Raw genomic sequence first — 72089 nt, 5'->3', positions numbered from 1 at the left:
TTTTGTAATACGAGCTAGCAAGCATAAATTGTGAGTAATGTTTCTGTTGACTAAATGAAATTAATCCAAGTATGTAACCTAACAGTTCCTATTATTTCTACTTTAATCCTGGCAGGGTCAAAGCATATACTTTTGTTCGGTAATGGGGAGGGGGGGGGCTGTTTGTGAATGAAATTAGTTGACTTGCCTGGCTGTTTACTGTTGTACTTCTGGCTTTGCAACATTAATGTGTATTTTGGTAAAGTCAACTGTCACACAAGCCTGGGTCACTGTCTGTCAGAACCACTGGCACATTAGTCATTGGAGTGACCTTGAATTGTGAATAATAAATTAATATAGTACAGTGGGATTTCCAAATCTCCTTACTTTTCACTTAACATTGTACAAAATGCAGATTACGTACAGTACGATGTATGGTGACCACATCATGTGTACTCATGATAATTTCGTGAAGTCAAGACCAACTAATTTTTTACTGTTTAGAGATGCTTAATTTTTGTGCTGTAATAGCATAACCTCTAAACATCTCTTTAGCTCTGAAATGTAATTTAATCTAGAATTTGGTAGAATATTCAGCATGTACAATAATGATTGAGCAGTTATTTTATGTAAAATGGTAAGCATGATCAGTGCTGTTCCCACTGTAGCATAGTTCCACCCCATGACGTTAGCCCCACCCCATTCAGGTGTCTCATGCAGCCCCCCTTTGATTTAAAGTCACCAAATGCCTCTGCCCCTATGCAACATTTTACTCATGTATTTGAACTCTAATGCAAACCTTACCCCTGCTATTAACTCCAACCCTACACTTTACATTACATTACTAAAAAAATGTTCCCTAATAACCCTGTGTTTCTTATGCTTAGATATAGTTGAAACACCTGATGTTCATAAGGGTCATTTGCATATATCCCATGTGCCTCTGACACAAGAGGTATGAGAGGTCGCTCAGTGGAAGTTTTAGCCTGGCTGGAGTTTTCACTTAGTTTTTACTGATTGGTATTTCTGTATAACCTTCTCACTCTGTTTTAGTTTGTTAACTGAGATATTTTGCAGTCACTCTAATGATAATGGACATCAGCTGTGTGTAACAGCCCTGTGCTTCTTAAGCTTACTCAAACACTCTGCTTGTGCTGTGCTGATGAGGAGATAAGGCTGAAATATGCATATTCACAGCTAGTGGTGTTTGGCTTTTATGCCCTGAAATTGTCCATTGAAACGACTTAAAAATAAAAGTCATGGCATTCAAAATAGCCATATAACTGAAACATCTGATGTTCATAAGGGTCATTTGTATATATCCCATGTGCCTCTGACACAAGAGGTTTGAGAAGTCACTCAGTGGAAGCTCTAGCCTGGCTGGAATTTTCATTTAGTTTTTACTAACTGTAACACTACACAAAACATAAAGGCACAAAAGGTATTTGGGATGTCATGATTTTTTTATATCCACACACATTTCTACCAAACGAGTGTTCTACATTTTGAATTAACATGCACACACAAATACAAACACACACACAGATACACCAACTTCATCTTATCTTGAAAGCAACAAGTAAAATATACATGACTATATTAGCATATCCTGACAGCAACGAATGTGGAATGTCAAAACACAGAACATAAGTGACAAAATGCATGGTAAACTGGCAGGAAAAATTCATGACACTAAAAATAAGACATATATTAACATTCTCTGCTATTATACAAAAACGGTACTTGCGTATTATCGCAACCAGATTTTCGCGGATGCGAAATTCGGAAAACTCAAGTGAAACGAGGGCATGAAACAGTATAACATGTTCTTCAAAGTCCTTATTACTGATGAGAAAGTTTGGATTACCTTCAGGACAAACAATTTATAAAATCCTCTGCCTGATTTGTGTGCACTACAGACACGCACTTGAAATGTCATGGCTGCTATCATACTGAGAAATGGAATGTCTAAGTACAGATTGCTCCAGGTTGTAAAAAGGGGTGTAAGAGCCACTGTTAAAATCTGTCCCTATATTATGTGGCTAAAATTTCACAAACCTGATTTATTAATAGCAAAATGCAGAGCTCAAGGGATGAAAGATGTTACAATGACTTTCTGTTGTTTCCTGGAGTTAGTATTTACCGGCCTTTTTTTTTGCTGTTACTTACTGACAGCAGTAGTCATCAATGTGTCAGAACAGTTACTTTTTGTGAAGTCTGCCATACCTTGTGGTCTGCGTTTATTTAGTAATAAATCACATTTGTTAAATGTAACTGGCACAATATAATAGGGGCACTTTGTTAAACTTGCTGTTACACCTGTTTTACAGTCCTGCAGAATTCAGCGTGTACTATGCCAGCCCTGACAATTAAAGCATGCATCTGTACTTCACACAAATCAGGAAGAGGATTTATAAACTTTCTGCTCTTCCTGAAGGTAACCCACACTTTTTCGTGAGCAGTAAGGACTTTCAATAACACTTTACAGTGTTGCATGGCTTCGTTTCAGTTGAAGTATGCTATTTTCGCAACCGCAAAAATCTGGTTGTGATAATACGCAAATACCACAAAAACAAATCAACAGCATAAACAAATTTATATTATTTGCAAGTGTACAGGATCCCCTCCCCCCAGTTTGTATATGCCAACTACACAGCTGCATAAAAACAAAGCAGAGAGGAATTTAACAGAAAGAAGGAGTCATTACGGTCTAATGTATGGTGGTCGTGATTGTCCAGCAGCAGTTAGCGTTGTTGCCTCACAGCAAGAGGTTCTCCAGTTCGATTCTCAGCTGGAGTGCCTTCTGCCCAGAGTCTGCATGCCCTCCATAGAGTCATGTGGGTTTCCTCTGGATTCTCTGGTTTCCTCTCATATTACAAAGACATGCAGTAGGTGGATTGGATACTCTAAATTGCCCTTAGGTGAGAGTGTGTTACAAAAGTGAGTGTATAAATGAACTACCGAGGCAGGGCTAGCCAACCAGTGGTGTAAAATCTTGGCTTGAAATGATTGTCACTGCTGAAGTGACACCCCCAACCCCATGTGCAAAATAGGAAAAGGGGTATATGATGGATGGAATGAAAGAATCATTACTTTCCTTCATTGAGAGGCCACACTACACTGGCAGTGATTTAATCTGTAAAATGTTTACTAGTGTTCTGCAAATAGTCACTTCCTGAAGTACAAAGAAGATATTCAGGAAATGTAATGTCAGCCAACTATAAATAAACACACCAGCCAAAAGTTCTCTTTACAAAAATAAAACAGTTACAGAAACAGCAGCAAACACCTCACCATGCATGTACTCTTGCAAGGCAGTGTAGACACAATTGCACTTAACAATTACACTTAACAGATTGACATTAAAATCCCTATCAACTATGTATTTGCAATCTGTACATTTAACTTTTACAGCAGCACTCTGAACACATTCATTAAATACATGTTTGATAGTATGTATCACACACATTCATATCTATCTTTATATAGCTCCAGTTCACAATACTGAATGCTTGAAATGGCCAATGCTCTTTTTTCCTTGTTTTCCTGGGTTATTATGAGACTGGTGTGTGCCTTGTTTGCATAATTGTGGTACAGCAGGGACTGAGAATTTACCCTTTTTCTGTGTGATCTCAGAGCTGGTGTATATATAGATATATATATATATAGATATATATATAGATATATATACATATATATATATAATTATTTATTTAACATTTATTTTACCAGGATAAGTCCAACTGGACATCATGTGTCCGTTTTCAGTGGAGTCCTGGAGAGAAAAGCTTCAAAGAAATAACAGTGTACATACATGCTTTAGATAACAATAAAACTTGCATACACGATAAGAGAAACAATGAAGTACAAAAAACAATTATGTAGAACAATAAGATACCCAGGAGTAGTACCATTATTTACAATATATGCAAAAAGTGCATTTCAGGTGAGAGTATAGTGTATGCATTAAAGGCTTCAATGGGTCACTTACATATGAAAAAGTGGGTCTTCATGGGGGGGGGGTCTTTGCAGTTGTAGAGAGGGTTAGTATTGAGTTGTAATTTAAGAAGGCCTTTGAAGGTGCCTGTGTGACTTTGTAGCCTGAGTTCAGGTGGGAGGGTGTTCCATGCTTTGGCAACATCATGGGAGAATAAGACCTCCCCAGAACTGTTATTGCATGAATTAACTTCAATCAGGTTTTTGATACATGAACGTAGCTCCCTTTTAGGTTTGTGAAAGTTTAGCGTGTCGGCAAGGGAAGGGCACTTCCATGGATGGAAGAGAATTTGATGGGCTATGATCAGTTGGTGGTAGCGTAGGAGGCTTGGAAATTCTAACCAGTGCAGTTTAATTAGGAATAGGCAATGGTGGGAATGTTATCTATTATTGGCATCAAACCTAGCTATTTTATTGTAGGTGGTAGAGAGTTTGTTCAGGTTGGTTTTGTTAATATTGGTGAGAACTGGACAGCCGTAAAGTAGACTTGATAAGAGATGAGTTCTGGCTATTGTTGTTCCTAGTCTCAGGGGTTCAGAATAGTTTGCAACAATATAGGCAACCTAGTTTTTTATGGACTTTAGAGACAGTTTGGGATATGTGCTTGTTGTAATTAAGTTGATGATCAATAGTGATGCCTAAGAGATTAGCCTCATTTACTGGAGTGATGAGGGTGCTATTGGTAGACATGATGGTAAAGGTGGTGTTGCAGTGTCTGGTTCGGTGGAATAGTATTAGCTGTGTTTTTTGGGGGTTTAGTATTAGTTGGTAGTTGTTTAGCCAGTTCTGTACCTCAGTGAAGGATTCTTAGGCTTTACTTTGAAGTAATTGGATGTTTGTTGCTGAGCAGATTAGGGTAGTGTCATCCCCATACTGGACAATGTTGGCTTTAGTGGTAGCTAGGTGGAGATTATTTGTAAATATGTTGAAGAGAAGGGGGCCAAGGATTGAACCTTGTGGGACACCACATGTGACAAGTAGTGGACGGGTAGGGAGTTGCCTCATTTGACAGATTGTGACCGGTTGTTTAGGTAACTGTTACACCACTGTAGAGTGGGGTCATCAAGGTTGAGTTCTGCTAGACAGTTGAGGAGTTTGTTATGGGAAACTATCAAATGCCTTGGATAGGTCTAAGAAGGTGGCAGAGACCAGCTTTCCTTGGTTCCCGTGCGAGTTTATGGTACTGGAAAAGTTAATTAGGGCAGTGTTGGTGCTATGAGAAGGTCTGAATCCATGTTGGGTTTTAGTTAGAAGGTTGCTGGTTAGCAAGTGGGTAAGAAGTTGGTGTTGGATACATTTTTCTGGAATTATTGAGATAGGTGATAGGATTGCAATGGGACGGAAGTTGGAGAGGTCAGTAGATGGACCTCTTTTGTGGAGGGGGATGGTATATGAGGTTTTCCATAATAAAGGAATAGTATGCAGGGCAATAGATCTGTTAATAAGTAGGGAGACTGGGTAGGTGATGTCCTTGGATGCAATTTGTAGATATTTAGCTGGAAGACTGTTGACAGCTAGGGTAGTAGGTTTGAGTTTAGCTAAGAGATTTTGAATGGTAGATGTTGGTACTGGGGTGTGTGTGAAGGGGGTGGAGTTAGTCTGGTAGTTTAAGGGTTGAGGTTGGGTTGTGGGTGATATTGCACTTACCAGGTTCAGTATTGAACAGGTAAAGTAGTTATTGAAACTAGAGGCTATATGTGAATCAATACCTTTGATATCTGGGGGGGTGGTGTGGTGACTTTTCCAGGCTGGAGGATGTTGTTCACTGCAGCCCAGAATTTCTGTGGATTGTTATGTTTCCTTTATAGGGAAATATAGTGGTTTATCTTGTCCAACCTGACCTGTTTTTTTTTTGCTTTATTTCTGAGCTCAGCAAAGCTTTGTCTAGTTTTGCGAGTTTTGTATTTTTGCCAAGTTAACCAAGCTTTGTCTCTAGTCATGAGTAAGATCTTTGTGGCTTTGTTTAACCAGGGTTACTTCACAGTCTTATTGTTTTCAGTATGGCTATTTGGTTTAAAATCCCTAGGAATTTGGCATTAAAGTATTCTACTGCAATATCCAGGGGAAGGGTTTTTATAGGAGCCCAGTCACAGGATTTTAGGGCTTCTGAGAATTGTACTGTGGAGAAGTTTTTATGGGAACGGATTTGTAAGAGAGCGGGGGTGTTGGTAAATTTTAGTTTGGGCTGAAGGAGAAAGGTTGGGTTATGGTCACTGAGGGAATCAGGTAGTATCCCAGATAGGTGGTCAGTATTGGGCTGGTTAGTCAGGATCCAGTCTAAGGTGGATTCACGTTTGGTGGTTTTGTCAATTCTTGTGGGTGAGTGTATGAGTTGTATGAAATTATATAAGTTTATGTGGTTGGTGGCTATGGGTGAGTGTATGGTGTTACAATCTATGTTGGCATCACCTAGGAGTACAGTTTCTTGGGACAGGGAATGGGAAAGCCCAGTGGAGTATAGAGTCTAGTGTCTTAATGTTGTCTCCTGGTGGTATATAAATGCTGAGTAGGTTTAGTTGTTTGTATTGATTTAGTAGGATTTTGGTGAATAGGGTCTATATTTAAATCTGTAGTAGTTAGTTTAATATTTTTGTGTAGTAGTTTTTTAGAGATAAAAACCTGATGTATAATGTAATGTTATTTATGTTGGGGGGTATGATTTGAAGCATTACTTTTAAAAGCTGAACTGTGTATAGTTTGTTTGTTTCTGTTAATATAAACTTAGTGTGATGCATTTCTATTGTAATTAGCTTTTTTCTGGGTATGTCTGTATGCATATAGGATTGTTTTAAGCATAGTTTTGTTTTTTTGGAAATAATATGCACTATAATGTTGTTTTCAGGAAGTTCTGATATACTGTTTAGGTAACTTTTCTCCTTCCTCCTGCCATGTGTGTTCTGTGGTAGTTACCTTTGAGGGGAATGTTAACAGTTAATGTAATTCATTTATTATTTTTAGTATTTTGTGGATGGATGCTCTGAAGTTAATGCAATGTATTATTTCAGATTGTGCTAAACCATGTTAGGTAGTTTATGGTATCCACTGTGCATTGTCATTCATTTTACTGTTTTTGGTTCAGTCCTCATTTACTATTTGACCTTAAACTGTTTGTAACTCTTTTTTTTCTACCAATGTTTTTCAAGACAGTTCGTGTGCAAATGTTTTTTTCGAGCCAGTCGAGCCAGTTTTTTGCCACCAATATTTTTTTTTTTGTTTGCAGTTCAAAATGTTTTCGTTGATTTTTTTTGTGCAGCATTATGTTACTGAATTGTACTAAGCAGCAACATGTTGTCAACCAGCAGGGTACTGCAAGAGAGAATTTCTAGTGACCCACGGTGGAAATGATGATGTCGCCGCGACATGAGAACAACTGACAACATACATGCCATTCTCTTCAAGCTAAATCCACTCACTCATGACAAAGTGGGGGCAAATGCAAAAACCCCTGACAGGACCAGAACTTAGAATCATTGCAGCAGAAGCCTCTGAGGTTTCATGCTGTTAATAAGCATATTATTTCAACAGCGAGACTTTTCAGCCACTTTTCTGGTTCTGCCACAAGGATCAGAGACTTGAAAGACTTCTTTGAGTTTTGTGGCATGGATTGAGAGTCTCTGTTAAGAATGTGCCTGGTGAGAATGAATTGCCTACACTGCCCCAGTACTATAGTACATTAGAAAAATCAGCACTACTGCCATGGAAACTTATTGTGTACAGCACTTCTGCTAACAAACTGAAAAGAGACTTTATTGTTTTCTTTGAGACACAGTGAAATACCTGGAGCAGTGGTTTTTTGATATAAGCAAAGCAAACTTGTTTACACTATCTAAATTATCTTTAAATGAGCCCTTTGCTCATGGCTGAAGCTTTTCAAAGAAGGGCCTGACTGACTACACACCTATATCCAATTGCTAGGGTTTTATCTATATTTGTGTTTTTCTTTGTTTAGCATTAATTTGTACTAGGGTATGGTTGTGTGTTTTGCTTTTTTTAGCTAATTGACAGTCTTAATTTTATACTTGGCTTGTATGTGGGTATGATATTTTTAAGTAGGGTCTCGGCAGTGTTGAAATCTGGGGTTTCTTTTTTGAAGTAGCTGAACTTTTAAATTGGATTTGAAAAGAAGGGCAATGCAACCACCTTTTCTGTGAGGTCTGTCTACTCTTAATATGTTGAAACCAGGTGGAGTTATGAAGTTATCTTTAATGTGGGATTAAGCCATGTTTCTGTAATCACTATAATATTGGGGTTATATACAGAAATGGTTCCATGTAACTGTTCTATTTTATTTATGATACTGCGAATGTTTAGGATTAGTATGAGTATAACAGTGGATTTGTGTTTAAATGGGAGACTTGGGTCAGGTGTGGTATGGGTGTTGTTTGTTGGGCCAGGGTTGGGGTGAATATCACCTCCTAGTAGTAGTTCAGCTGCAATGCAGATGATGGTTTTAAGGTAGAATATAGTTAGGAAGTGGTATTTGAGGCTAAGGTGTTTTTTAGATTGTGAGGTATAATGGATAGGAGAGGTGAGTTGTAAGATTAAAGGGTAATATATAATTAGTTGTGTGTTTGCAGGTATGGAGGGATTGTTTGCGGTATGGTAGGGTGGGTGATTTGATACAGTACATGGTGTTACATGGATGGTGATAAGTGCTAATGATGGAGATAAAGTAAAGACAGATGGATAGAGAAGGCAGATATAATGGGATGATATGGTTGTGGGAGAGTGGTGTTGGTAACATGGTAACTGAGTTCTCTGTGTTAGAGGGCTGTGGATGGTTGTAGAAGGAGAGGAGTTATATGAAGTTTTGTGGTTAGAATAGAGGGTGTTTTGGGTTTGATGGAGTGAGAGTATGATTTAATTTTAATTACATGCAGTATAAACAAAATCCAAGTTGTATAATAACGTCAGGCAGAATACAATTAAAATAAATATTTCAGTGTCAAAATAGATAAGATGGTAAATGCATACAGTAGTAGGGTTTCTTATACTATTGATATTTTATTAAGATACAGTTAAATAACTAACTTATACAATATATAAAACAGACGTTGTTGCCCTTCGGTTTATTTCTTACTTGTGCGGGCACGAATCCTGTTTGTTGGTTTTGTACAGCATGTAAGAAGTGCAGCACACCTAGGGTGCACTTCCACCAGAGATTAGAGTCACTGCTGTCCACTAACTGATGGCAGCTGTGAAAAATCTATCAGACCAGCTCGCTTGGGTCACCGGAGAAAAAACAGTTTCTGGCGACAAGAGAGTCCTTATGACCAGTGCTAGAATTTAGCAAAGTCCCTTCCCACTCCGTCGTTCGTAAAACTGCTAAATCCAACAAACTAGCATTCTCTTAAAGCAAACACACTTCTCTGCTTCCTGGCCTCTTCCTGTTCCATTATGTAGATTCACACCATCCGCTGCTCTCTCTGTCTCTGTTGCTCCACAAGCGTGTGCATACGCTCTATGCAGAGGACTCTGTTTCTGAAATTATCTTCAGCAGCCACAGTATTAAAATTCCACCCCAACTTTGCCTTACTTCAACCACCCAGTACAAGAGATGCTGCTTAAGGCAAAGCACTCCCTAAGTATCTCCTCCACCACCACTTTTCCAGGAATGAAGCCTAACACACCATACAAGAGGGCCTAAAACACTTCAGGATTAACGCTGGCAACAAGTAGTCAGATCTGCCAAGTCCTCAAAGTTCACAGTCCAAGAAATAGCTGTGCAGGATATATACCTTACTAATATTGAGCCCTAGACATGGCATACTAGGCAGCCAAGTAGGTCACCGCTATATCAGCACTGACATGTAAGCTCACACACCGACCATTGCAGCTATTCAGCCCAGCAATGGAAGAAACTCCGTTGACCATTAACACATTGGTATCTCAGATTTAATTAGAACAGCAAGCCAGATGTGGTGAGTGGACCTTGATGTTGTCAGCTCCAAGACAGATAACTTTATCACTTTTATTTAGTTTTTCATTATCTTTTGGTCTCGCTCTTTGCCGTAAAAAGCGTTCTTGTTGATCACCTGTCAGTTCCTTAGATGGGTAGCGAAAAATTCTATGAACAGAATCCAATAAAGAGATTTGCATATCTCTTTGATATATATATATATATATATATATATATATATATATAGATTCCTGTCCTAGAGACTTCCCATGCTTTGGAACAAGATCCCAATCTACATTAGGCAGTGTCCTCGCTAACAGTCTTCAAAAGAAACCTTGACGAGTGGATGAGAAACAGGAAGTTTACCTTGGTGATCACTTCAGTGGCTCTGCTGGACAGAGGCACAGGGAACTAATCTAAGGGGGCAGCAAAATCCAACACATTCTGGCTAGGCTTATAAATGCCTTCGGGCAGATAGCCTTGTACCTACCTATGAAAATTTTATATATATATATATATATATATATATATATATATATATATATATATATATATATATATATATATATATAAGTAGCAGGGGTTCTGGGGGTGCAGATGGGTTTCCCACCAGCATAAAATGCCATTTTTATATTTATTGTTTTCTGATTTATTGCTTTTAGATCAATATTTTTTGTTCATCCATGTGAATGCTTGCTTTATTATTAATTATATATATATATATATATATATATATATATATATATATATATATATATATATACACACACACATTGCTAATACTGCAGTTTAGCATATGGGGTGCTGCACTGCTGATTGCGTCATTTGTCAGATGAGACATTAAGCCAAGCACACATCTGCCTTGAGTTGATGGTAACTCAAGTAGATGTAAATGACCCAATGGCATGTTTCAGAAAGAGTAGGGGTTATTTAAAACACTATTTACAATGCTACTTACAAACTTATATATTTCTAAACGTACATATTTACAGTGTATAAAGTGTGCATTTTTTCATTCCTTTCTGTTACTGTCATGCAATCATAAGTATCTTACTTTTCAATATTATGTTAATATTATGTATTCATTATTTGTATTTGACCCCTATTCCTTTTTTCACAATCACCTTCTATGTTTTCTTAAAATTAATATTTAGTCTTCATTTACCATTAAACATGATTTTGTTTATCCTGTCATTCCAAATAGGTCATACAATGTAAAATAATCTCTTATCTATTTTATTAACATATTCCTTATTTTTATGGATGTAATATCCATTTATAATTGTATCCATATTTATTTATCTCCTTTATATTTTCAAAGAACTTTCCTTCACATAATTTTTTTTTACAATTTTGCAACCCTTATACAGTGTAAGAAAACATGTTCCATAGTTTCTTCTATACCAGAACATATACAAATTCCCTTTTTAATATGGCATGTTTCTTTTTACTGATAATTTATTTATAACTAATCTGCATAAAAAAATCTTGATATTCCACTTCCTTACTACACCACTTTTTTGTACTATTATAGCTTTAACTGTCATTCACTAGCTCAGCTGAAGGATTAACATAACATTGTATCATGATATTTTTCTAGGACACTTTCCTCTCATTTTGTATTTCATTAATTTTATTTTTCAATAAGATATGTTTTCTTGGTAGATTCTCATTTCTTTATTTATATATTCCTTTCCTCTACTGATTTTTTTAACATATCCCAATAGCGCTCATATTTGTACTTTAGTAAAATCAATAATAATTTTTCAGTATCATCATTTATCCAAAGCAAAACTGCACAAATTCAAAGCAGCAGCATAAAATATGGGCCCATTAATCCTAAACCTGCATGTTACTTATCCATATATAAGACTTGTCTTAGATGGATTCAGTCTCAAACCCCATAGAAAAGAAACAATTACTTCTAGCATTTCTATTTCATAGATTATTGGCAACATATAGATACTAGCTACATATGTACTCTTTCCCAGTAGAACTGAATTAATCAAATAAACCTTTTTATTAAATAACTTGTATGTTTTCCAAAATCAACAAAGCTCCTTAATTTCATCTATTATTCTATTCCATTGTTCTTCACTTATATTTTACCCCAAAATCTTATTCCTACCACAGAGATTTCTTTAATTGAAAAATATACTCATGCTATCGTTATTATATCACACGGTCCTTTACTTTTTTCTTTTTTTTTTTTAATTATGCCTATTATGTTTAATCATCGATGTACATAACATGCAATTTCTTTCATCCAAATGTTGCTTCTTGTAATCAATATATTTCTGCATTTGCATAAATAAATGCAACTGGAATTTTTATCCCTTCATTAGCAATATGTGTAGCACCTTTCATATGCAAAATTACATCTCTAACCAATACATTCATAACTAATGCAAATAATATGCTACTCGTAGGACATCACCGACATATGCCATTCTTTATATTTATTAACCATCCATTAAAATTCTTACTTTATATTTATTATATGCAGAACATGCATTTTTAATTTTCTCACTAGTGTTATACCATTCCATAATTGTCCACAAAAGTTCATGTTGTACTGTATCAGATGCTTTATTTAAATCTCTTTTCATAATCTCAGTTTTCAACAGTTAATAATAAATCCAGACATCCTTTTCCCTTTATTATCTTCCATAATACCAAATACAACTGAAACTCAAACCAAGAAAACAAAATTAATAGTGGAAAGGTAAAACCACACAAACCTTTTATTGTTAGTGCTTTCGTACAGATAATCTCATGTACTTCTTCAGACAATATTACCCAGCTAAACATGGTTTAAAATGGGTCAGTAATTAAACCAATTAAACAAATCAATTACTCATTCACAGAATCAATCATGAATCCAACCTTATTAAAGGAATATTCCCTAATTACTAACCAGTAGTGTTGTCACCTCACAGTAAGACGCTGTCCGATTCAATTCTCAGCTAGAGCGTCTTCTCTGTGGAGACATGCGTGAATGGGCGTACCTTCGTTGAAGGTTGTGCATCAGGCCTGGCAAGCCGGTATGTAAAAATCGACTGCCAATCATTAGCAGACCAGAGTTCCGCTGTGGCGACCCCTAACGGGAAAAGCTGAAAGACGCAAACAAACAAACTAACCAATACATCAACACATAAATTAATATTAAAACACTCTATCCTATTAATTCACTACATACTATTCATAAAAAATTATTATAGCACTTTACATTAATTATTAAATTTCTACCATCAACCAAAGACAAACTTATTAAAAAGTATTATTTTTACAATACTTATATATGTATATAGAACCACCTAAACATCAATGCATACATTGTTATTTTACCTGTCCAATGCTGTCAATTTTAACAGGCACTTAACAGAGCATGCTTCATTCAGTCCAGGATAAATATGTGCATTTGTCTGCAATTGCCACATTAATTCACGTTCTTCAAGCTTAAGTTGCCAAGGACCACCTCAAGGGTTTTTACAAACACAGTCAACTATAGTAAATTGAAAACTGTGTGTTTTAAACTCCATTATGTGTCTAGCTAGGGCATTTGTACTAATGTTCCTAACAATATTATAAAGATGTTCATATATTCATTGTTTAAATGGTCACACAGTTTTACCTAAATAAAAAGTTGAGCAGTGTCTACAAGAAGCCAAATAAACTATTCCTTGGCTGTCACAAGTAAATCGACCCTTAATGGAATATTTGGTCCCTCTAATATATACAAATGTACCAGTCTGAACATACTTGCAGTAATTGCAGCGTGTGCATTTGAACATCCCCTGAGCATGTCTATACTTAGTACTAGGGGCTTCAAACAGCATTTTCAAATTTTGGCCCAGTTTAAAAGTTAACACAAATAACTCCAGCCAAGCTGAGAAAATAACTAAAAAATCCAACCAGCCTGTTCAGAGAGCAATGAAGGTAGTCCTTGAATACAAGTAGTGAAAAAATCAGCCGGACAACATCCAAAATACGAAAATAGATTTATTCCAACACGTATCACGACAGCACAAAGACAAAAGTTTAAAACAGACTAAGCGCTTTCATCTCCCTACGGAGACTTCTTCAGAGACAATTAATTTAACAAGAACTTCTCTTATATATACTTGTCCAATAGTGGGCTGACTTAAAAATTGGTTAATTAATTAGTTTAAATTAATTTAAAATGAACAACCTATTAAATGTATACACACCAATTTTACCATAGGTGAAATGTGATTCTATAAGCAAGGTGTTGCTCTTGAAAAATAATAGCAGTGCTAATATAGAGATATATAAACAAAATAATAAATAAAGATAAAAATGGACCATTTTATCTAAAAATACTTGCAGAAATGCTAATTGAATTCATAATTATTTATGTTAAAATATAAAATGTATAAAATGTGTATAATATATAAAAAATGTATATATATATATATATATATATATATATATATATATATATATATATATAATTTATATAAATAAATAAATATATATAAATATATATAAATAAATATACATAGTACTAAGTATTGTATAAAAATGTTTCAAAAAATATTATAAACAGTTTAGTGCATAAATACAAGTGGGAATGTATGTTACACACACACCCATTCCCCATCCTTCCACTTGTTATGGGATTCATTACATATATATATATATGTCCACACAAAAAATCCAAGCACGCATGCTTGCTCATACATACGCAGGTATGCGTACACATACACACACACCCACACACATGTATGCATGCATAGAGCAAGTGCACACTAAATACATACACACATGTGAATAAATGGTAATACCTGTAATACTTACACGCATGAGTGTATATATATTTTTTATATATTTTTATATATTTTTGTGTATAATTTGAATATGTTCCATAATGTATATTTATGTATATGTTTATATAATACTGGGATAACATGAGTGTTGTTTGTTTATCTCTTAGTAGCTTTTTTGGGGTCAGCAGCAAAAATTTTTAAAACCGGGGTAATAGATATGTGGTCATTAAGACCTTTTCCTCCACATGCATCCAACCGCAATTGCCACATCATTTCCTTATATTCGAGTTTTGTTTGGGAAAACTGAGAGACATCTGAGGACAAGAATATATGAACACATTAGAGATATTAATAAACGAAATGAAAACAATGCTTTGTATAGACATGTGTTGAATTGTAAAGAAGCAAACTTTAAATTTTGGGCGTTAGAAGAAGTAAAACAACCGGATAGATGAGGAGATTGGGAAACGAAACTCGAATATAAGGAAATGATGTGGCAATTGCGGTTGGACACATGCGGAGGAAAAGGTCTTAATGACCACATATCTATTACCCCGGTTTTAAAAATTTTTGCTGCTGACCCCAAAAAAGCTACTAAGAGATAAACAAACAACACTCATGTTATCCCAGTATCATATAAACATATACATAAATATACATTATGGAACATATTCAAATTATACACAAAAAATATATAAAATATATAGAATATATACACTCATGCGTGTAAGTATTACAGGTTTTACTATTTATTCACAAGTGTGCATGTACTTAGTGTGCACTTGCTCTGCATGCATACATGTGTGTGGGTATGTGTGTATGTGTACGCATACCTGCGTATGTATGAGGAAGCGTGCGTGCTCGGATTTTGTGTGTGGACATATATATATATATGTAATGAATCCCATAACAAGTGGAAGGATGGGGAATGGGTGTGTGTGTAACATACATTCCCACTTGTATTTATGCACTAAACTGTTTATAATATTTTTTGAAACATTTTTATACAATACTTAGTACTATGTATATTTATATATATTTATTTATTTATATTTATTTATTTATATATATATATATATATATATATATATATATATATATATATATATATATATATATATATACATTTTTTATATATTATACACATTTTATACATTTTATATTTTAACATAAATAATTATGAATTCAATTAGCATTTCTGCAAGTATTTTTAGATAAAATGGTCCATTTTTATCTTTATTTATTATTTTGTTTATATTTCTCTATATTAGCACTGCGATTATTTTTCAAGAGCAACACCTTGCTTATAGAATCACATTTCACCTATGGTAAAATTGGTGTGTATACATTTAATAGGTTGTTCACTTTAAACTAATTTAAACTAATTAATTAACCAATTTTTAAGCCAGCCCACTATTGGACAAGTATATATAAGAGAAGTTCTTGTTAAATTAATTGTCTCTGAAGAAGTCTCCGTAGGGAGATGAAAGCGCTTAGTCTGTTTTAAACTTTTGTCTTTGTGCTGTCGTGATACGTGTTGGAATAAATCTCTTTTCGTATTTTGGATGTTGTCCGGCTGATTTTTTCACTACTTGTATTCAAGGACTACCTTCATTGCTCTCTGAACAGGTCAGTTTAAAAGTTACCAAGGGTCTTGTGCCCACCAAATTCATAATTGTATGGTCCTCTAAAACGAGATCCCAATTATTAGCCAAGATGTTCCTAAATTCAAATGCCTTAGCTGTATACTGGGTCGAGAAGCTAGTAATATAACTATGGCCATCTTTCTGCTGTATATTTTGGTCATTTGATGATACCCCTAATGATCTAGAAATTTCACTGTCAGAAATATAACCTCTTAACAAAATAGGTTTAAAGTGCCCTACTTTCCTCTTTAAATGAACCTCTTCAATAAGGTGGTCAATAAGAGATACTGGAAAACCACGGTTGGCAAACATTGTTTTTAAATTATGACATTCCCACAAAAAGTCATCATCACAAGAGGTCATTCTAGAAGCTCTAACTAATTGACCTTTAACCACCGCTCTCTTTTGGTGGCATGGATGATTACTTTGAAAGTGTAGAAAGGAATTGCTATATGTGGGTTTCCTATAGATCTGTTTTACAAACCTATTAGACGTTACATCCTTACTAAGATTAATATCTAAAAATATAATGTTCAAATTAAATTGAAAAGTAAATTCCAAAAAATTCATAAAAGATGTCAATCTGAACTAAATGGTCTGCATCACTTGCATCCCCCTTCAGGATGAAAAACATATCATCCTGGTATCTAGTGTACCATGCAACTTTTTCTTTAAAGATGGAATTATGAAATAGAAATGTTCTCTCCCAAAAAGCCATGATGGCATTAGCAAAACTGCCACCACACGGGTAAACCCATAGCTACCCCTGATTTCTGGAGAAAATATTGTCCTTTAAACATAAAGAAATTATTGCTTAGGACAATTTCTAGTAATGCAATGATAAGATCTATTTCGTCACCTCCTACTTGTTTAAGTAGAAGGAATTCTCTCACCCACTCCGCACCGATATCTTGAGGAATGACAATGTATAGATCTTTAATATCAACAGTCAAAAAACTGTAAGATGAATCATATGCCAAATTATTCAAGTTTTCCAAGAAATGCCAAGAATCACGATAAATTTGTGATTCTGTCTGCAAAGACAACTTCAGCTTAGAATCCATCCACTTAGCACAAGCATAAGTGATGGACTTGCGTCCATCAATGATGGGCCTAAGGGGTGGATCACTTAGGTTTTTGTGCAATTTAGGTGTACCAAACATAACCGGTATTAAAGGTGCTGGCATACTTAGATACTGATAAGTAACTATGGAAATAGAGGCTTCTATGAACAAATCACTTAAATATGTTCTAATGCGTTGGTATGCTTGATTCAGTTCATTCAAAGAAACATTTTCATAGTTAACACTAACCAACATACTATGCATTCTTCTACTATATTCTGCCTCGTCCATAAAAATTATGCCCCCACCTTTATCGGGCTTCATTACTCAAACATTATGTGCTTTTACATAAGCAATGAATTCCCTTTCTGCCTTTGAAACATTACAGTTTTGACTTAGACAATTGTTATTGTTAAAAAGAGCTCTAAAATGCATTTCAGTCATGTTTTTCAAACCAGGGCTAAAGTCCCCTGTAATGGTGGATTAAATACACTAGATACTCGCTCATCTGTTGTTATGCTAGTGTTGTTAACAAACATAACATTTAAATTCATTTTGTGCACGAACACCTTTAAGTCGCAAATAGTTTTAGCTAAGTTAGGTTTAAAGTTCGGCACAAAATTAAAATCTTTTCCTAAAAATTCAACCATATATTGTGGAATACTGATTGAACTAAAATTGTAGATGTTAAAGTCACCTTGAATACTTTTATAAATAGTTAAGTGATCTGGCTGATCTCCATGTACTACCACCTTCGGCAATTGTTTCTTCTCCTCTGTTTTTTGGGGTTGCTGTTGACATATCCCGCCCTACTGGTAGTTCTGTTGCCATCTTGGGGAAAATCCTGTCCATCAGCGTTGTGAGAGTTAGATCCATTAGACTGTCAGCCATACTTGCATTGTTGGTTATTTTTGATTCTCTCAGTACGCCGAACTGGTGAATTACCCTGATTATTGACGTAACTGGTGTTAATGCTGTCATCAAAATGAGCCGATGTCTGGTTGTCAGTTTCCAAGATAACCACGGAAATGTGTAGAGCTTTATTAGAATTAGAAGGGGGCTCAGGATAAGCAATGTTCTGATCATATTCAGCCCTGTCCCTGTTTAATTTATGAGTTTTTGTATCCATAATCTTAGTCATAAGTGAATCTATGCTTGAAAAAATTCTCCTGAAATCATACTCGTATCTGTTAAACTCAGGGTCAGTCTTATTGTCATTTTCAAGCTTTTCTAATTGCGCCTTTAATTCAGTCATTCGTTTATCATAGTTAGTAATAAGAATTTCAAGAAATTCAAGACCCTGTTTGTTAAACATATCCAACAAATGTAAATGAAATTCAGAGTTTTTAATGAGACCGGAAGGGTACTTGCACTGCCTTAAACCTTTCGGAACCAGTTTATATTTGATACGTTCTTTAAAATAAAGGATTTCAATCTGCAATTTTTTATATTTAAGTAGTTTACTGTCAAATTCTTTTAAGTGAGAAACGATGTTAATCACTAAAGTTGGCTCAGCTCTGTTACTACTCGAATCACCAGATCCGAATTGAAATGGCATTTTGATAAAATCATTTAAAGAAGGCACAAGAAGCCTATTGGCAAGTGTATTACCTTCTTGGCCATTGTTAATACTGCCATTAGGACATGTTGAAATACTCAGTATTGCACTAGATGTTTCTTCCACATGCCCTGTTGAGGTGGAAGGAGAAATTCTGGCTGATGTATGGTGTAGAGCACCTGGATTGGTGTTAGACCCACTAACAGATCTGTTCACAGTTCCCTGTTTGAAAACTCTCCTCAACAGGTCATCCACCTTGTTAGATAACTGCTGAACAAGAGCTGTAAGAGCCCCAACGGCATTCTCCTCCGATAGAGGACTTCCAAGTCCACTCGCAAATCCATTTGTTTGATCTTGGGAAAATAAAAGCTGGGAGTGTGAGTTGTTGCCTTCCGCCATCAATATACTCTAAACCAAATACAACTGATCTCAAACCAAGAAAACAAAAATAATAGCGGAAAGGTAAAACCGTACAAACCATTTATTGTTAGCGCTTTCATACAGATAATCTCATGTACTTCTTCAGACAATATTACCCAGATAAACATGGTTTAAAAAGGGTCAGTAATTAACCCAATTAAACAAATTACTCATTTACAGAATCAATCATGAATCCAACCCTATTAAAGAATATTCCCCAATTACTAACCAATAAATCAACACATAAATTAATATTAAAACACTCAGTCCTATTAATTCACTCCATACTGTTCATAAAAAAATATTACAGTGCTTTACATTAATTATTAAATTTTTACCATCAACTAAAGACATACTTATTAAAAAGTATTATTTTTACAAAACGTATATATATATATATATATATATATATATATATATATATATATATATAAAACCCCCTAGACATCAATGCATACATTGTTATTTTACCTGTCCAATGCTTTCAATTTTAACAGGCATTTAATACAGCATGCTTCATTCAGTCCAGGATAAATATGTGCATTTTTCTGCAATTGCCACATTAATTCATGTTCTTCGAGCTTAAGTTGCCAAGGACCACCTCGAAGGTTCTTACAAACACAGTCAACTATAGTAAATTGAATACTGTGTGTTTTAAACTCCATTATGTGTCTAGCTAGGGCATTTGTACTAATGTTTATAACAATACTATAAAGATGTTCATGTTTAATAGGGTTGGATTCATGATTGATTCTGTGAATGAGTAATTGATTTGTTTAATTGGTTTAATTACTGACCCTTTTTAAACCATGTTTAGCTGGGTAATATTGTCTGAAGAAGTACATGAGATTATCTGTGCGAAAGTGCTAACAATAGATGTTTTTTGTGGTTTTACCTTTCTGCTATTATTTTCATCTTCCATAATACATTTTACTTTCAACACCATTCTGAATTGTTTTCATAAAAATCTTATAGTCTTCATTGTTCAATAATACAGGTCTCCAATTTTCAATATGATTTGGATCTTCCTTTCTCCGTATAAATTTATGTATAGCACTGCAAAATTTGTATACATAAAACCTCAATGTAACCACTACTTCATAACATTTAAGAAGTGTTTTTTTTTTTCTGCCAGTCCATAAAATTATTACAAATCTGGTCCTGAAACAGTCTGTAAATTAACTTGTCCAAGTACCTTATCTCATTCATATAAGGGAATCTTATTTTCCAATTTTTTTTTTCTAATTCTGTTAATTTTTAACATGCCATTTTGTACTTTCTATCTTGAAACATTTTCTTTACATAATTTATCATGATATTGATAATTTGTCCCTGAAATAGGTTCATATATGTTTATTTGGTTAAAGACCACAAGGGCCTTTTTAAGCTTAGCCTTGCATCCCAAATCTCAAACATGTTCTGATACCCTTGATAAGTGTAAGCATGGGGCTGGTAGATGAACCATTTACAGGTTACCTGCTTGCACTAGAGACATAGGTGCCAAACTGGGGATGAATTTCCAGTTTCCCATCCAATTGTTGCACTTGAATTGGGTTAGGGAGGAACTCTGCTATACATGGAAGGGGAGCCTGTTCCATAGATGGGGTAGTGTCTGGGATACATAACTATCTCTCCAGCAGGTCCTATTTGTATCACAGGCAAAGTTTAAGTCTTTAGAATGAGTAATTCTGCTACTGTTGGTTTTGCAGATATGCAGGATGTCCATCAGAGTAGGGTCTGACAATGCCCTGCATGCTAGTCATAGATCTCCCCTCAAAAGACTGTAGGAGACAGAATACAGGGATAGGGCCTTGAGACAGTCTGCATAGGACACATTACATACGCCCTGTATTCTTTTACTGAGGAACTTCTGTGGACATTCCAGCTGTTGGATATACCTGGTAAACACCTATGAACTTATACTAACTTTATGGACTGGCAGAAAAAAAACACTTCTTAAAAGTTAAGAATGAGTGGTTAAATAGAGGTTTTAACTTTCCTGTATGATCTTTCATTCCTCTCGTTATAGTAATATTCTCTTTTGACTATACTACTCAAATAAGCTGATTTTACTTTGGAAGTAGTATCTTTTGTTAAATAATAATTCTTTAATTTTCTCTTGATTCTTTTCATAAATTCCTCTTTTTATTGCATAATATTATCTATTATTCCTTTCCAAATTCTTTAAAGCATCTGTAGACACTGTTTTATAATTTGTTTTCTATGCTTGTCTTACATTTGACTGCCAGTCTAAAAAAAATTATATTTTTCTTTAAAAGCTAGCCACCATTTGGACCAGTTTTATAACATATTCTAGTGGAAGTGTGATATTTCCATAATTGCATATTTATTTACTTCTCATTTTCATCCAATAATTTCTCATTTATTCTTTTTATTCCTTTCCTCAGTCTAATAATCTCCTTATTTTCCGGTATCTTTATTCATATGGTTAAATGATTGGAAAAGCATGTTACAAGTGTCGCTCCCTTAACTATATTTAAACCTTGTGATACAATAAAATAATCTATTTGTGTTATATAGACCTCAGCTATATGTCCACAAAATACTATTCCGAATCTTTAAATAGCCACGTTATAACTTTAAAAATGTACTTAATATTACCTCTTTCCTTTTTCCCCTCATACATCACAATTGAAATCTTTCATTAATATTATATTCATATTAATTAATAAATAATACAGAAATTTATGAAATAAATTATCACTTTCCCTTAACTGTCTTGGCATATGATTTCTTTTTCTGGCAGTCTTCTTTTAAAATGGCTTCCAATTCCTGCAGTTGGATTATGTCCATAAGTTCACCCTATGAAACATCTTTTCCACACTCCATCTCACTCTGCAACAAGAGTTCACCCAAAATATCATCTTGCAACCCCTCCACCCAAATGGAGGGTTATAATAAAACATCCATCACTGTTTTGAACATTATTTTTTAATGAGGCAAACAAATTTTGTTGAAACAGCTCCTCAGAATCCAGTAGAGCCTCAAACACCAAACCAGCAATTGCCTCTGTGCTACTCACCATCTTAGATCTCCTTGAGTGCTATTTTCGCAGCAGCTGATCAGAACAAGCAGTCACTTAACGAGTAGGGGATGTCCCCCCATTTCCTGGCCTACATTTCCTTAGTAGTATAAATACAACCTTAGGTCTATCCCTGAAAAGAGGCAACTAGCCTAGTGGGACTAACCCAGTCAACAAATAAATTAATTAAATCAATTAGCAGCAGCACGATGTTGGATTTTGTTAGAATTTTAAAGACTAGTTTAGATACTGGCTTTGATTTATTACTCGTAGCTTCTGCTAAAAATTCTGAATGGCCTTTCTTAGTGTTATTCAGTAAGGAGATCCATGGATTCTTGAAGAATGACATCGGAAATAAGTTGATTATACTCAAGGAAGACATAAGCAGAAAAATTGGAGAAAGAGAGTGATGCGGCAAATAAAAGAGTGTTTACCAAAGCTGATAAAGTGCCTAACATAATTGTATAATGTAAGCTGATAAAGTGCCTAACATAATTGTATAATGTACTAAAAGGAAGCCAGAAAAGAGTAAACAAAATAACCTAAAGTGTCAGAAGAGAGACATGAAGTGTCATTGAAAATTTATATCTGCCATAGTAGCAACTCATATTTACAAGCACTTTGTTAGATATATCAGCCAATTGTATGCACTCTACCATGTCTATCCAGAGATGAAGTGGCTGTAAAGACCCTTCCAGTAGTGTCAACTGCCTATACGGGTACTTAAACATGCAAAATAAATAACAAATCAAAGAATAAATAAACACAGAAACAAATAACACAATTTGTATATTGCACAACACATCTTTGATGGAATAATTAAACATTTTGTTATGAATAATGGCTTCAAAAAACAAAGTTAAAGTTAGAAACCAACAGTTGTGTAGGCAAAAGATATAGGAGTACATGTAAAGTTATTTATTTATTTATTTTACATTTGTTAACCGGGATAGTCTGACTGGATTCATGTCCATTTTCAGTGGAGACCCGGGTGGAAAATCTCCAAGGTAAACAGATTCAATAAAAGCAATGAAGACATATTACAGGTATGGTATTTACAAAGAATACATAGGCAAACATGAATAGACAAGTTCACTGGTTAGAGTTACCCCTGGTTACAGTCTGGGGAAAATTAACAGTAGCTGGATTAATAGAGTATTCACATTCATGATGAGAGTTATCCAGGCTTGTTGCAGTGGCAAAGTCAGTTTAGTGCCAGATGTTGTTTGAGTTTGGTTTTTAATTGACCTAGAGAGGACAGCAAAGTAATATCAGCTGGAAGTAAGTTCCAGGCTCTGCCTGCAGAGTTTGCAAAGAGGGCATCACCAGCTGCATTCTTAATTTTGATTGTCTGAATTAGTAGTCTGTTTGAGGATTAAAGCAGTCTTGGACTGTTATGGGGGGTGATAATATTTCTAAGAGCTGGTGTATTATCTGGATTATAGAAGATTTTATTAGCCATAATCAGAAGGTTATATTGGATTAGACTGATAAGTTCTACCCACCTAAGCTGTTTAAGGTTGATGCAGTGGTGTGTTCTAAAAGGCAGGCCAGTGGCAAACCTGGCAATATGATTGTAACAGGTTGACAAGTCTATTAAGTACAGACTTGTTTAGATTAGAGAGAAGGGGGGGCATATAGAAGTGTTGAAAGTAGGTGAGAGCGAGCTATGGCAATCTTAGCTGGAGGGGTTAGGAAGGCTTTTATTCTATACAGTGACCCAAGTCTTTTATTGATGGTCTTGATCGATTGGTTTTTACATGTAGGTCAAATTTTAAGTTATTATCAATTATGACACCTAACTGCGGTGGTGGTGCTGCGGAAGCATTGTCACCTCACAGATAGACATTGCCCGTTCGATTCTCAGTTAGAGCGTCTTCTGTGTGGTGACATGCGTCAATGGACGTTCCTTCGTTGAAGGTTGTGCATTAGGCAAGGCAAGCCAGCACATAAAAATCTACTGCCAATCATTAGCAGACTGTGGCGATCCCTAACCGGGAAAAGCCGAAAGACACAACAACATCATCAATTATGACACCTGGTAGTTTTGTAGAGAGGTCGGGAGAGATTATTGTGCCATCATTTGCATTTATGGTGAAGGTAAAAGCAGCAAACCTTTGTGTTGGTGAGAATAACAGCATTTTAGTTTTTTGGGGATTTAGTAACAATTGACTTTCAGAGAGCCAGTTTTCTATAGTACTAAAGGTGGACTGGGTAGCAGACCGCAAGTCTGTAGGAGATGTAGCTGAGCAAATCGGGGTGGAGTCATCAGCGTATTGGATACAGCTGACATTTGGGATGACAGTATATAAGTCGTTAATAAAGATGGAAAACAGTAGGGGCCTAATATGGAACCTTGTGGTACTCCAAGGATTTTGAGTAATAGGTTAGAGAACTTATTCTGCCCGAGAACAGCCTGCTGCCTCCCATTGAGGTAGGATTTAAACCACTGAAGGGCTTTAGAATCTAGACAGAAAGTTTGCAGGGTGTGAATCAAAAGTTGATGATCAACCATGTCAAATGCCTTGGAAAGATCCAAGAAGAGGGCTGAGGATATGTGATTATTTTTACGGTTATTGTTTACGGTATTGGTAAAAGCCAGTAGGGCTGATGTTGTGCTGTGGTGTGGACGGAAGTTGTGTTGGGCATTGGCCATGAGGTGATTTTGGATTAGGTGGTGCATGAATTGTTTGTGTAAACATTTTTCCATAATCTTTGCAAGTGGAGAAAGTATAGCTATTGGTCTATAACTGGAAAATTCAGTGGAAGAGCCTCCTTTATGTAGTGGGATTACGTAGGATGTTTTCCAAATGGTGGGAATTTTAGCCTCTGCTATGGTACGATTAATTAGTATTGATACTGGGTAGGCAATAGCATCAGCTGATTTTTGAAGGTACTCGGTGGGGAGTTGATGAGCAGAGTGTGGTGGGTTTTAATTTTTTGATTAATGTACGGATAAGTGATGTGGACACTGGCTGGAAGCTGAATGAGAGTAGGTTCATAGAGATGGTACTGTCAGGGCCAGGGGAGCTAGCAGGTAATTGGCTAGCGAGGGCTTGAATTGTCTCAGTAAAGAAATGGTTAATACTGCCCGAGACATCCTCATCGGGGTTTATCAATGGTAGCGGTGGGGATAGGGGTAGAAGTTTTTCCAGGATGAAGTAGATTATTCAGACCTGCCCAGAACTTCTGAAGATTGTTCTGGTTAGCTGTCTGTAAATTACAGTAGTATTGTTTTTTGTCTTGTAAAATGTATTTTTTAGTTTCATTCCTAGCTTTCATGTATTTAACATGATCATGGGGGTCTTTAGTGGAGCGCCATAGAGCCTAAAATTTGTTTCTACTGAGTAATTCACACAAGTAAGTGGTAAGTATCACACAAATATATCAAGTTTGATAAATGATGCACACATATGCAAAGAAAAAAGAAAAAAATCATGCATAAGAGTACAAATATGCTAAATATCAATACAGATTAATTAATGATACTAGACAAAATGTTTAAAAGATTACAAAAAGTAATGTGCATTTTCTAGCTTTTTACAGGATGGCATGGTTTTAGACAATCTCTGTGAATTAAGTAAAAGGTCAGGGCTGCAGAAATTACATGTTTATAAAATCTAATTATCAAAAGCCTGTTTTATATTCACTAGTCATATAAGTTGCATCACTGCAGGAATTAATAAGTGCACCCTCTGCAGAGACAGAATTGCATGTAAAATGCTGAAACAAGCACTCCAGCACTCTGAGAAAGCAATCTTTATGAGATGACTGTCTTATCTGTATGAGGTGTTTCTACTTTGCAGTATAGACCCTGTGGGATTACATGTCTAACAAGTTACAATGATCCTTTCAAATGTTGCCAGCAATAAACTAATTTAGAGAGATGATTTCCATAACCCCAGTGCATTTGAGATGATTAGATTCACTGCTCAGTTCTACAATGAATGCTATGGGAAAAAAAACTGTTTATATATTACCATGGAATCATTGTTACTGTAAAAAAGCCCATGGTCTCCCATGGTATCTAGTATTATAAAAAAGTGTGCATACTACTACACAACACAGTTTAACAAGTGAACCCATAAAATCACAATGACTCTCCAGCAAAATTTTAGCCTCCCAGTAGAATTCTTAATCACACAGTGCTAACTTAGAAAATGTGTGAGCAAACATTAAACATTTAGCAGCAGTCTAAATGCATTTTCCACAATTTCTTAACTATGTTCTAGACTATTTTATAAAAGAAAGAAAATGCTGTCACATTTGCAAATGCTGTCCTACACAAAATATTTACTGTGATTGGAAGTCGTTACTATAATTTTCATAAGTATTTTGTTTTAATTCTACTACATATATTTGCACAAAGCATTAGTGCTAGGCACATGACAGCATATTGGTTATGAGAAAAACTTGGCAGGCTATACAGGAACAAACACTTCCTTAATACACCAACCAAAATGACACCAGCCAAATCCTGCCTTCTGCTCTTCCTACTTTATGGAACCCCCATATGACCAGCTTACATTCTTCTCTAAAATCTAAACTTGAAAGCTGCTACAGCAAAATCACCAAATTTGCTGCAAATGCAAATTGCTTAACACACCACTGAAAAACCCTACACTCACCTCAATGGCTTGAACTCACCAATCATCTTTCTTATTTACAGCTTATAACCACATATAATGAACATTATTTACAAATCCTTAGCTTGTTCACCCCTTAGTCCATTGCTCAACTTATACATCCCAAGATCAGACGATCAGAAAATCATCTCCAAATCTAAACCTTCCAAATCCTCTGGCCAAAGTCTGTACTCACATTCCATAGCTAAAATTTGGAACTACCTTCCTCTGACTACTATAACTATCCTTAAACTTTTCTCTTTTAAAATGGTCTTTAAGAGAATAACTAAGCAAATCCTGGCTTTACTTCCTGTCCAAACCCAAGTGAACCCCCCCTCCTTACAACTTCCTGCCATACTTTTCCCTCAGAGACATTCTATAATATTCCTACATTTTCATTCCCACTGTTGTATACTCTCTCTAACTGCTGACCTGTTCTCAGATTACTTCCACATATTATAGCTTCTGCTTATTCCTTTTCCAATAGTCTCCAGCAGCTATGCATAGTCTGCCTTTATTATATGGTACTTCAGCCCTGATTGCCTCACGTAATCATCTGTTTCCTTTACTTCATCCCTCCTTTCCATTTCTTTTTTACTATTATATTGTAATCTGGGATAATCGTCATTCTTTTCTTTCCAGGCCTCCACTGCAAAGCAACACTTTTTGGCCCAGCTGGACATTCCAAGTAAACAAATGTTAACAAAATTAAATAAAATGAATAAACTAAGAACTACACATCAATTGGCCCAGAACATATACCATATCACTTGGTTATTAGTGACCACTATGGCTTGTCGGAGGCCGTTTTAAAACTCTTCAACATGACTCTGGCTGTTTGCCAAACATGAAGTCTGGAGAAAATGTATAGCAATTTACTTATAAAATAAACCTGTTACGACTGAAGAAGCTGCAGTTCGACATCCTTTGTATAACTATGAAATACATAAGCTTGGCGTTCATTAATGCTGACTAATAAAACTGTAGCACAGGGCCATCTTTCAAGGTCTAATGTAGGTCCTATCTCTTGTACAACTTTTCCAAAGAAGGTACTGACATAGTAGGTAGCAGTTTTGCAGAGGGAGAGTTTAATAAACTGCCTCAGAAAATAAATAAGTGAACAGTGTTTTTTAGCAAACCTTAGTACTGGCCCCTTAATTATTTACCTTTTTTTTTTGAGATCTACAAGCCAGTATCCCAGATCTTTGGTTAACTAACTTTGCTAATGACTATAACTAGGGATTGGTAATCTCGTCCTCGGTGACATGAAATCAAACCAGGAAGGGTTGCACTACTCATTCAAATGGTATTAGGAAAGTGTTTTCAAAGTAAGGAAAACCACATGTAGTATTATTAACTTTGGTAAAAAAAAGCAATTGATCAGAACGGCACATCACTCAAGATGGACATCTTCCTAGAGATCTAGCTGCCCTCGAGGATAACTTCCTCTCCTTTGACTATCATGTTACCACTGTTATTAAAAGAATTCTACTTAGACCAGTCAGTAGTCAAGGGCATCACACTCAGATCAGCTGAAGTCTTGTTCCAAATTTGTCAACTCTTGCATGTCCCTGGATATGTATCTATCAAAACACAGTAATGAACTTGACAGAATCCATGGATTCCATAAATAAATAAATAAATAAATACGGTGTTAAGTCTCTTATTAATGCAATCAATCTAGTTGCTGTATGCTGTCATGTATTAATGCAACCAGTCTAGTTGTTGTATCCTGTCTCATGTGTTAATGCAACCAATCTAGTTGCTGTATGCTATCATGTATTAATGCAACCAGTCTAGTTGTTGTATCCTGTCTCATGTGTTAATGCAACCAATCTAGTTGCTGTATGCTATCATGTATTAATGCAACCAGTCTAGTTGTTGTATCCTGTCTCATGTGTTAATGCAACCAATCTAGTTGCTGTATGCTGTCTCATGTGTTAATGCTACCAATCTAGTTGCTGTATGCTGTCTCATGTGTTAATGCTACCAATCTAGTTGCTGTATGCTGTCTCATGTGTTAATGCTACCAATCTAGTTGCTGTATGCTGTCTCATGTGTTAATGCTACCAATCTAGTTGCTGTATGCTGTCTCATGTGTTAATGCTACCAATCTAGTTGCTGTATGCTGTCTCATGTGTTAATGCTACCAATCTAGTTGCTGTATGCTGTCTCATGTGTTAATGCTACCAATCTAGTTGCTGTATGCTGTCTCATGTGTTAATGCTACCAATCTAGTTGCTGTATGCTGTCTCATGTGTTAATGCTACCAATCTAGTTGCTGTATGCTGTCTCATGCAGACTCCTTTGTAGTGATCTATGTTTATCCTTTCATTTAGTAAAATAATCAGTGCTGCTTAACTCGTTTCATCTTCACAGAAGAAATGGCTCTGTAACTACACATATACAAAACACCGAGGCCATGGTGTCTCAAAGAAAGAGCCCCGTTCTTCATATTTTGGCTGCCATGACTTCTATGCAAATTAGGAATTCAGTCACACCCATCCCTTTGGACAAGCCGATGAAGCTTCCCTCGTTCACTGAATGCCTGACCTGTATGCTCACAATTGGCAGGTTATCTCATCAATAGTCAGCATGGAGCTACACAATGCCTGTATCCCCAAGCTATTCATGCAGATGTTGAATTCAAAATAGCTTTCCCATTTGGCACTTAATTAGCTAAACTACAAACAGTCATACATTACCCTCCATCCATGCGCAACTGCAGGATTTTTTGCAGGGGGTGCAAACCCGGAGGCCAGAGCTCCAGGGTATATCTGTTTATGTGTGGATAACTAAGAACTCCTGCTGTATTCCACACTGTAGTACAGAAACTGATGGCATCTCTGTGGATTTGCAGTGCTATGAAATAAGACCTCAAGAGAACTGTAATATTGATCTTATTCATGTAAAAATGATAAAGTTTCTGGGACACTGTAATTTTTAAAAACAAAAACTGAACGTATTATGTTGTACGTTTTTGCAGAATGCCCCTCACTTGGCCCCATATTTTACCCTGTCACTCTTAAAATTGTCTGTTTTCAAGTAAGTTGCTCAGGATTAATTACAGTCAGTCAGTAATGCCAAACATTAGAGTTTCACACTTCTATTGTTCATAAAAGGCATACTGCTGTTGCTACACCTGATGTTCTATTAACTTACTAAAAGTGGAATAATATTTAAAATTGTCCCTGATTTTTGGTCTTTGTCTCCATTTTCTGAGCAAAGAAGTTGAGAGGTGATAAATTTCACACATGTAAAGTCAAAAAATTCACATGTCCTACCTAAACATTTGCATACAAACAGAATTTTTAAGCAAAACAGATACTCATCAGCCTGTTTATTGTCAACAATGCAAAACAGCAATATGTGAATAATCCATGCAGAAGGCAGTTATCCTAAGTGCAAGCAAATAGTGTTTTGTAGGTCAGCAGGCAGCAGCTTGGCCCCATCAAACCCATAAGTACTGTCCACCACCCGCTGGACTAATAGCCACCATTTTAAAATGGCTTTTGCATTTGCCTTATTCCTTTCTGTACAATAATCTTCCTATAAAACAGTGACTACAAGGTTAAAAAAGTAACAGTTCCAGAGGTTGTACTTACTTGCTACAACAACATCCAAGATATGTAGGAGTGACAGACATCCGCAGTGACTGTTCCTCCACAGTGAGACACTCATGAGAAAACACATGCACATACTCTACTGCACGCAGGTATAATGCTGTCCCTCAGGGCACTGTGCTTGTCTATCAAATACACAAACGCACCAAGTATTGCTTTTTGGTTGATTCATTCATGCCCACTCATAACATGAGAAAGCAATAAACCAGTTTTTTAACCACTGGTTATACTGGGCTACCATCCTATGCCTGCAAACTAACTAAATGAGAGGTTGTACTGTATTCATTTCTGAGTGGCCATTTAATTCCATTTGCTGATAGTATAATGACATTAACTCTCTCCTCTCTTTCATTCTTAAAGTTGCAGTGTGCTAAATTTCCATTCTCCGTTTCAGTTGTCAAATTTTGCGGTTTTGAATGTACGATTTTGTTTAAGTGTAAAGACAGTTTCATTTGAAAGTTGTCTGGATTGTAAAGCAGGGATGTATATAGATACTGCACAGCACTTATTGATTATTGCGATGGTATTATGTCACAACAATTTTTTTGAAGTCAAGATCCAGGGGGGTGCAAGTGCAAACCCTTACACCTGCCTGTGGGCACCCATGCCTCCACCTCCTACTATTTCTTACAAATACTGGAAAGCAAATGTGGGCTGCACAAAGCATATTACATATATATTTCACAACCCTTAAATAGATCTGATGAAGTCCTAGAGGAATTGAGATGAAAATGCTTGGCTGTTTTTTATTGTGTACCTTGAGATGAAAATGCTTGGCCGTTTTTTTATTGTGTAGCACTGCGGTGGTGGTGCTGCGGTAGCATTGTCACCTCACAGTAAGACGCTGTCTGGTTCGATTCTCAGCTACAGCGTATTTTGCATGGAGACATGCGTGAATGGGCGTACCTTCGTTGAAGGTTGTGCATCAGAGCTGGCAACTCAGCATGTAAAAATCTACTGCCAATCATTGGCGGACCGGAGTTCCACTGTGGCGACCCCTAACCAGGAAAAGCCGAAAGACACAACATCAACTTTGATAAAATATGTAACTTCTGCGGTGGTGCAGTGGTAGCATTGTTGCCTCACAGCAAGAGGTTCTCCCATTCGATTCTCGGCTAGAGTGCGGGAAGTGCCTTCTGTGTGGAGTCTGCATGTCCTCCCCATGGTTGGGTGGGCATTCGAAAGACATGCGTAAATAGGCGTGCCTTCATTGAAAGTTGAATGTCGAGCTGGCACCTTGGCGTTCGTGAAAATCTACTGCCAATCATCAGCGGACCGGAGTTCTGCTCTGGCGACCCCTAACCGGGAAAAGCCGAAAGACAACAACAACCTTGATAAAATATGCAGCTGGATTTAAAGAAAGAACAATAGCTCTGTATTGTTATTAGTCAGAGAAAGGGTTTATGTCTGTCACTTATTTATTGTTCAAATCATTAGCAAGACTCAGGTGCCTGCTATGGACAAATTTAGGGTTCGGCACAGTTTTCTGTTGCTTTTGATTTATTTTTAGCAGAAACAATACTTTTATACATATCAGTACTTATGAAACTTGGATAAATTAAAGATATTCATTCATTTAATTTATTTATTAATGTCGAATTGAAAACACTCACAAAAAAGTTTGAACATACACAATACCAAACACAAATAATATTAAACTAAATAATATCGAGAAAGGAAAACTATTTCCTTTTCCAAAATTAGCACTAAGACCATTCATAACACTAGTCTCAAATCCATCTGAATAGTTGCAGTATTGCGGGAAGGTTTTATGAAGGTAAGGTGTGAGGGTAGGGTTGAGGGAAGAGGTAGCATTAGGGTTAATGTTTCCATCATCTTTGTAATGGATGTTAACCTTAACTGTAATGCTGCAGCTTACCTACATAAAGAACCTTCACATAACACTGCCACTATACAAGACACATTCAGATGTATACAGATTCACAAACACAAATAAACACTACATCTGGCCCCTAACCCTAAAATATGCAAACCCTCAAATATACAACTATCTTATCTCATCCCTGACCCTAAAACTAACTCTTATGCACAAACTCGATCACCCCTTTGACCCCATTTACCTGTTTCGACATTACATACCATTGACATTTCCACCAGTTGGCTATCCATACCGTTACTATTAAACCACATCCCTCGCATTTGTTGAAGAGACTGCATTTGGTAAAATACAGGAGAAGCTTACACACACTTATCTATCCATCTCTGTAAACAGATAAATATATAGATATAGATTTACTAATGTTAGCACTTGTTACTGCATCTGCCACAGGTCAGGATGTTTGAAATTCAACAATAGATATCAAATCAGCAAACTATATTATTGTGGCCATTTAAAGAATCGGCAAGCCGTACCTCACCACTCTGACTGGTGGTAATCTACAGCTAATTTGTGCTGAAAAACAAGTCTGCCTCATCATGACAGCATACCAAGTTGCTGTGAATCTCAGCCAGTAACAAAAACAAATTACAGCCATTTTACACTTGCTAAATAGCTCTTTATTGTTCAGTGAACACAGTGCTTAAATAAAAAGTAAAAAAATAAAAGAAAAAAGTGTGTGTGTGTGTGTGTGTGTGTGTGTGTGTGAAGTTGAGAGAGAGACATAACAGGAAAGAGTGCTGACTTCATCAGGGAATCCATCAGTATGCAGTTTCAAAACTTATAATTTCTGCATTATTTATCGATTTTGATGCCCAGTGATTTAACTTGAGCTCATTACATCAGAGTGACACCTCCAGGTGCATCTGCAGTTAACTCTTATTGGGACCTCTGGGCATCAAATATTGCTTGTTCATATTTGCATCAATAATTTTAAAACCATGCTATGTACAAGGTTTTTAAATATTTCATCTTGAATCTTACACAATAGCAAACAACTGCATTATTAGTTGACTTTTGTCTAGTGCAGGTAAACAGATATTAACTATCGTTTTTATTGTATCAATTTATATAGATATAATTTGCACATTTTTTTAAATATCTAAAAAACATGTAATATAGACATATTTCATTATATTGTATATGTGGAAGTGTGTGGTGGTAGAGAGACAATGTATTTGTTTTATTTTTATATCAATTTATATAGATATAATTTTCACATTTTTCTAAACATCTCATAAAACGTAATATAGACAGATTTCATTAAACTATTATGAAAGCTCTCGGCTATATGAATAGAATGGTGTTAACAGTATGTGTATATCTTGAGCAGATGCTGAGATATTGATAGTTGTTTAGAAAATATTGCAAATGTAACAGTTACGGTCACTGTGTTAACTGTGGCTTATAAAATTCTGTTTAAAACCTAGAACCTAAAAAAATGCTAAAATAGTTTTTGCTGAAGACTTTGCCATGTATACTAATTTCATAATCCCTATGGTTCCAGAGATGTGAACATTTGTTTGAAATCTGAGGACATAATTTGAGTCTGTCAAAAGGCTTGGGCTCTGCCCTTTGGAATTTACAGGGCAAACTGCCTGAGCTCCAGTAGGAGTAAACAAGTTAAATACTCAGAACATCATTATCATCAAAATAAGGGACAGTATACGGAGTGGGAGAAGAACATGGAAGTGGGTGGTGGTAGAGAGGCAATGTATTTTTTTTAATTTTTTTTATAATAGACGTTGGTGAATAAATGGCTCGGAGAATGAAAAGTGGTTATGATTTGTGTGTGTGTGAGTTTGCTTCTATATATGAATCATGCTTTTGTCTGTGTATATATCTGTCTGTATTTGTGAAAGTGTGTATTTATATGTATATTTATTTCATTCTGTCTATTCTGTGTGGTGTGTGTGTGTGTGTGTGTGTGTGTGTGTGTGTGTGTATACAGAGACATTACATTATTACAGGACTTATATTTTGGAAGTAAAATGCTTCCTCCAGCAGCAATTGTGTGTATTTCAGCAAGTTTGAAACATTACATGGAGGAACTATTTCACATCAAAAATATTTAAAAAAATTTTTTATAGTATTAAAAAATGCAAAACATTTTAATTGATAGCCCACTTTCTAAGCACATTAATGCCCTCCACAGTATATGATATGGTATAAACAATAGTGTACAATGGTATAAATAACACCCAACCCTGCTGGGTATTATGGCTTGCATATCATGAATCTCTAGAATTAACATACACTTTTTACACATACATTAATGATGTTCCCTGCTTATATATGCAACTATTCAATTTATACATTAAATGCAAATATTCTTAATAGAGAACATATATATATATATATATATATATATATATATATATATATATATATATATATATATATATATATATATCAACATTATAATAGTTGTAAAATGAACCTGATACATGTGAAAGATAGATTATAAATTTATCTAAAAACAAAGCTCATGTTTATATATTATGAACATGCTAGTTATTGAATTAAAATTTGATACAAAAGGTCCATCTATCAAAACAACACATAGCTGATTGTTTATATATATGGATTTATATCCTAGAAGACACAAATATACAAGAGGGTGTATTCTCTCATAATATCCCTCCTAAAATCTAGGACCTTGACTGTAATCGCATGGTTTTGATAACAGCTGCGAGTGGAAGCCATTTCAATACAATGTATGCCATTTACCTCAGATGAAATCTGTTCTAATGTTTGCAAGTATTATTCAATTTGTGTGTGTGTGTGGGGGGGTGGTGGATTTTTCCATTGCAAGCTGATTGCTTTTCCTGCTGCCATCAACAGAATGTGGGCAAATTAGATTTCACAAATCTGTATATAATGAACTCATCTCTATGTACAGCTATGATATGAAGAAGCTCTTCCATATGTTCCAAAAATGCTTCCTAAAACAACATGGACCTTCCCAAATAATATAAATCCACATACTCACTACTTCTTTCTTATGTCATCAAAAAGTAGATTCTGAATAACAAAGCAATTTGGATAATTTTTTTTTATGGATTCAAAATAACCTAGGCAACCATTTTCAAGCATATAGTCAACATCTGGGCGATGAACTAATATAGACAGAAGCATCCATTTATATGCATGAGCTGATTCTCAAAACAAAATAACTCTTTTTGTAGTAAACGTTTGACAATGAAATTTATTTATTTTACATTTGTTTACTGGGAAAGTCCGACTGGACTGAGGTCCTTTTTCAGCAGAGGCCCAAGGAGAAAAGCTCCAGCAGTCAGATGCACACATTTTAAAATTAACAAATTTAACAAAAATTAACAAGATTAACAAAAATAAAGTGAGCGAAATTAACAATATTAACAAAATTAACAAAGATTAAAAAATATCTAGTGTTGTACAATTTCAGCAGTAGTACATAGGTGGGCAAAACAGTGTTTTACAGGTTCTAATAATACTTCAGTACATACTGTTAGGTAAGGAAGAAGGCAAGATAGTGTAGAACTGAGATAAGTGGAAGAAGTCTGGTAGTACTAAATGAGGGAGTTGTGGTTAGGTATACCGAGATTAGAATTATCCCGGACGGTAGCAACAACAAAGCCAGTTTTCCAAGTGAGTGAACAGAATCTTTTTGAATTTAACTATGGACAAGTTTGAGGAGAGAGGGTTAGGTAGTTTGTTCCATATTTTAGGAATAACATTTGAGAAGAGAGATTCCAAAACTGAGTTATTAGCTTTGGTGGTTTCTAAAAGGAGTTTGTCACTGCAGCAGAGGGCTCTAGAAGTGGTGTATGGTTGTATAAGACTGTTGAGAGCAGAGATTTTATCTGGTTGATGCAGGATTTTATGGGCAAAGATTAGCTGTTTATATTGGAGCAGTTGAGGGAGTTCTAGCCATTTTAGTTGTTTAAGAGCAGTGCAGTGATGTGACGTGTGGCATCAGTAGCGAATTTGGCAATTTTATTGTAACAGCTTTCTAGTTTTTTAAGATCAGTTTTTCAAAGGTTAGTTAGTATTGGGGAGGCGTAAAGGAGAGTTGTCCAGGAGGTGTGTATGGGCGATGGTAGCTTATGTGGATCTAGTTAAAAATCGTTTGCTTCTATAAAGAAGACCTAATTTTTTGAGAACTTTTGGGGAATATGGATATTGAATTTCAGTTTGTTGTCAATTTCTACCTAGCAGTTTAGTATGAGTTACTGGGGTAATAATAGTTTGGTTTTTGGACTCTAGGTTGAAAGTTAGGTGAGTAGAGTGTGTTCTTGATGGATAACAGAGAAGGAGCTTTGTTTTATTGGGATTTAGAAAGAGTTGGGAGCTATGTTTCAACTGCTAGAAATGAGTCTTGGGTTATGGTGTGGAGGTCTTGCATGGAGAAGGCTGTGCATATCAGAGTAGAGGCATCCGCATATTGTATAACAGAGGCATGAAGACAGGGGGTGTGGAGATGGTTGGTAGAGAGAGAGAGAAGAGCAGAGGTCCCAGGATAGTGCCTTGTGTGACTCCTAAAGAAACTGGTAAGAGAGAGGAGACATAGTATTACCACAGTACAGCCTAATGACACCCTGCTAGGTAGTTTTGGAACAAGGAGATAGAGTCGCTACTAAAGTTCAGGAAGGAGAGAACTTTGATCAGTTTGTTGTGATTTACCATATCAAAGGCTTTGGCAAGTATAAAAATATGGCAGATACAAATTGTCCTTGATTTCTATAGTGGTTAATTATATTAGTAAAGGACATGAGGGCTGTAGTGGTACTCTGATAAGGGTAAAAACTGTGTTGTGCATTTGATAGTAGCTTGTGGGTGCAAAGGTAGTCCATGAGCCGAGTATAGATGATTCTCTCTCTAGCATTTTAGATAAGGGTGATAGTAACTATCACCCAATTGCCATCCTAAGTTTGATGGAATTGCCTCCTTTGTGTAGGTGTATTATGTGGGATATCTTCCAGACAGCAGGTATTATGCTCTCAGATATTGATATGTTAATGAGTATTGCAACTGGGTGTGCTATTCCTTCTGCTGCAATTTTCAGAAATTCAGCTAGGAGGTTGTCTGCGGCTAGGGTAGTTGGTTTTAGTTTGTGCAGTAGTTTTTTATGGTATCTACTGACACTGGTTGTAATGTAAATTGTTTAGGAGTTGATGAATTGTAGAGCTACAGGGGCTAGATTGTTGGTGACATTTTGAGATTTGGCTATGGCTAGGATAGTTTCTGTGAAATATGTATTAAACTGGGATGCTATATTTTCAGAGTTGTTGTTTGAGGTTGGAGTGGGGGTAGATACTTTGCCAGGTAATAGTATGTTAACTGTGGTCCAACACTTTTGAGGGTTATGATGTTTTCTTCTAAATACTGTGGTAGTAGTTAATTTTGTTCTGTTTTACAAGTTTATTGACTTTATTTCTAAAGTCAAGGAATGTTTGTTTTGTAGTTTGGGTTTTGTCCCTGTGATATTTTCCCAGACCTTGTCTCTAGCTTTGAGTAAGGATTGACATTCCTTATTCAGCTGGGGGCATAGTTGGCTTTCACTCTTATGGTCCTGAGGTAAGCATGAGACTTTAAAATATCTACAAAGGTAGTGTTAAAGGAGTTAACTGCATCATCTAGAGGTAGCTGTTTGAGAGAATTCCAATTACAACTTTTTAGGGCTGAGATGAATCTATGTGGGTTAAAGCCTTTTTTGTTTTGGATTATGTGGTAAGTGGTTAGGTTATTTAGGTAGGTACAGTTATGTATGAGGAATGTTGTAAGGTGATCACTCAGATGGTCAGGAAGACAGCCTGCCTGTGATGATAGGGAGGGGCTGTTAAACAAAATCCAGTTGAGGACAGTCAGACATTTGGAAGATTTGTTAGCCCTTGTTGGGGATGTGATCAAGTTGGGTAAATCCATGTAGGTTAATGTGTGATGCTGGATTGAGAGAGGAGCAGTCTAACCAGCCAATACTAAAGTCACCCATCAGGACTGTTTCCTATGGGAGTAAGTTAATGGCCCAGTGTAGTATATGTTCTACTGTGTGAATATTGTTTCCGGGTGGATACAACTACCAATAATGTTAGTGTTTTTTGGGTTGAGTTTTAATTTGGCAAGGATTAGCTCTGCATTACCAATGTCAGGGATGTATAATTGAAGAGGGTCTAATGTTAGGTTATCCACTCCCCAACCCTTTTTTGTTGACCTATCTCTGCGTAGTATATTGTAGCCTGGAGATATTTCAATGTTACTATTGCTGGGTTTTAGCCAAGTCTCGGTTAATATAACAATGTCTGGAGTGTAGAGTGAAAGTAAGGCATGCAGGTCATGAACTTTATTTGGATTACGTCTTACATTTATATTAATGAAGATAGGGGAAGATTTTTTTTTCTGTGTAGTAGTTCATGGTTAACAGTAATATGGTTGCTAACTGTATCAAGTGGGAGGGTGGAACCAGGATTGGAGTGCATGTCTCCGGAGCAGTTTAATTGTTTTATAAGATGTAAGAGGAGTTTGGTGAACTTATAATGTAGCTTGGTGTGTTTTTCATAAGTTTGGGATGCGCTTGCTGGTGGCTGGAAGTTATTTGCATGGTAGTCAAAAATGGCTGGAATAAATGAGACTTGGAGTTGCAGAGTAGTTCATTGGTTTATCAAGGTGGTATTGGGAGGAATTTTGCCAAGGAGGGTTATTGCTTGAGAGTGGAGAGTAATTGTATGAGATTAAGAAGGAAAGGAGAGAAAACAGTAAGGTACTGATGATGATTATGGCAGCTATAATTGAGAGTTTCCTATACAACTTTTTCATTTTATTGGTGCACTTTAACTCTCGATAAGTTGTAGAAGTGATAGGATAGTTATCAGAAGTGCGTTTGTGTGTGTGTGGAGTGAGTTTGATAGTAAATAAAGAAATACAGACTGGTGGGGAGATAGGAAGGTATGGTCTAGAATATTAATCGGTCAGATACTATTGACTATCAATTGGAAGGTTACCAGTTAGATGGTTTAGATATCATATCCTGTTGCTTCACTAGTGCCAACGTGGATGAAATACCAGGGATGTAATACATATGACAAACCAAAAAAAGGACATGTACTTTTCATTTGAAAACATAAAACAAAGAATCCAATAAAATAACTGAAACAACCTCTACCTATTTAATGCAATGATAAAACCATCAAGAACAACCTTAACTAAGTGTTTTCATCCACATTAATACTTTGCCAGAACTAAACTTTAACTCGATCAATATTAAATCATTCAGGTAAGTCATATGACACATCATTTGGTCAAGATGGACTACACTTTCAAAGTTTTTTTTTAAATGTATATGTAATAAAAATGAATGCTGTTAAAGTAAATAAAATACTCATGAATTAAAACAGACAAAAATATATAAAAATAGTTGTTTGTGATTTTCATAACATTTAAAATAGATACTGCATCACTGATCCCTAGGTGATGTGTGGTATTCAGTCTCAATTGACACTTAAGATCCCTGTAGTCTAATGTTGTCTCCCAGTCAATACTTGTGCTGTTAAAGGGTAGATTTTCTAGGATATAGGACAAAAATATTGAAATTATTACAATGATAGCGACAATTCACCAGTGCATTCATTAATATTTCTCCTTGTATCACTAATGTGTTCTGCTATTCTAGTGTTTAGGTTTTCCTCTTTTTTTGCATATGGAAAAGGTTCTGTAGGATACCTGAAAATCAAATATCTGAATCATTGGATAGTCTACAGATAACCTGAAACAACAGCAGAAGGTGAATCACTGATATATTTACAAAGCTTATGATGGTTGGATTTTACATTACTTTTGAATTGTAGCTATTAGACACAAATGTATCTGTTTTCCACCAGGTCTGAAATGTTTGTTTTATATTGTGGCCTTTACTTTAAACAAATTTTGGGGTGTTGCCGAGATTGTTTTTCATATTTTTATTATAAGCTACAGGCCAGTTCTGTTTAGTACTATCGTTGATAGCCACATGCCTTAACCTAATGATACAACGGCAATTGATTTAAAGTTAAACTGATGAAATCCTAAAATGAATGAAAGCACTTAACTGAAGTTGCTGTAGTGTGACTTTAACACTGTATTAAAGGGGTCATGGTTGGGAACATCATTTAAATCGTTTTTGGATTAGTTATAAATAGCACATAGTTTGTAATAAATCATAGAAAACACGCATTTAATGTCTCCTGAACTTTTGCTAATGCATACAAAATAATGAAACAACAGAGGGAGAAATCAATAATTACTGCTTTATTTTCAACTTTGATAGTACCTTATCAAGCTAGAATGGCCTACTGTGTCTTAACTTATATTGCCCTTGTTCAGACCATGGAGGTCAACTGATTCAAATGATGAATGGGTCAAACTCAGATGAGACATTTTAAAAATATTTAACAATGGTACCAGTCTATATCTGACATGTGATGTAAACACCCCTGGTTTTCCACTGTTGTATGGAAAAGGACGGTCTCAATTTAGTAAACCCAGGTAAAACATAAGATGTAAAGAGAAGAGCAGCAAGGATCTCAGTCTGATTTGTATATATAATAATAAGATCAGAGATCATGAAATTATGTAAACATTGAAAGACACCAATCATAGGTAGCATTTCAAAATAACCACCATAAACACAGATAGCAGAGTCAATGCCTTTAGGAGATGGTGACAGAGTATACATAGTACAGGCATTGAGAGCCTCTGGGGGTACAGAGACAATGAAAAGACAACTTTTCACCTGACCCATTTACCCAAGAGATTATATGGAATTCTCAGTGAAAGCCCCTGCATAATATATAATAGTTTAGGATACAGAACAAATTTCATAAGTAGCTTTAGCTGAAAGAGCTAATTCCATTTCAGCTATTCTTGTAAATGATCTGTAAGCAGCGGTTACATAATTCGACAAATGAAATCTGTTTTCATAGCTAGGATGCAGGCCATTTGGATACCAATATATCTAAAATGTAAGGGATTAAAAGTGAACATGTCTCTTATTATATCCCTGGTGGGATCCTCCTCTTTCTTCTTCTTTCAGCTTTTCCTGGTTAGGGGTCGCCACAGTGGATCACCTGTCCGCTCATGACTGGCAATGGAGTTTTACGGTGTCGAGTTGCCAGCCTGGCACCCAACCTTCCACAGAAAGCACACACATACATGCAGTCATGCCTTGGGCCAATTTAGAGTGTCCATTCCACCTACAGCATGTCGTTGGGATGTGGGAGGAAACCGGAGCACCCAGTGGAAACCCATGCGACCACAGAGAGGACATGCAGACTCCACACAGATGGCACCCCAGCCAAGGATCGAATCGGAGAACCTCTTGCTGTGAGGCAGCAATGCTAACCACTGCACCACTGTGGCACAACTCTTGGTGGGATCCTAAACATTTTTATTAGTATTTTGACATAAAAAAATCTGAGGGATTTACATTATAGCCCTCAGATAGATGCCATTCTTGTATTATCTCCCAGTAATGTAACAGGTTCATCTCAGGCATGTGACTAAATTTAATAAGTGATCTGCAAACAGCTCTGATTTACCATAAACAAACTCATGTCAGCTGCTAGAATTTATATTTTTAAATATACTTGTTACCAGTCAACCCTAATGCTTCAAGTACTGATATAAAGAAGAGTGAAGACAAAAGGCATCCTTGTTTACCTGCTTTTAAAATATTCAAGGATTATGATATAAATGGGCCTAACTATACTAATATAGTACAGTCATGATACAAATGTAGTATTGTAAAGATAAAATAGAATGGGTCAAAAACAGGTATGGACATTTAATATTATTAATGGCTTTCACTGCAAATACAAATAGCAGGGCCTATGAAATATGTGAGCCCAAACGACTGTGCATTTTCAAAGTATTGTACCATGCTATCTCTCTCTTGGATGAAATGTGCTTGAACAAGATGAGTAATTACAAGGAATGGTGGCTTAAGGCATGCTAACAAAACAGCCATAAAATATCACATTCAGCATTTTCAAGTAAATTCAGACTATAACTGATTGGGAGAATAAGATCTTTCCAATGCTTTACTATAGGTAGTAGAATATATCTGATGATAGTAATATGCATGTGTGCTGCAGGAAACCCAGGGCAGGGGAAGGAATATGATTTATACTACATCTGATGCTCAAGTGTACCCTCCAGGAGCTCTATTTGGTTTTAAAAATGCGTGATTGATGCAAAGAGTTCATCTTTGGTAAAAGACGTATTAAATGTCAGTCTAGTAGCATTTGACAAGGTGCGGAGCATGGGAAATAGTGCATTCCTGCTTGGGATATCCATGATGGTAACTACATACTTTATCATCATTATCTGAAGACATTAGTACTGCTAGCTGTGCTGATGGTGGCTATTTTGAAAAGTTATCTATGACTGGTGCCTCTTAATATTTAAATCCTCTATGACACTCTCTGGTCTTATTCTTAATGGAGGTGCATTTAAACTTTCTGTATCTAAGCATACATCCTTATAACCGTATCTTTATATTTCTAAGGTTTTCTGAGTTATTAATTGCCTGCATTTTTGTTGTCTTTAAAAGCAAGACGTATTGACTCTACCCCTCATCTTACATAATCTAGAATATATCTGCGGGGAGACTTCATTACACTGCAGATGTAGTACATCTAATATAATCACAGTTTTTTTTAGAAATGATATCTTGGATTTTAATATTTTTTAACACAATAAAATATGGCTCAAAATGATTTTGTCATATTGACTAATGTTGCCAAATGGGCATGAGTATTTGCCAGTGATAATTTGGTTGAGGACCTAGCCTACTTTGAACTATGCCAGGGACCCATGCTAATGCTGGAAGGGGTGTGTATACGACTATTGGCCAGTGTGTGCTTGTCATAAAGCCTGTCATCCCTGGGTCAATAAGCTACCGGCTAGCTGGCTTCCAGTTGGGTTATCTGGGATAGCTCTGTTGAGTAAAAGCTGGACATAAAACCAATTAACCTGCCAAACATGAACTGAGAATTGCTATACTCAGTGTACTGTATGCTCACTGACAGGATGCAGCTTGGAAGTGGATGACATGATGGTATTGAGGAAGCTGGATGTCCTATGTATCCAACAGATAAGATGGAAGGGCAGTGCAGTAAAGCCACTTGGCTTGGGATCCAGAGTCTACTACACAAGAGGATGACAGGCTAGAAATGGCATATAACAGTGATGGTGAATCTTTTGGGCTCGGCATGTCAGAAATTCAGAAAATGCCTATCTTGACTGCTGGTGTGTCACCCCCCCCCCCCCAACAAAAGAAAAACAATATTTTTTTTTAAATAAATGTATATGTAAAGAAAAGCCCAATCATCTGTGCTGCCATGTATTATAAAAGTAAAAAAAAAAAAAATCAGTGACGTACAATAGTGAAAACAATATGTGCATTGACAATTGAGCTTAAAGCAGTGCACGAAAAAATTACCCTACTTTTAATAGTAATTTTGAACTGAAAAAAATATGGAACACATTGCATTTAATTTGAATAACATCAACTAATCATTTTTTTGTTGCTGAGTTTTATAAGATAGGTGCAGAGTCACAGATTTCTTGTATTTTTGTTCATTCAGTTTCTTTGGTAACTCGGTTGTTTGTGAACACTGGTGTGTCACCCAAAACGGTGTGGTGCATTACCTTTGACAAGCATGCCCTAGGGCCTATACAAGCCTAGCCATGACAATTCCCTGGATATTTCTTCCCACAATATTTACTTTCCTGGACCCCTGTCTAGCAGGGTGACTGACGTGATCCTCGGGGTGAATTTCCTATCTCACATCCAATCGTCAAGGTTCCTTTTGAAGAGGGCCAAGGAGGCGTTCTGCTTGACATGTATGGGCAGACTATTCCAGAGTATGGGGAGTCTCTGGGACAGGAATGTATCCCTTCAGCATGTTTTGCTCATAGTGATGACAAGGTTTAGATCCCTGGAGCGTGTGGCTTTGAGGGATTGGGATTTATTTAAGTGGAGCATGTCCAACAGCTCAGGTTTTGACATGGCCTTGTATGTTAAGCAGAGATCGCCTCTGAGTAGACAATATGCCAGAGAGTATAGCTGGAGTTTTTTTAAGACTGTTAGCATAGGGCATCTGCTTTAAGCCTGTGATTCGTTTAGTGAGGTATTTCTGTGGCCTTTCCAGCTGTTGCAGATGTCTTGTGAGGTACATACCAAATGGGGCATTGTACTCTATAATGGGTCTAATGAGGGATGAGTACAGTGGGACAATAACCTCCATTTTGTCTGGATGAAAAGCCCTTAGTGATGAGGTGTGCCACATAGAAGGATTTCCTGACTGTTGTGGCGATGTGGTTATCGAAGGTGAAACCACTGTCCACCTGTGTCCCTAAGTCTCTCTTCACACTTTCAGTGTTTAGTGTACTGCCATCTATGTGGTAATTCATGGGTACATGTTTTTTCCCAAAGGGGATAACTATACATTTCTTGGCATTAAGCTTGAGCCCATGGCTCGGGCACCAAGCATCTGTTTCTGTATGGCCCTTTTGTAGAATATCCACATCATTTGGGGATTCAATAATGGCTCCCAGTTTGCAGTCATCTGCGAACTTTGTTAGCCACAGTTCCTTAGTGTTGGCCTGTACTTCAGAGAAGTAGATGCCAAACAAGAGCCAGGACTGAACCCTGAGGTACTTCACTTGTCTGGAGCTGGATTTGGAGTCAGCTACTTTTACACTCTGGGTTCTGTCAGTAAGCCAGTTGGCAACCCATTGAGTGATGTAGGGATTTATATTCATTTAATTTATTTTTATTTATTAATTACTATCTACAACTACTCCTCTGGTTAATAAAAATACCCCTGACCTGTATATAAACTAAAGGGGCTATAAACATTTTCACTGCTTATATCTTGCTATCCATATCCATAAACAAAAGCTTTCAGTTTCTCATTTGTTAAACAAGAAACATCTTTATTAAATTATCACTTATGACATAGGCAATCATACATTTATATAAATGAAAACAAACCATATTGCCATAATCTTGGTTACAAGCATTATACATCACAAACCATTTTGACATAAGTTTATTTGCAAACATTATACATGACTTATAATCTACCCTTCATTGTCAGTCAAACATTACATAGCTCATTTATATCCTGCCTTCTTTTAAACCTTGTTCCTACCCTGTATGTATTATCCCCACAATTCCCATTTTTTTTCTATGTAATTTGCTCCTATCCTTTTCTAAAGATCCCAGTTCCAGTTGTTTTATCTCTTTTACTGTATTCACTACTTCTAGTGGGTTGGTTTAGACTCTGATTTCCATTTTCTAGTGATTACTTTTTTGGCAGCCACCATAGTTAGACTCAGCAAGGCCTTACTTTGTCTAGGCAATTCTGATTCTGTATCACAGCTCAGAAAAATAATTTCCCTAGATACACCAATTTGCTCACCCAGTATCTCTGATAGAGTAATCTGAAGGGAATCTTTAGTTTGCCATCGTATTACACTCCCAGAAATTATGTTCCAAAATTTCTTTTTCTCCATATCATACCTCCAACATTTGCTGTCTACCAGAAGAAAAATAAAATCTCTGGAGTCTACTTGGGGTTTAAAAATACCTATGCAAACATTTCCAAGCAAAAAAATCCAAAATCTTCTACATTTCATTGCATATTTTAGAGAAATAGATATATAACCCCATTGTTTCTTGCTTACTTATCCAATCTCTCTTCCCAGTCCTTTATAACCAACTCTGATTGAATCTTAAACATATCATGCAATATTTTATATGGTCTACTAATTATTCCTTTTTTTAACAACAAATTCTGTTCCAGATTCTACTAAAACCTACCAGTGCCAGTTTTTCATTTAGAACCCCTCTCCATTTCTTTCTCTTTGCATATACTCTGATATCAACACTTGATAGGGAAGGCAATCGCTAGCCTGCAGTACAAATAAATTCTTTTGAGTCTTACCATTCTATTACTTTACCCTTCTAGTTATTTGTTCCCAAATACCTTGGCTCATTTGTCAGTTTTCTCCAATAAATTCCAGCCCCCACTTACCTATTGTTTTTATCTGTAATTACAGTCATCCCAATTGGCAGAATCTCTTTTCTCCATTTCCATGTTGGCTTAGGTTTAGAAAACTTTCCGATACTTTATGACTGTAATATTCTTTATGATTATTATTTTTTTTCTGCTTAAAAATATGCATCTGAAATCCCAGTCTTTCCTTGTTTCATGAACTTCCCCCCATTTCATCATCATCCCTTTCTTCTTTGAATTACAGGTTTCTGCTTGTGCTGTGTATAAGGGCCTTAGCTGTGTTGCTTTGAAATACCCCTTCAAATAAGGCAAAACCAATTGGCCTTGTACTACTGGAAGAATCATCTTATCCCACTTGATTTTTGCCATCTTCCACACCCAGATAAAATCCTTCATCACTTTATTAATTGCTATCCACTAATTTTTCTGGTTGATAAAAATAAGCTTGACCTGTGTATAAGACATAAGGAACTAAAGACATTTTAACTGCTTGCATCTTACTATCCATATAACAGAGCTTCAAATTTTTTCAGTTTTTGTATTCGCTTTTGTTTATTCTCTTACCACATATCTCTAGCTGCCACACTGGAATAATTTGTAATCCATACTCCTAAGTACTTCATGTTATCATGTTCCCATAAATAAGGGTATTGCTGAACCAATTTGTGTATTGGTACATATTTTGCAGCTATTGCTTTTGTTTTAGCTTCATTAATTTTATATTTCTAAAAGAAAAATTTCCACAACATTGAAATGTGGTTTTCTGGTTTTATCAGGGAGAAAATAATATCATCTGCAAATACAGCCAGCTTTTCTTGACTACCATACTAATTATATTCTTGAATTATTGAGTCACTTAGTTTCTTTGCCAGTGGTTCTAAATATAATGCAAATAACAAACAGGAAAAGGACATCCCTGCCTGGCTCCTCTGTTCAGACAAAATTTATCAGACAGGAACACTCCCACTTTAACTTTTGTTTCTGATCCCTTAGATATCCTCCTAATTATCCTTATACTTGTATCAGGGAATGCAAACGTTCTGATTGCCTTACTCATAAAATTACAGCTTACTATGTTGAATGCTTTCTCTGCATCAATGCACACCAACAACAGTGGTATTTTCTTACATTCCTATTCATTTTGGATCATTATTGTGCTATTAATGTTGTTGAAAGTTTGCTTCCACTCCCCTAAACCACACTGCAAAAAAATCTATCGGTTTTGGCAATGCCTTTACCATTCTTTTAGCTATTACAGAAATAAACACTTTATAGTCATGGTTTAAAATCAAAACGGACCTATATAAAGTTTGGTCTGATGGGTCTTCACTGTCTTTAGGTATTACAACTAGCACAACTTTCTTCCAGGATGTTCGTACTTCCCTTCCTTTTAAAATAGTATTAAAAAATGTCCAAATCTTTAACACTTTCATTACTCCTAGCTTCCAAAGATCCACAGAAATGTCATCTATTCCTTGGGATTTTCCTGTAGATTGATATGTCACCATTTTTATCTCATCTACTCCTATCTTAACTGTTAATTGTATAGCTTAGTCTACCTCTAACCTTGGCACACTTTTGTGTTCCATAAATATTTTAATTTGATCTTTTTCTTGATTTCCACATTCCTCTGCTTTATACAAATTTTCATACTTTTTCTGTACTATCTCTAATATATCTATAGGATGTCTGGCTATTTTTCTTGATATAGGCCCTCTAAGTTTGATAACAAGCCTTTTTACTTTTTGTTGCCTAAGTTGTGCTAAGAGTTTTTCTGCTCTGGAGTTATCAAAAAAACAGTTGTTTAACAGCCATCTTTCTAAACTCTCACATATTATCCAGCTACTCCTTTATTTTTCTCTTTAGCACCTTGTAGTAACACCGTTTCTTGCCCTGTGAGAATTCCTTTATTCTGCAATATTTAACCTTTGTCAGTCTCTCTAAATAATTATTGTTACATTTATATTTTTATTTTATTTTTACCCCATTTTAAACTGCAATTTCATTTTACCCCAGTCATTAGCTATAACTTCTAAAGAAATTGCTATCTTCTCTAAGAGTTCTTGAATAATTTCCACCATCCATTCTTTAAATTCCTCTCTTTTTACAGGTAGGTAGGGAAGTGCCATTGTCTCATTTTTACTTCATTACACTGAATTTTCATCTTGGTTGTTACTGGCACATGATCTAATATAGTTATTGGATATGTGTAAAAGCTGTCAATTAAATGCACATCTTCCTGTGAAATATCATTTCTGTCTAGTCTAGCTCAGTTACTGTACCTTGGGGAATAATATGTATATTTTATCTGTGTTCTTAATGGATTAATGTCTTCCATACCAAATATATTTATACATTTCTTCAGAAATCTACCCTGTTTTATTATATTTTCTTTTCTAGGTCCCCCAGATACAATCACATTGTTGCAAATCAAGTTTCAGTTCCCACTTTTATGTTAAGCTCTATAATAGCAGTTTTAGATGGATTAAACATATATGGTAATGCAGTCATTCACCCTTGCCAACAGCCCCACACCACTAAAAATATACCATTACTATCTTTTTTCCCACATCTATCACTATTGTTCTAGCAAGTAGTATAATTACTCCCTTTTTACTTTGTCCCTGATTTTCTGCTGAATATCCATCCTGAAATCCTTTTTTTATCAAACTCATGTGCCATCTTCTCTCCAAATATTTTTTCTGTAGCATTGCTATTTGCACTCTGCATTTCTTAATATAATTCAGTGCTCTTATCTATGACAACTTTTTTAAATGTTTATTTTCAGCTTTAGCATTACATGCACCCACTTAGCAGGCTGATCTCTTTTACAATTGTTTCTTGTCATCTCCTTTTGAAGGTATGTCACATTTAAATGACTTTTTGTTTAATGTAAATCCTCAAAAAAAAAAAAAAAAGGCCACATCAGAACACTCCCTGTGACCTATTATGCATCTTCCATAACTCTCAACTGTATGGATTTATTCCACATATAAAATTTTTTTTTTGCCTTTTGCCTGCTCATAAAATTTGGAATTTTCTAGTAAATCACTGAGGACATAAGTTGCTAAAAAAAGACATTAATTTGAGCTTCAGACACCACATCCTTTAGAAAATACATGCTAACACAAAACCTGTTATTCTAACAACTTTCTAAGTTTGTAAAAACAATATTTAAAATCTGAACCTAATTTTGGGCCTTTGTCACACCATTAAGTTTGGCTTTGTCCTGATTTTCTGTACTAAGTGTTTGAGAGGTATGGCATCTTGAAAAAACAAATAAAGCATAACCCTCATGACAAGAACAAGTTGTCAGCTGCACATACAGGCATAACTTAACCTAACATTAAGATTATCTATGGCAAGATGCATGTTACAGCCTGTGTTCCTGCTTACAATAATTGTTTTCTGTTCTTGGCATATCTTTACTCCCCTCCCAGATGTGAAAAATAGCCTATATGCTTTCATAAAACATTAAACCGTATGCCTAAAAAAAGTGTTTTGGCTTTTATTATTTCCCCTATAGTTAGCTTGTCTCCATGAAAACACAACTACCAAATGTAAAGCACTGTATTACATAGAACATTTATTTACCAAAGGAAAACTTTTCATTACATTCAGTGTCTACTTATTTACTTGATTATACAAAAACATTTTTATTAGATTAAGTAAGCCAAAGGCCTTAATCCAGACATTCAGCAATCAAAAGTAAAACAGAATATATCAACTCTATACATATTAACAATCTGTGCACTTTTACACCCATCCCTCACTTCGACAACTCAAGATTTTAGTAAATTAACTTAAACATGCTTTTGTCTAGCATTTTTCTCTTTTTACATTGTAATGCCTACAGTTCTTAAAACTTAAAAAAAATAATAAAAAGATGCATGTTTACTATTGTATTCACATACAACAATAACTGAAAATGCCTTACTATATAACATACAATTTATATCATGGAATGTCTCATACAAATACTGTTAAAAATGTTTTACGTACAGTTACTTTTCTTATTTTATCCCTTTTCCTCCTTCCCTTTAGTGTCCTTCTAACATTTATGACATCTTGGATATTACTCTTGATATTTAACCACTCATTGATAGGATTTCACAGTAACCTGATATAGTTGAAGCCTGTATTCTCCATGCAGTGCATTTAGTTCTTGAGTCCATCACTTCCAAAGCCCATTTGCCCCATCTCCATGCTTGGCATGAAGAAAGTCTGCATAGGTGTCCCACGAATACATGGCAAATGATCTTGCACACCAGAAAAATGTCATAAATTCCATAATAATATAGAGAAGGGCAGGGAAAAGCGGGTATCCTGGCATAATAAGGAGGTATTCCCCAACATTTAGATAATGGAACCTTGCTATCAGAAGGAAAACAGCTTAAAATGTTCTGATATAAATATGGGCATCGATTTACTGTGATGACTGGTGAGATATCTAGAAGCACCCTATCTAAATATATTCTTTCTGTTTTAATTGATATGCCAAAATCTACTGAGTGATGGTTAAAAAACAGAGAACATTTCCCATAAAGCAATCCCAAAACTAGAACAGAAAGAAATGCTTTTCAGTTTGTCATGTATTCAGCTAACACAAATAAATTATGTGGATTCATAGTTGTGGTGTCTTTGGAGGGTGTAACACAGCTGAAATCCACTATTAAAATAATAACACTTTTATTTTAGCTTGCACATAACTGCAGGAGTGCCAAGATAATTTAATCCTAAAAGTAGGGCGTAAATACTACTTGTCAATTGTAATTACTCACTGTCAGATATGAAGTACTTCAACTAGACTATGAAAGGTTTCTAGAATTTGAAGTCAGTGCTCCCAGACTAATTAAGATAGGTAGCCCTCGTCTTTTCCCCAAAGAGTGAGCTGTTGAGACTACAGGAATATGGCCCCAAATAACAAATTTAGAATACTCCTGGCCTATTAAAGATTTTGCATATACTTCAAGGACATCTGGAGATATATTTCTAATCCAAGTATATAGTCTGGCCCATTTAACTGATGAGTTAGTCCCACTGAAATTCATGCTTACTATCTTCATAACATATTAATTTTAATTCTCTTCTTCCGATCTACATCAACAGGTCGGATTATCTCATTCTGCCTGAAATCAACAGGAAGCTACAGTTTTCTTGCGTTGCACTGTCAGTTATAGCAGTGTGAGCTCTTTAACAATAATACAATGAAAATGGAGATAATGTTTTGAATAAGAAATGCCAAAAACAAAGCCAGAACATGAACCTTCATCTACAATCCTACTAATAAACATAGTAATTACAGGTGTCCTACAAAATACATGGTGAATGATCAGCCCCATCATGAACTGCCATAAATTCCTGAGTAATATAAGAAAGAAGAGGGGAAAGTCAGGTATCCTGAGATAATATGAAAGAAATCTCCAACATGTGGATAATGGAGGACTGTTATTGGAAAGATACTGAATGTTTACAATACCAATGTCAACTTTCTAAGTGTAAGAATAAAAAAAAATCCCTTGCTTATCACCCACACAATCTGTCAAAAGATACACAGTAGGGGACCATAAGCAAAGCCTTTACAATAAGGTAATATATCCACAGATGTCCCTAGATACAATTATTTTTCAGAAAAATTCTCATTCGTTATATAATCATGTGCATGTAGCATTAATTGTTAGAAGCGTATAAACGTCCTGATGAAATTATTAAATGCAGTCAATAAAGACATTAAAATGCGTGTGTCTGTATATACAAAACATATATCACATAAACATATTTATATGGCTGCACTCAATGTGTGTGAATGCACATAAGGTCAACCATTTTTGTGTTGGTTAAGTAAGACATAATGCAAGTGGGAGCAAATGCCTGTATATCAGAATGGCCATAATTGTGAACTCTTGTTTTATACGCAATAGTACAATATCATTATACATTACATAATTTTGAAGAATGTGCTTGATGTCGACTTACATTTTTCCATGCTCCTCCTGAAATTGTTGATATTTTTGGTCAGTCACTGAGGATTACAATCAGTAAGTAATACAAGGCTTTGAAAACTCATGCCGCTTACTGTTCAGAAAGTCCATGGTGATGTGTCATTTGTCTTCCAGTAACTTTTCAAGTGAATTAGGATAAAATGCAAAATCTCCCTGATTTTTTAATGTTGCCTCTGGTTTAAACTTTGTGTGGAATTACTGTTGAAAGGAGTTTAAAGGTGCGGTGAGAGTACTGATTACTGCAATGCAACATTTTTGACTTTTTTTTAAGTTGTTGCAACTCTGGAGTTGATAAGTTTTAGTGTGTGTGTGTGTGTGTGTGTGTGTGTGTGTGTGTGTGTGTGTGTGTGTGTGTGTGTGTGTGTTTTACGTTTGCTGTGTGGTTTGATGTTATGAATTTTGGTCAAATTACTGATCCATTTAACTTACTTTACAGTTTCTTTCCTCTTCTTGACTTTTAAATTATTTTTTTGTTGATAAGGTGGTGCTGAGGTAGCATTGTCGCCTCACAGTAAGATGCTGTCCGGTTCGATTCTCAGTTAGAGCGTCTTCTGCGTGGAGACATGTGAATGGGCATACCTTCATTGAAGGTAGTGCGTCAGGCCTGGCAAGCCGGTATGTAAAAAAAAAAAAAAAAAAATCAACTGCCAATCATTAGTGGACCGGAGTTCCGCTGTGGCAACCCCTAACCAGGAAAAGCCGAAAGACACAAACAAACAAATATATATATATATATATATATATATATATATATATATAAAACTATATATATATATATATATATATATATATATATATATATATATATATATATATATATGGGTAAAATAAATCTGTGTGTGTGTATCTATATCTGTCTATATGTGGATAGTATAAAACCAGTTCTTTATCTCAATCACAAAATGAAATAAATCATTAATTAAAGCCAAACTACAGCAAAATTGTGACTCCCTATTGAAATGAATAGCTGGAAAAAAAAAGACAGAAAATACAGGAGAAGAGTGATTCAAGAAAATCTCTAGTCTCCTTAAAACTTCTTTTTTTCTGGTGGGAGGGGGGGGCAAGGCTTTCCTTACCTCCATCAAAAAACAAATGTCAGACTGCATTTTGACAATGCTGTTTCACATGGTTTGCTTCCGGAAAACTGGATCTACATTCCTGTACTCACACTCATAGATTAGGCCACTACATTTTTCTCAGCAGGTAGCTGTTTGTACAAGTTACTGAACAAGTTTTTAAGTTTTGCTGAAAAAAAATGAACCAGAATGTATAAATATTGATGGTACATATCTATATGTTATATACTACTTCTCTGTTTGACTGCATTGACCAGAGAATAAATATTTGAAAACGAAAGACAAAATATTTGAGTTTCATTTTCCAATTACCTGATATAAATTTAGGACAAGAGATCACCCTTGAAATCCACATCCCGCCCCCACCCCCCATTAAGGAAACCACGGTAACAAACTTCTCCAAAGCCAACTTCATGCTTCTTAAAACAGAAGTGGTGAACTTCATGACACCCATGCAGATGGACAATACAGTTACAACTGCTGAATCCTACACAAATGCACTCTATAAGCACTTACAAGAGAGCATGGATCGTGCTATCCCAAACAAAATCAAGACGCTATCCTCCAAGAAAAGGGAGCCGATCTGGTGGTCCCCTGCAATAAACAAACTGTACAACAGAAGGAAGAAACTGTTGCAAAAGAGAGTAAAATCCCATGAGTGGAGGAGCTCCCTGGTCAGCCTCAGTAAGAAGCTGAGATCCCTTATAAGATCCTCCAAAGCTAGCTATGAAAACAAAATCGCCACTAATTCTAAGGACAACCACAAAGTATTCTATAGCTATGTCAAGAGTCTCGATGGCAACACCCAGTTCTGCTTTGAGTTACAGCACAAAGACACGAAAATTAAAGAACTATCTGATATTGCCAACATCCTAGCAGATAGGTTCAGTGCTAACTTTACCCCCACCCCCACCCCCTAAAGGGCCCATATCTATACAGGAATAATGCAGAATCCTTGTAATCACAACTACGCAGGTAAAAGCTGCACTCCCTAAAGCCAAAAACACAGCATCCATGGGACTGGACAACATCCCAGGCTGCGTTTTACATGGACATCAAACTGGCTCCCCACTTAAGCACCATGTTCAATAACAGCCTTGTATCAAGCTTTGTGCCCACTGAATGGCACACAGCAACAGTTATTCCACTCCGCAAAGGGGGAGCCACCACTAATCTCGGGATCTATCAACCTATTAGCCTGACGAGCCTGGTCTGCAAGGCCATGGAATGTATCATCATGGAACTCATAAACAAAGACATTGGTAACCTCCAAACTCTGGATCCCACCCAGTTTGGGTTTGTAAAAGGCAGATCATGCCTACCGAACCCTATCAACTTCTTTGTGGCAGTCACCAAAGCCGTAGATGAGGGTAAGGTGGTTCACACAGCCTATCTTGACCTGGACAAGGCTTTCAACACCATCCCCCATTCTGGAATTATAGCTAAACTCACTAAACTAGGTATAAATCCCTACGTCACAAGATGGGTTGCCAACTGGCTCACTGACAGAACCCACATTGTAAAAGTTGCAGACTCCAAATCTGACCTCAAAGCAGTGACAAGTGGAGTACCACAGGGTTCCGTCCTGGGACCTCTCCTGTTTGGTATCTACTTCTCTGAAGTACAGACTAACACAGAAGGCATCTGGCTAATGAAGTTCACAGATGACTGCAAACTAGGAGCCATAGTCAAGTCCCTAACTGATGTGGACATCCTACAGAAGGGCCTCGCTGAGACAGATGCCTGGTGTCAGAGCCATGGCCTCAAGCTCAATGCCTAAAAGTGCAGTGTCATCCCCTTTGGTAGAAACTCTGTACCCATGAACTACCACATAGGCAGCAATCTACTTAATACCGAATGTGTGATAAGAGACCTTGGGACCCAGGTGGACAGTAGTCTCTCCTTTGATAGTCACATCACCACAGCAGCTAGGAAGTCCTTCTACGTGGCACACCTCATCATAAAAGGGTTCTCATCCAGGAAAAAAAGAGTTCATTGTTCCCCTCTACTCGACACTCATTAGACCCATTATAGAGTACAACTTTCCTTTTGGAATTTACCTCACAAGACATCTGCAGCAGCTGGAAAGGCCACAGAAGTACCGCACAAAGAAGATTACTGGCCTCAAGCAAATGCCTTACACTGACCTCCTCAAAAAACTCCAGCTTTACTCCATAGCATATCACCTACTCCGAGGTGATCTCTGCCTAACATATAAAGCTATGTCAAACCCAGAGCTGTTAGACATGATACAGCTAAAGAAATCCCAATCCCTCCGAGCTACACGCTCTAAGGCCCTAAACCTTGTCACCACAATAAAGAGGACATGCTGGAGGGATAGATTCCTGTCCTAGAAACTTCCCATACTCTGGAACAGGCTACCCATCTATGTCAAGCAAAGTTCTTCATTAGCACTCAAAGAAAAATCTTGATGAGTGGATGGGAAACAGGAAATACACCCCGGGGATCACTTTTGTCTCTCTGCTCGACAGTGGCACAGGAAAATAACTTTCTTGGTTGGCGTAAGCCAGGGAACCTTGTTGGCTAGGCTTACGTAGGCCCTTGGGCGGATAGCCTAGTACCTACCCATGAAGCTAAAATGTGTGCATTATTATCATTGCCATTGTCAAAAGCAGTAACATGACGAGCATGCAATCATGAGTACTAGTACTGTTACTAATTTTACTAATTGTATTATTAGTATCACCATCACATTTAGGATTAGTATTTGATGTTGATGATTATGTCTCAGTGGTACTTAAATTAATAATTACAAGTGTGTGTGTATTTTAAATTAATTAAGTAATGGTGTTTCATTTGAAACACATATGCTTAAATCATATTTTGGAGCAAAGGTGCTTTTTTGAAGAATAATAGAAGAGGAATGAAAGAAAGTCAAAGACTCATTTGTAATAAAATAATAAAATAAGTTCTCTTTCTCTGGCTAATAGTAACTTTGAAGTTGATTATAAGGTCCTCATATCTGTTTGCTAATCAACATATTAGCAAGGGAGGAGTTTCACTGCCTGATGATATGAAGCTAGAATGTCATATGTTACTCAAATGAGATAAGGCCAAAAAGAGGTGGTGTATTATTTTTGAATCAAGTACAATCCAGGTAAGGGTAATTTGCATGTATGGTGCAGAGGTGGTATATTCTGACTATAGAGTAGACCACACATAAGGTATTGTTTGACTGTGTACAATTCTTTATGAATCATTAAGGTCGTTTTGCATTGTATCTAAATTTGGCCTATTCAGCACCCTTTTAACACTGAAGTGTGTTAATGGATGATTTTGAATATATGACTAAATTTAAGGTATTTAATAGGATGGGCTAGCATATTACTAGGTTTCATGAAGGATGAAAGAGATAATACTCTTAGCATTTTTCCACAGTTTTATTATAATACATATTAATGTGTGTGTGTGTGTGTGTGTGTGTGTGTGTGTGTGTGTGTGTGTGTGTATGCATGGGTGTTATTCATAATCCCAAGGTTGACATTTCTGTAATGGTATTGCGGAGAGTGGTACTACGCCTATATGCAAATACGGTAAGCACATATTACTCATGCTAAGTAAATGCAAACATGTTAAAAACCACTCCCACTTACGGCAAAAGCATAGTTGAAATTAATGCTTACGTATGTGCAAAATACAACATGAAAATATTAGTTTTCATATGATTTTATACATACTGTAATATTAAGCATGAACAAGCTATGTGCAGGCACTTTTGAAAGAATTGAAGTAAGAGGTGGACAGTTGGCTTTTTTATTAAAATTTAAAAAAATGCAGGGGTTGAATATATTTTATATAGGTGTATCATTATGTGAACACATTTTTTTTTTGCATTAAAGAATGGAAAGGTAGAATTAGAAGAAACTGAAAAAGGGAGAGAGAAAAAAGAGGGGAAAAGAGAAGGAAAACATCAATCAGGTTGTGCCGGAGGAGTGAAACTATGTTTTTGGCAGGGGATGGACCCACCATTTTGTTAATTTTTATATACAAGGGGATAGTTTGGGTGGGAAATAAGAAAGATGGTGTAGAAGAGAGGCTAAGGGAAGAAGGGGTGTCATGTGGACTTCAGACCACAAAAAACATTCGATTTACAGGACCTCATATGTTTCTACTGTCTGATGTTGCTGCAGTGGAAGACCCTGATGTTGAGGGAGTAGGGGCTTGTGGTAGTGTGGTGGTCAGTGCCAGCCAGGACAGTGGGTGTTAAACCCACTGAAGAAAATCCTGGAAAGTCTGAAGACATCTCTCCACTATCTGCTCCACCATGTCCTCAACCAAGTTCCAAAGCCCAGGGTCATTGAGGCTTGCCAGGCTGCCACATGTCATGGTGCCTACATGTCCAGCACTACCACCCCAACTCTGTCAGGATGTCTCTTATCATACAGAAGATGAACATTCCTTGACCTGGGTTGCATGCAGCTGGGTTGTTCCTAACAATTATGGGCCTGTAGGAAAATGAACAGAAATGGAAGACAAATAAAATAATGAAGAACAAAGGCATGCATAATTAAAATAAGAAAAGAAGGGAAGGGAGGGAGTCAAACGAGAAATGCAGACAATATTTTCACACTTAAAGTTGTTCATCATTACAATCTTTATTAGTACTGAATTCTTATTTTTTATAAGTCTTTATTCAAGTAAAACACAATTTCTGGGAAATGCTTATGAATGCATGGGAGCGATCATGATATGCCTATCAAGTGGTGGTGATTTTTACAACTGCAGTCAACTAATACTAATGAGATATGCTGGTTTGATATAACAAATGACAATACTTTTTAAATTTCCGTCCGATATGAATTTGCCTGCAATACTGTACTGAAGGCACGTTACGCCTTCTGTTATCTTTATGTATAAATTACTCATGTAATTATAGTAATCAGTTAAATATGAAAAAAGAACATTAATTATTTAACATTTTTTAAATGGAAATGAATAATTCTATTCATACTTATGAGCACCCACAGTGAACTTTTGTAAAAATCCTTTTGGGCGGAAATGTACTGTATTCCCTGATCAGCTGAATAGAGAACAGCATGGTTGTTTACTTGTCTCAGATTTTTGTTCCTTAATATTTCTGATTTGATTGCTGGTACTATTCAGTAAGGCATTGAAGTTATTGTTGCACTTGCTTAGTATATATGATTATTTCTTTAAGCATTTATTTTTATTTTTGAAATATGTTTTCATTTAGTAAACATGGACAGATTGTCATGCAGATATTACACCCAATCCACTTATACTAATATTTCTTATAATAAAAATAGTCGGAGTGCACCTTCATTCAAATAGTTACACTTTTGTACGTGTGTACAGTTTCTGTTTTGGGGAGCGGTATTTTCTGGAAACTTATATACACTTTCAGTCTAGGTTCAACTTTCCACTGTTCTTTGCATACTTAAATTGTAGTTTTAAGTAGTATCCTGTGAATTTTCTTTTGGCAACACAGTTTTACCTTTCTCTCAAATACAGAAGCTGTACACTAAAAAAAATATAACAACTGAAAGGAAGTTTTGACATGGTTCCAGATCAACTTTCATTAAACAAAACATATTTACTGTCCCAGATGGATACAGTACATGTAGTTCATGGCAATGTGTGCTTTAATAATTTGTCAGTTACTGTAGATGTAGAAGTGCATACAGAAGCAATAAAACTGATGATCTCTCATTAAACTATGCTAGTCATTAATTTAATACTTTAACCACCACACCTGACCTCCACACACTGATTAGAGTGTGGTGTCCGACTGAGTTCACCCATATTGTACATACAGTTAACATTGTTGAAGAAATGACTGTCTTACACAGTTCACTGATCTTGTACATACAATTACTATTGTTGAAGAAATGACTGTCTTACACAGTTATCATACTAATAAATATTTTCTGGCCTATACAAGCAAAATTCCTTTCTTTATAAAAAATTGTTGACATACAATGCAAGTGATAATAAAAACAATTACATGACAAAATTTTTTTTTGTTTATACATACATTTATATACATGAAAAGATGTAGGTATACTCATGCAGATGTACAGTTGTATTTTACACACACACACACACACACACACACACACACACACACACACACACACACACACACACACATATATGAATGCATGTATGTGTGTGTATGTATATATATATATATATATATATATATATATATATATATATATGTATATATATATATATATATATATATATATATATATATATATATATATATATATATATATAGAGTCGATATCAGAACATCGAAGTTTTAAAACTTCGAATGTTCTAATATTGACCAGTTTTGAGCGAATGCTGAAAATAGCGAAGCTGCAGAACACCGAATTCTTTCCTAGGGAAAGAATTCAGTTGGCTGGTTCTGTGGCTTTGCTATTTTCAGCTCTGTGGTGGAAATGTACAGGTCGGGCTCAGGTAAGTGTGCGATTGTGTGGTTGTTAGGATTAGGGCGCAGGTTAGGTGAGTGTGCGATAGTGACTGACCTTAGGGTTAGGGTTTGGGTTAAGGTAAGTAGATAGATAGTAGTGTATGTATAGTTTACTGCAGGGTTAGTTGTAGGATAATAAGTGTATGTGTGTGTGTGTGTGTGTGTGTGTGTGTGTGTATTGATGTTTTTTAGGTGTTCTTGTGTTGTGTGTAAGTGTTTCTGAATAGCAAATTTTTGCCCAAGGAAAACATTTGCTGTTCTGAATGTTCGATATTATGCGGTTTAGATATTTTGGGTTCGATGAAATAGCATTCGCTATTTTCATCTTTCGATAACATGATATAAACGCTATATATATATATATATATATATATATACACACACACACACACACACACACACACACACACACACACATATGGATACTTACATATATTTCTTTACTCACAGTTCCACATTTGCATTTTTACACATCACATTAACATTCCATATTTGTATACAGATGCATTTCTGTATACAGATATATTTATGTTTGTTTATGCATTATAATTACATATAGATAAATGTTTGCAGTTACACACGTTTCTACTCACATATACTTTCAGTTATACAACATTTATATAGTATGTTTTTTTAAAGAGATGGTTGATATTATTAAAAATAAAAATGTTTAGTATAGAATTTTGGCATTCTCACTGTCCCCTGAGATACCCACTTAGCCAGCTAGTCAGGCCTATGCTTCTGTAAGTCATCATATCTGCATCGGCACTGGGGGCCAGAGATGATGATCTCTGTCAGGGTTGCCAAATGTTCATCCAACTCCTGTCAGATGTCAAATTTCTACCACAGACACAGGACTTGATCTTGTGAGATATTAATCCCTTAGACGGTAGAGCATTATCTTGGTTTCCTTGTCAGACCAACTCAGAGCTCTTCCTCATGCCTTCACAGGTACTACCCTATTTCAAAGTGCCCATACCACAATGAGGAATGTAAGTTAAAGACTGTGATGCACAGGTTTGAAAACCACATCCTCAGGGGTGTGACATCACCATATTAATAAAAAAAAAAAAAAAAAACTTGTAGGGTCCTTACTATTGCAACTGATATTATTGGCAAGTTTGTTTTAATCAAATTGTTTTGTCAAACACTTTTCTTAAAGGGATACTTTCACATTTCCTTTTCACGATGAATAAAATTCAGTCATGAAATAGTCACTTTTTAGTTACTTACATATATTTCTGCTTATAGCATCATAGGAAGTTACTAGGCTACTGGCCCTAAAGCTTGAGGTGTCACAGTTCTGGAGGCATCAGATGAGCTCTCACCAGCTCTGGAAAATCCAGGGGAGAGGGTGTAAGTCTCGCTCCGGGCCATACCCATACCCACAATATGTCTCCAAGTGAACACCCTCTGACATGTTAAAAAAATGTAGGTAGGAGAAGTTGGCAAGCCTGATCCATAACTTCAGGATAAGGATTGGATCTAAGGGCTGGGTTGGTCGGGCTGTGATGTAAAGTGGGGCTGGGCATGTGCCGGCTGAACGAGGTATTGCCCCCTCATCCTGAAGGTACCTAGGGGATGGCAGCAGTGACTCTAGACACATGCCAGGCCCTTCCAGTGGATTGCCCCCACTGTGGGGTGAGCATCCTGGATCATCCGGCAGATAGCAGATGACTTAGAACTGGTGTGGACCAGAAGGATCTGACTGTTTAATTGAAACAAAGCATCATGAAGGCCCGAAGGTAGAGACAAGTCTAACCAAGAATTAGCCCATGTTATGACAAGCCAGCACCTGATGACCCTATCCAGCAGGGACACAGGTAGAATCCCATGGGTGTATTTTCTGTTCCCCATCCAGTTATCCAGGTTGCGCTTAAAAAGTATTAATTAGATACTCTGCTTGATGTGGAGAAGGAGACTATTCCACAGAAGAGGGAGTCCCTGGGACACAAATCTGTCCCACCAATAAGTCCTATTGATGTCACAGACCAGATTGAGGTAGGGCATGTGTGTTACTCATGTAGGGCTTGACTTGCGGATATGCAGCAGTCCCATCAAGGCGGAGCCTAAGATTGCTTTAAATGTCAGACAGAGGTCACCTCTGAGGAGTCTGTAGGAGACTAAGTAGAGGGACAGGGCTTTTAGCCTATCTATGTAGACTAGATGTTTGAGGGCTTTTATTATTTTTATATGAGTAGTAAATCGAGGGGTGATGCACAGATCCTTTGACTAAGCATGTCATTTTCATTATTGCATCAGAGTAAATAATTTCCAATTACATGATTTTTTTTGTTTTACTACATAAATACATGCCATTGTGTATGTAGCTATGAGTACATAGTAAACACTGAGTGATTTGAAGTAATATGATGTATCACACTATGAAGTGTGGCCATTGATTGCACTTCATGGACATGTAGACTTGAGATGCGACTCCATTTTCCTTTTTCTAATCATAAGGATTCTTGAGAATTACTAGGGATGCTCACCCACTCCTGAGGTGAGGTGAGCTATGCTGGAGACTGCTCCCTTTGCCACCTCTGCAACATGAGCTTTCACAAGTAGGCACATGAGGTGTGCTTACATGGATTGGTGACTTACAAGTTCATGTATCACTGGGATTCATAAGGATAAGCATAAACAAGTGTAGTTTCAGTAGGACAGATGTAAAGTTCACTGAATTTATGTGAATACATTTCAGATGGCCAAATTATCTCCAAACTGAGATTGGAAAGAAATGCTTTAAGAAAATGCAAACTTATTCAAGTAAGAAAACAATGATAAAAACAATAGAAAATACATGAAAACAGCTGTCACTGATTTTAGATAACAGTTTTTTTACTAGAAATAATGTGTATTTTATAGATCTGACAGTGGTTCATGTATTTATTCAATACATGAGTGACACTTAAAAATGGGATGTCAAGATAATAGCACTGAAATTGTATGGAGAAGAGTCGCAATGTGAAAGGTGTTTTGGAAATTATTTTTGCAGCATTTAGTAATTATGACACACAGGATATAACGACATACTTTGAAGTGACTGAAGTCTAATCTGCTGTATTTTCTATAATGTAGTTTTGAGTCAGGTCGCATGCTGCTTTACTACACTGTGTCAGTCATAAATCAAGAATGGCAGTATAAAGTCAAACAAGTGATAAGGGAAACACAGCATTCTGTTAACAATGGCATAATATGGCAGTGTTATGTTCAGTGCTTGTAATACTTCTGTTATTCTTTTTATGATGTTGTACAGGTAACTAGTTGAACTTGTACTTGTATGTGTATATGAATGTGTGTGTTTTGTCACCATACATGTTTTTGTAATTGACCTTTGATTTATTTGTAATGAAAGAACACATGCTTTCGTTGCTTTGCTTTTTGGCTGAAGTGCAGCTAAAATGTTTCAGTGCATGATATAGGCACGTTGAACCATGGCTGTTGTCCACATGTGCAGTACCAACATCTGCTCAGGAATGTCATTTTCACAACAGTAACATATACATATATACAAAACAGAAGGATGAAATAAAATTATTAAATGTAACACCTGACAATTTCTATTAACATGTGAACCCTCCACTTCAGTACATAATGGTACTGCTGAATACAATGTGCATGGTAAGTGTCCTTCACAATACATTAAACATCATGCAATAGGGAATCCCACCATCTGAGTAATAATATAGTCAGTTACTTCTTTAAAAGTTCAGCAGCAGAAACAAACAGTTCCACTATACCAATAAATTTAGAGGACATCAGCAGCAGAACGACTGATGATGATGATGATAACATAGTTATATTTATGAGACAGGCTGATGAAAGTGGCACCGAGTTGATAAGTTTAATGGCAGGATCTCACATCCTACAACATGTTAGTAACTCAGCAGGGAGAGGCACTGGATCACAATGTCAGGCACAGGGTGACATTACAGTACAGACTGCACAGAGAGAAATCACATGCACCTGTATACAAGTATCCCCAAACCCACAGGAGCACCTTATGTATGATATCAGAAATACAGATGCAGCAGTGTCCTCAGTGACACCTTTACAGATGGATGCTGGAAGCAGGAATTTGTTATTGGTACTCCAGGAAACAAACAAACAAAAAAATTGGCTAACCAGTAGCCAATGTGCTATAACATTATTAAGACTCACTGCACTGCCACAGAGAGACAGATACAAATGCTCGAGTCCTCCAGGGCTTAAATGAGGATTTCCAGCACTACATAAAAATAGCATAGCATAGCAATAATGCTATGATCAAATTGATCCATACTATAGCTGCATACCAAACATCCATGGCTGCCTCCATTCATACACTAGTGAGGACTTATCAAGATTAAATAAGGGTGAGTGTTGGAAGATAAGGATGAGGTACTTTCAGGACACATGGGGCATATCACTTCATCCTGCAAGTGCTTTGCAAAAAGGTGGTGTTGTTACTACTACAAGAAACCAGTATGATAGAATTCACGCAGGACAAGTCGGCATTTATCAACATGTAGCAGAACCTCTCATTCAAGGTCGCAGTCCCACAGCTCTGTAAAATAAGTGTTGGATCACCTGCATCAAGTTGGTCATGACACTGCAGAAAGTCTTCACCCACTTCACATGGCAGCCTCTCTTCAAGATCTCATGTAAGTTCCCCTACCCTGACTTTAGAAGATGTTGGGTATGACACATTTGTCCTTGACCTACTATGATTCAAGCTACATCATTCATACAATTACAACTGTACGTCTAACACAGAGATGTCAGTGTTCAACTTGAAAGGTAATGAGATATTCATTAAAAAATATAAAATTTAAAAAGAAAATATGGGAGAGGATAGTAACACATAACTAAGACAGATATTTACATGTGGTTGAGTTCAATAATGACACTGCTTAGAAGTAAAATAAATATCTGGAAAGAAAGCTGCATGTCATAACATTCAAATTGCACTGATTTATACCAGTACGGGCCTAGTATTATCATGAATTTCAATTCAGCAATGTTACAACTGATAACGAACATATATCTAAAAAAATGATAAGAGAGTGCACAATTACCCTGCCATGTTAACTAACACCATTGCCACTTCAGCTTAGCACTGCACAAATGATGAATCTCTGAGGAAACAACTTCTTGTGTATGAGAAAATGAAATTATCTGGTATGCAAGGAACTTAAGAAAGAACTAGCAAGTCATTTTGAATATGTAATGATAAAACTGAGGAAAAATGCATACTACAAAAAAGCTTGTGAAACATATTCCGTTAATGTGCAAAGCATGCACTCATGTTAAATAATAAAATAACACTTTTTATTGTATTTCCAACCTATTGAGAATCAGAACAGGCATGCTGAAATGCACAAACTATGCAGGAAGTGTTGTGAAATTCATTTAAAAATGTATAATTATTCTTTATATTACACCTTATGACACCACACAATAGGTGTCATCCAGCACTCAGGCAAAAATTTTACCAACTAGAATATGAATACCTGTTCTAAAATAAACAAAAATTTAAAGATGAGAAGGAATACCTGATGACCAATGACTGTATACCATGTGCCACAGAGCTTAGCCCAGATATATCACTGCATACATCAATTATACTCTGTTTTTTTACAAGAAAGGAAACACTAACCTGAATGTTATGGTCCACATTTTGGACTAGACACCACCTCTTTACTTGTGCTGCCATAGGCTGTGCTTGAGGCTGACGCATGGAGTCCTTTACTATTGCAGTCCGCTGGGCATCCTTAGTCATAGTAGGACTTGAACTTGAAGCTTGGTCACTTTACCACCAGATCTATGTTACACAGAATGCAACATGCAGTGAACTTCGTACATGAAGTAGCTGAGTTGTAATGAAGTATAGCCCCGACTCATCCAGGCATCAGAATCTACTCTACCATACCATGTACATGTTCCATGACAATGTGTGTCTGGAACAGGGCTGTATTGAAATTGTCTTCTGCAGCCCCACTTGGATTCCTCATTGATATTATGAGCCATAGCTCAATTGGATATCCAGCATCACCTGAAAAACAGAGAGAGAGAGAAAGGGGAAGTCATAATAAAGTAAAATTAGTTTACTATTAAGCATTACATTTTACAATGACTAAATACTTAATAATAAAAAGTACTTTTCAACTTAACAACAAGATGACCACTGGGCTTCCTTCCTTAGAGGAGGAGGTGGTAGAGTGAACTAGTTTTCCAAATATGGGATTCATGTGAACTGCCTCGTGCTTGACAGAGACACTGGTGATCCAATCCCATGCATCACACACTACCTGGCAGTTGATAGAATGGGAGCCATTCCTATTGTGGCGCTGCAAAATTGGAGCAATCTATCACACCAGGAACCTCAGAGAAATGTGCCCACCCATAAAAGGCACACGTAGTCCTGGTTCAATCCTGAGGTGTTGCCTGGAAATAGATGCACTGATCCATACTTGCCAAGAGTACATCCAGGAACTGCTGAAGTATCCTCAAGGCAAAAGCCTATGAGATATCCAGTGTGTCTCCAGGCTGTCTCTGGAACATTCCCATGGGAAGTATAGTGAGGGGTATACATACCTTAGTATCTACAATGATAGGAAGGCCATACATCCCACCAGTACCCCTATGGGTGTCATACATGCTCACTAAAACACTTGTAATATCCCTGTACACTCTGAATCTAACAGGTATTTCCTGATTTCCTGAGTTTCAAAATTACAATGTGCTTTTCTCTGCTTATATCTTCTACCAAAAAATAGCTTGGCCAACAGCAAAGGACAGCATCATCGTGGGCTGCAAAGCAGATAGAAAAGGTAAAACAAGAAAAGGCTCATGTAGTGCCAGACTGTCCAAGGATCAGCAAACTGACTGAAAAGACAAAAATCCACTCCAAGAACAAAAAGGCAACAAACATCAGTGGTGTGTATCCCAAAGGCTGCACAGGCTTGTAGAAGTAAACAAATAAATATATAAAAACTAAAAGTAAAACCAGACTGAGTAAAATGATAAAGAAAAATATATTTATTAAACACTTAAAAATGGTTTAGCTCTTTCATCCTCAAAACATGGACTTCTTCAGAACCATTGAACAAGAAGTCCATCAGTCCATAAATAATATCAAAAAACAGTAAGTTTCCTATCTAATTAAACCAATTAATATCATAATGGTCTTAAAGGTAAAGTACCAAAATAGGAGTCTTAAAATGCCAAAATATAGCAAATCATATGTAAAACATGTAGTATGAATAATGACCACTAAAAATAGTTTATAACAGTAATAAATTAATGCACAAGTGTGGTAAAAGCAATAAAAATATTTTTAAAAAATAAATAAATATCAAATCTCATGCTTAATCATATAAAGCATGGACATATTGAAAATGAACCACTAAAAACATGAAGAAACTAGTATGCTGCTTTGAATTTTAACCCAGGCATAACAGATGTATGTTCAATGAGACCTTTGTCATTAGTGGCATTTAATCTAAGTTGGCAATACAGCTCTTGCATTTCAAATTTATTCTCCCAACAATCCCCTCTAATATCAAAAGGTATTGTTTGAATGATACAAAATAAAAATTTTGAAAAAAACAGCACAATCCTGGGTATTGTTTGAATTCCCTTTATTAATGGCATAAATATGCTCCTTTTCTGGAAACTGCTCTCCATTTTACTTACATAGTAACAAACAATTTTGACAAAGTGCAATATATATAACCCTCTTAGTGGCACAATTGCCATGCCCCAAGGAAAGTTTGAAAGGTATATTTCCTATAAAGACAAAATATTTTTTCATATTGTAGGGACATTGGTTGCAAGCACCACATTTAGTGGTGCCTTTTACAACCCTAGGGTAGGGGGTATTCTGTAGATGTTCAGAAATAAACTTCAAAGTCTTAACTATTTTGAACACAAATGATGGAGTCTTGCCTAAGATTCTAAAAATATACATGTCAATATTTTTATAGTTAATTTAAGTAAATTTGTTAAACTTGTGAAGCTTTCAAAGATAATACAGGTTTAATCGAAATATATTCATTAAGTCCTGGGTACATACTGGATTTTAACCTTTTTCAACATATACTGATAGGGGTTCAGTAGCCTACCCATACCTGAAACAATAGGCCCCATAGGTGGTTTTTTGAAAGAATTATGACACCAGAAATGAGGTGAACACCACCAGAACTCCATTTATTACCGCACCCAAGTCATCAGACCAGTATAGAAGCTTTCTTTACAAATGAAATACAATTCACTGTATAACTAATGACGATTTATACAACATTATATGATATTTTAAATTGAAATAAACATTAGTCAGATATTTGCATGTGTTTTTGAAGTACATTTATCTCAGCAATCCACAGCTACTGCATTAAAATTTCAGCAACAAAACTCAAGTTTTGTGAAAAAAATTATGAGATTTTCTTATACAATTTTTTATATGCAGATTGAATTTAAGATTAGCACCCATTACCATCCTTACTAATTTGCTATTAGAAGTGACTTCAATGGTTGTATTATGAAAGAGAGGATTTTAACTTTTTGCTTTTTCGTGGAAAAACATATACTTTGTTTCAGGGTTGAGCATGATTTGAGAGTTTCAAAGCTATGTTTCAGTTGCTGTTAAACCTTCCCGAGTAATTTTTTGGAGGTGTGCCACTTTGTCAGATGTACAAATGAGTGTGAAGTCAGCTGTGTACTACATTAGGGAGGCCTGTTGTATGGATGTGAATGTTAAAGAGGAGGGAACAGAGGATATAGCCTTGTAGTACACTGGTGGTAATTGGGAGGTATGGAGAGAGGGTGAAGTGAAATTTTACTGATCAAAACCTATTGGATCGCTAGCATTTGAACCTTAGAAGGGTTGGCTGAGACACTCCTAAAAATCTCATTTGAAGTAGACATTTGCTGTGACAAGTCTAGAAATAAGGAGGGGTTATAGTTGGCCATTATCTCTAGCTTTGTTGACAGTATCTATTTAAGTTAGAGGTGCAGTGTTAGCACTATGGGAAGGAAGGATGCCATGTTGTGGGAGTGATAGGAGTTCTTCCTGCAGGGGACAGTTGATCAATTCTTTCTGAATACTTTTTTCAAATATTTTGGACTGGGGAGATAACATTTCTATAAGACTGAAGTTAGTAGTGTCTGTTGGATTTCCTCCTTTGTGCAGAGTGATAATGTGTGACTTTTTCCAAAATAGGGAAAGTGGGATTCCTGGATTTATCTATTCAGAAGGACTGAGACATGGTAGGTAATATTATCAGCTGCTATTTTAAGGTATTCACTTGGTCATCAACTGAAGGAGACCACAGTTTCAGTTTAAGAGTAGTTTTATATAGGATATGGGCACAGGTTTGAAGGTAACAGTGGATGTGATGATATGCGGCTGCTGGGCAGGGTTAGGATTAGATGATGGGATACCATTAGTTAGAGATGTTATACTATCTTTGAAATTAGACTTGAAGTTATTGCAGTTTCAAGAGATGAGTTCTAGGGAGATACGTTCAGGTTGCATACATGTTCGGGCTGCAAGATTTCTTTAATAGCTGTCCAGAATTGTTTAGGTCTCTGTTTATTATTACTTTGAAAGTTATTACAGTATATTTTGTCTTCATTCATTTGCTTTTTATTACAGTTGTGAATCCTTCTGATTTTTTTCAAGATACTGTAGTGCTTTATATGTTTGCCATTCTTTCCATGGTTTTCCTGTATCCTCTGGTAGCATTCTACAATTTTTGGGTAGCCAAAAGGCATTATTTATTATTAGTCTCTTCCTTCTGGGATGTGCAAGGTTATTTAGAATATTTAAAAAAGTTGTAATGAATTCATTTACAGCATCATCTAGGAAGTTCCAGTTAACAGATGCTAGGTTAGTAATGAACACTTCTGGGTTAAATGTGGAAAAGTTGCTTGTTGTTTTACAAACATGTTCATGTGGATGTATGAGGTGCCAAGTTGTGTAGACTGGGAAATGATAACCGAGACAGTCCGACATTGTACCCGAGGTGTTATATATGCTAGGGCCTGACTCTAGGCTCCAGTCTAATAGGGAATTTTATGTCTTGGTAAATGTAATAAATAGGTTGGTGATAAATATAAAAGGAATACCACAGTTGAAAACTAGGCATATTGTCATGTCTTTGACAATTTGTCTTTCTTGATTCTTTTATTAATACAGAAGTATAAAAGATTATACTCTTAGTGGTTCCTGTTTAAGCATATTACCAGTTTAACAAAAATAGCAGATAAGACATGCAGAACATGTAAAGCTAAACTGCATTACAGAATGTGCAAATGCAGCGGATATATATATACTTTATCCATAGAAAAGTATTTCTGGCAGTACAGAAATTTAAAGAAACTCACCAGACCTTCCTAATTACTGACACATTTACCTGGGACTGCATATACTACAACAGATAATGAATATATCTAAACAGGTCTATGCCTTCAGAGCATATACACTTCTAAAAATGCTTAGGGATAAGAATTAGATAGAGGTCACAGGGAGCTAAACTCATCTTTGAATCCTACATATAAATTACTAAGCATGAGGAAATGCATGCAAGGATCTGAAAATCCTGAAAGCAACCTGGACATACTGACTGAAATAACAGATATAATACACAGTTATGATAAAAAAACATCATTACATTACTGGCAGAAAGGGAAGCTTATAAAGTTACTGCATCTAGAAACAATCATACATTTTCCATATGGGAATTTCCTGTGCATTCAGGTAAGACTGTATTACTGTAGGCATTTAATAAATATGAGCTGGGACTTGTGTCTTGTTCAGTACATCGGAATAGGTCTACATTGTTATATTTTGCAGTGTGCTCATTAGCATGATCTATTATGTCAAAATATATCAGTCAACAACACCATGTTTTAGCAATATATACTTATTATATACTTAATACTGTCAAGCCTATATGAATAACATTCGGAGATCTCTAACCTCCTTCAAGTACCCTGCATTTTAGAGGCATAGATAATAAAGATAAAAGGCATAGTAACAAACAGTATTTACAGCATATGTTTGCAATGTTTTTAACTTATTTAGTAAAACATACTCAGTGTTAAGCATAGCTAGAACAATTTTGTTCATTTGAAGTAATCACTCGGAGAGATGGTGCACGGACAAAATGATATCTTCTTCTCTTTGCACTTGCCATATTTACACTTGAATATTAGTACATATATGCACAAGCATAATGCAGAATAGGGTCAAAAAGTAGATTATATTCTACACAGCGTAGCTTCAGTTTAATTAAAAAAACAGAAACGTTTTTTTAATTTTTGATCTTGATCAAATGCATTTCACCTAAAGCTGTTCTACTCACAGACAAAATCTGCAAAACATAAAGGGAGAAGTATTATCTATCTTTAATGGTTTCAAAATCATTTTATTTATCAGTAGAAGTCAATCTTTTGCACCTCATCTCTGTTTATGAAAGCCACAGTTATGTGAGTAGATGCTTCACTTCTATGTTGTATTTCTAGCAGTTTTGAAAATGAACATCTGATACAGAAAGACAGAAATTCTGAGTAAAAAAAACAACAAAACAAAACAAATATATAAACTATTATTCTCATTGTTGCAGTTAAAGTAAATGGGTCAATTTTAAAAGGCACAAAATTGTAGCTAGAGACAGACACACATACAAACACATTCAATTTCAGTGACCACTTTTCTGGATTTTTCATGAAATGAAATCATGGAATATGGAATAAAATCCTTCTTTCACATGATATTTACATTGGTCTGTTCTATAATGCAGAGCAGACAGAGATGATGAAACTTGAAGACAAGTAATTACATCTACATATTCCAGTTATTGTTTCCAAGCACTGTAGAAATTGTAACTTCCTGTTTGTAAGGATTGTCAGTATACTTCAAAGGCATCATTGAGTCTTTCACAAGAGAAATTGATTCTAGCAGTCGAAATATGGATAATTTT

This window comes from Protopterus annectens, chromosome 16.part0 (genome assembly GCF_019279795.1).
Source record: "Protopterus annectens isolate FY-2018-M chromosome 16.part0, PAN1.0, whole genome shotgun sequence".
Classification (NCBI taxonomy): Eukaryota; Metazoa; Chordata; order Ceratodontiformes; family Protopteridae; genus Protopterus; species Protopterus annectens.
This window is presented reverse-complemented; position numbering follows the sequence as displayed.